The sequence below is a fragment of the Coptis chinensis genome, chromosome 2, assembly GCF_015680905.1.
Source record: "Coptis chinensis isolate HL-2020 chromosome 2, ASM1568090v1, whole genome shotgun sequence".
NCBI classification, from domain to species: domain Eukaryota; kingdom Viridiplantae; phylum Streptophyta; class Magnoliopsida; order Ranunculales; family Ranunculaceae; genus Coptis; species Coptis chinensis.
In genome coordinates this window covers 5,795,377-5,867,465 of record NC_141457.1, presented here as the reverse complement: position 1 = coordinate 5,867,465, position 72,089 = coordinate 5,795,377, and the positions used below count along the sequence as shown (strand labels likewise).

The 72,089-nt window shown below is 37.4% G+C and overlaps 1 long non-coding RNA gene and 1 pseudogene across 3 annotated transcripts; one reads left to right on the top strand and one right to left on the bottom strand.

Annotated features, from left to right (window-relative positions):
• Positions 1–30,778: 30,778 nt before the first annotated feature.
• Positions 30,779–32,443, bottom strand: LOC147514542 (uncharacterized). 2 transcript variants are annotated; one of them, XR_015213235.1, is made up of 4 exons: positions 32,366–32,443; positions 32,103–32,176; positions 31,954–31,987; positions 30,779–30,958 (listed from the first exon to the last, which is right to left on the bottom strand). It is a non-coding gene; the product is annotated as an uncharacterized LOC147514542 (long non-coding RNA). The 2 variants fall into 2 exon arrangements; XR_015213234.1 differs by lacking the exon at positions 32,366–32,443 and having other exon boundaries at positions 32,103–32,345.
• Positions 32,444–40,052: 7,609 nt separating this feature from the next.
• On the top strand, positions 40,053–48,964 carry LOC147514541 (uncharacterized; annotated as a pseudogene). The gene is made up of 9 exons (XR_015212946.1): positions 40,053–40,248; positions 40,685–40,746; positions 41,307–41,477; positions 42,029–42,104; positions 42,514–42,722; positions 43,408–43,590; positions 43,841–44,497; positions 45,330–48,322; positions 48,648–48,964. The product of XR_015212946.1 is annotated as an uncharacterized LOC147514541 (transcript).
• Positions 48,965–72,089: the final 23,125 nt, after the last annotated feature.

Here is a 72,089-nt window from a genome sequence, read left to right as displayed (position 1 = left end):
TTTTTGGAAGTTTTAAATCTGAAAGACAGTGTTAACAAGGATGCCTTTTTTCGTAAGCTTCCGAATTTGGCTGAGCAGCTACCTCGCCAAATTGTGCTTAAAAAGGTATCCATTTGCATGGGTTCTAAAGTGTATTTTTTTTGTCTATTAATGAACAAATTAAATTTTCTTTTAATCATCTGGAATTTGCAGCTACTTCCTTTACTAGCTTCTTCTTTGGAATTCGGCTCAGCTGCAGCTACTGCTTTGACTGCCTTATTGAAAATGGGTTTGTGGTTTTCTACTGAAGAATATAGTGTTAAGGTGATTATCTTGTAATGTTTCTTCTATACTACCATATATCAGCTTATAACTTAGTTTTTATGCTCTAGTGCAAGTTGATATCCCACTTGATTCGGCAAAGGTAGGGAAATCAAAGTTTATGTCCATATATGGTGTCTTTGCATAGATTGATATTGTAAATCAGTTTCTCAAATGATCTTTTCTCCAAATTTTAGGATATAAAGAAGAAGGAGAAGGAACTTCCTGCTAAGGAAGCTAAATTGAGAAAGAGAGAACAGGTGCTTAATTGTATTTTAGACGATTCCCTCAGTAACTAATTTCAATCACATGGGCACAGATTGCTTTTACCATTCATACACTTGTCAATCTATTTACTCTAATAGATTGCTTATTTTTTATCATGCATGGAAAGTGCGTAAGTTATATTTCTTTTGTGTTAGGTATACTCATATGTTTCCATTAAATTTTATTTCCCCTTTAAACTGAATTTACTTACTTCCTGAGTTCTAGTAATTTCTTGATAACCGTTGCCATCAGGGTTTTGCCATGTTAAACATTATTAAACATAATACCTTAACCAATTTGAATGTGCCCCACATGTAACAAAAAACTTAGGATACAACATGTTCTCTGAAGCTGCAAAACGCTGTTCAAAATGATGGGTTTTTTTGGTAATAAAATCCTGATGGACAAAATTAGTATCAATGTAGCTGATGCAAAAGAAATACATGCTTGCCAATAACCAATGTCAGTGATTTCGAGAACGAATCGATGAGTTTTTTTTTTAATCACTAGAATATGGAGATTTCGATCTTGGATGATACAAGGAGTGAGCTTTCTTTTAGCCTTGATCCTACAGTAAGCCCGCAGATATTGTTATGTGGTCCTTCAGGTACCAGTACCATTTGCAGCTTATGTGGACATTTTGCTTTATTTATTAATTTATTCGGCATGTAGTGACAATATATCTCGTTTTGTTTTGTTGATCGTGTGTAGATTCTGAAATATATCAAGAGACACTAACTAAAGCTTTAGCCAAATATTTTGGAGCTAGGTTACTTATAGTTGATTCTCTACTGTTGCCTGTGTAAAGGTGTGTTTTGGATCTAGTGTTGGGACCGAGTTCGCTTCTGAGCGAACTGCCTACGTATCCTCTCCTTGGCTTCTCTTTTTTCTTCTTCTTTTCTTTTTTGGGGGAGAGAGGAATCAGGCCCGACGTAGTTCAATCAGGTGGTATTTATAGGCTTAGGGAAATGCCAATCTAGAAGACACGTGTGTATATGACACACGTGTAAGGTGGAGATTGTGAATGAGTGTTGGGCTGGTTATCTTATAAGTCATGTGCTGATTGGGTGTTGGCGAGGTTATCCTTATTTCCCGGGGATGGGTAATGATTACCCCTGATGGTGATCATTACACGAGGCGTTCTGCCATGTGCTCGTATCGAAATATCTTCAACCTCCTTTCTCGTAGGTCGCTGCATTGAGTTCGCTGTACCGGGGTGTTCTTGAGGGAGCTGCTTATAGTTCGGTCTTGAGGATCAATGTCCTGAGTTCGCTTACGTTGCACGCGTGCATGATAAGATATCGCTCCCTACCACGGCCCCTCGAGAGTGTTTAGTCCGCAAGAAACGCTATGCTGAGAGAAAGAATGTGTGGAACGTGAGCGAAGCCGGTGGATGACTTCGGCCGGGGCGACATGACTTTTGAATTCACGCATCTTTGAAGCTTTGGCGGAAAAGGGCGATTATGTCGTAACATGCGTGACGTAATCGTAAAGATTGAGAGAGAAACGCGTGTCGCCGCGATATTCGGAACTGCTGAAAAGACGATGCATCGGAACACACGCGGGCTATAAGCGTGGGTTGTAATCATAACTTCTTAATAACCGAACGTGGTTTATACAAAATCAAATTTGGGACCGCGAAAAGGCATTGCGTGTTTTCTTCTTCCGCAAAAACGCAAGCTAGGGTTCCTCAGGTGAGTGCTTCTGCTGCTGTTACCTTTCCATTTTCAATTTGCTTTCCTCTCTGTCAGTGCGTTTTGCTAAATAGATAGATCATCGTAAGGTTATAGAGTTTAAGCTTGAGTATTTGATAGAAAAGGCTTGTTATAATGTCTGAATCTGATGATACTCGATCGGAGGAGGTCCGAGAGGTATCTTTGAGTTGTGGAGAGTACGAGGATGAAGAAACAATGGGTGTCGGCGTGGAGGTGGAGTTGGAAGAAGAGGATAGGATAGGCGAGGGTAATGCCCAATCTAGGTCAGGAGGTGACATAGCCAGTACGTCAGGTCGGGGGGAGATGTCGTCATCAAGCGATGTGCCCCTTAGAAGTGTGAACCGTCGTGCTGCTGACTCTTTCCCCGAACTGAGGGCAGCATATGGGATTAATGTCCCTGACCTGGAGATATACGAACCACGATTGAGTGAAAATGTTCGTAGTGAGGGGTATAACCCGCCGAATGGTGGAATAATAATCTGTGAGGGCCAGCTGAGAGCGCATATGCACATACCGTTCTCGAAACTGGTATGCGACTTCTTGGCGCTTTGTTGGAAGTTTCCCTGTCAGTTCGTGGGTAACACCTGGCGATTATTTAGGGTGTTTGACCTGTTGAACGGAAGTGGGGAATATGACATAAGGGTAGCTGACATAGTGGAGCACTATGTGGTACGTCGATCGGGGAACATGAACTTTAGCTTGCAAACCATGACTACGCGTTCTGCTGTGATCGATGGAGTAAGCAATGAGGCCTGGACTAAGAGGCCGTTGTTGCTAGTTGGCAATTACTGTGTGAGCGGGTGTATACTGCAAACTAGGATTTGTTACATATCCGGTGGGTAGGAACATTTTTCTGTTGTTGTTTTTCAGAACGTATGATAGTTGTTCTAACAGGTCATTGTTGTGTTCTGCCTGCAGAGTTTTCCGTGAAGAAGCGAACTGATCGCGGGGAAATAGAGAGATTCGCGCGGTTAACTCGTGACGAGAAGCGAGCGAAGCTGCCTGAAGTCGCACACTTTTTTGTGGAAAAGGGTGGGCCTGCGATCCGAGAAAAAAGGAAGGCGCAAAAAGACCGAGCTCGAGGTCAGATAAGGGCAGAAGTGATGGAGACACGACCGAGTGACTTAGTGACACGAGAAGAGAGGCGACGGGCGCAGGGCGGTGTAAGGCGACCTGCTAGAAGTGGAACCACAGTGGGTGGAGGATCAAGCTTCCGCCCTGAAGGAGGTTCGATTGATGCGCCTGAAAGTAAGGCCTGAACTTCCGTGCCGAATACAACAAAGCCAGTACGGCTCTTTCCAGGAAGGAGTAATTCTTTTCTGCTGCCGTGAGCGTCTTGCTTGTGAAGTAGATCGGTTTTTCTGAATTGTGTTCCTCTTTGAAGAGAACTGAGCTAATGGCAAAATCGGATATTGCCAGATAAAGCCCCAGAGTCTCTCCCTCTACGGGTTTGGCTAAGACGGGGGGCATGGTGAGGTACTCTTTGAGAGTGGCGAACGCTTGATGGCACTGATCACTCCATGAGAACTGCTCGCCTTTTTTAAGGAGTTGCAAGAACGGCCGACACTTATCGGATGCCCTTGATATGAATCGGTTGAGTGCAGCGACCATGCCTGATAATTTCTGTATTTGTTTCTTCGTGCATGGATCGGGCATGTCTAAGAACGCTCGGATCTGGTCTGGATTCGCTTCGATCCCTCGCTGCGACACTTGATACCCTAAAAACTTACCGGAGGACGCCCCAAAAAGGCATTTCTCGGGATTTAGCTTCATGCCCGTACGGCGTAATCTGGAGAACGCTTGCTCGAGGTAGGCGAGGTGATCACCCGCTTTTTTGCTTTTAACGACCATATCGTCGATGTAGACCTCCATGGTGTCGCCTAACATGTCCTGGAACATGTCAGTGACCATGCGTTGATACGTTGCTCCGGCGTTTTTCAGGCCGAATGGGAGAACGTTGTAGCAATAGATCCCTTGCTCTGTAATGAAAGAAGTCTTCTCTTGATCCTCCTCGGCGAGTGGGATTTGGTTGTACCCGCTGTACGCGTCCATGAAGGAGAGAAGCTCATGACCACAGGTCTGGTCGACCAGGCGGTCAATGCGAGGTAGGGGAAAACTGTCTTTTGGAGTGGCCTGATTTACATTCGTAAAATCGACGCATAGGCGAACTGTTCCGTTCTTTTTAGGTACGACCACAATGTTAGCGATCCATTCCGGATAATCGACTTTTCTGATAAAACCAACTTGCTTGAGTTTGTCGACCTCGTCGTTGATGGCTTTTTGAAAACGCAAGGATAGTCGGCGGGGTCGTTGTCGGACTGGTCTAGCATTGGGATTAACGTTTAATTTATGGCATGCGACTGCGGGATCTATTCCGGGCACATCGATATACGACCAAGCAAAAACATCTTTATTCATAGATAAGAAATTTACAAGGTGGGACCTGATTGTGGGGTCGAGGTTAGCCCCTACATATACAAACTTGGGGTCGTCTTCGTTGCCTAGATTCACTTTTTCTTTGTCTGCCGCTGGAGGTGTTGCAACTGATGGCGAAGCACTGCTTGGCGATTCGCTATCGGGGGAGGTCTGAACATCGGGTGGGACGACATGACTGGTCGCTGAGGGTGGAGCGACCTGTTTGGCCGCGCTGCCAGGGGTATCCACGACCTGGGGAGTGGGACCTGGCTGCAAGCATATCTTGATGAATGCGGCTGCCGCCGTCTAACCGTAAAGGCGGACGACATGAGTGAGAGGATCTCGATACTTTAAACCGACGGCTACCGTCATTTGGATCAATGCTAGAGGCTTCACCGGGCGCATTAAGGACTCGGGGAGCAAGTGCGGGTATCTGCTTTGGAGAGAAATTCTGCTTGTAAGAGCCCCCAGCGTTCTGCTTGGCAGTTCGGGGTTGGACTTCGGCGACTAAGTCATGTGCCATTGTGTAGCTGGAGGGGTCCTGTGTGGCGGGAGGCAGTCCATGGGCAGTCTCATTTGTGGACTTGACCTGGTTACAATGGTACGCTTCAAGTTGATTGCTTCGAAGTTCCATCATTCCTCGAGGGCCTGGGAAACGGAGAACTTGATGTAAAGTTGACGGTACCGCCTGCATATGATGAATCCAGCGTCGTCCGAGGATGGCATTGTATGGCGACTTGCTGTCTAGAACGCAGAACCGTGTACTGCAGGTGATCTTGTCCTCTCTAGATCCCACCGACACTGGAAGTATAATATCACCAATGGGATCGGCCCTGGAGCCATTGAACCCATAAAGGGGGCGACCGGTCGGCGAGGACGAACTTGGGAAGGCTCATCTCCCCGCGGTGTGGTAGAATAAGATGTCACAGAACTGCCGGTCGATCGGATCGCCAGCGCTTATCCGTCGGTCGCTAATTTTGACATGGACAACCAATGCATCATTATGAGGAAGGCGGACTTTGCTTAAATCGGCCTCGTAAAGGTGATATCGCTGCTTGCCGCGACTGAACCACGCTGGGCGGAGCTGCCTGAGGAGGTGAAATGATAGACTTCCTGAAGAGCGCCGACACAACGTCTTTTCTCTCTGGATGAGGTTACGGAATCGTCCGGGAAAGTAATCACGTGAATAGTTCGATCATTGTCACGATCGGATGAGTGCTGCCGGCTTCGTGGCGCTTAACGATCTGTGGGCGCCCTCTGCGAGGGCGACCTTTGAAACTTCGTGGGAGTGACGGCGAGGTGGAGATCGACTACGGACTCGGCGAGCCATCAGTTTGTGTCGCAAGTCGCCGTCAGGAATGCTAGTGTACTGTTTGATATGGCCGGCTTCCACTAGATCCTGGAGATAGTGTTTAAGCCCCCAGCAAGCATCAGTTTCATGGCATTTGGCGTTGTGAAATGCGCAAAATGGCTTATCGGGCCGATCTACTGGCTGCCTCACTTCGGGCCGGAAGAATGGGGCTCGCTTAATTTTACCCAGAATGTAACTGGGGGAGCGTCGGGGAGAACTTAACTCTGCTGTTTGTTGTCCGGTCTCGGCTTTTGGTGCAAAAGCGACCTAAGCCAGCTTCTTTTTGCCGTGGGTACGATCTGGCGGTGCTACCTCTGGTTCTCTTCTAAGCCGTGGAGTTTCAAAGTTTCCTGCAACTTGATGTACTTGTCCACGCGAGCGTAGAGCTCGGACAGTGTCTCTGGGCGTTCCTTCATCAACGACCTGGAGAGGTCGGTGTTCCGCACTCGGCAAGCATTGGAAAAGGCCAGTGTGGCGAAAGATTCTTTCAAGCCACTTTCCATGCACAACAGTTCGGCCTTGAACCGTCCTAGGAATTCATGAATAGTTTCGTCTTCCTTGAATGACAATTGGAACAAAGAATCAAGATCTGCCTTCTTCCGCCTGTTGTGGACGTCTTGGCCGGGCGAACAAATCGATCGCTTCAAGGTTTTATAGAATCGATTCCGAGAAAAAACCAATCGAGGCGCCATCCTTGAGGCTGGCCGGAAATAACCTGCAGGGGAGATGATCGAACTCAGGTGAGCTGTAAAGTGCCAAACTCTGAATATAGCGAGCCACATGCTGACCGGGGCACGTGCTGCCGTCGTACATGGGAAAGCGTGGCTGGATAAAGTCCTGTGGAGAGGGTTTATTGAGGACCTCTGCGCTGAACGGAGATGCGCGATACGTCTTAAGCATTTTGTGCACAATCTGTGTCGAATCCTTCTTTGCGGCGTTCTAACCAATCCTCTGTGATAGCTCGTTAATCTGTTGATTAACGTCATTGATGCTGTTCTCTGCTCCGTTGCCGACTTGTTGTTGCTGGTAACTATCCACTTGAGCGCGCAAGGTAGCATTTTCCTCCCTGAGCAAGGAAATGCTCTCATTCGTTACTCCCAACTGGTGGGCAAGGTGCTGGACTTGAGCTTCTAGGCTGACCATGCTTCGTGGGCTTGAGAGTTAGGGATGGATGACCTGATTTAAGGTGGTTCTCAAGTAATCGAAACCACAGACGGCGCCAATGTAAAGGTGTGTTTTGGATCTAGTGTTGGGACCGAGTTCACTTCTGAGCGAACTGCCTACGTATCCTCTCCTTGGCTTCTCTTTTTTCTTCTTCTTTTCTTTTTTGGGGGAGAGAATCGAATCTGGCGTGAGTTCAATCAGGTGGTATTTATAGGCTTAGGGAAATGCCAATCTAGAAGACACGTGTGTATATGGCACACGTGTAAGGTGGAGATTGTGAATGAGTGTTGGGCTGGTTATCTTATAAGTCATGTGCTGATTGGGTGTTGGCGAGGTTATCCTTATTTCCCGGGGATGGGTAATGATTACCCCCGATGGTGATCATTACACGGTGGCGCCTCGCCATGTGCTCGTGTCGAAATATCTTCAACCTCCTTTCTCGTGGGTCGCATTGATTGAGTTCGTCTGCAGGGGTGTTCTTGAGGGAGCTGCTTATAGTTCGGTCTTGAGGATCAATGTCCTGAGTTCGCTTACGTTGCACGCGTGCATGATAAGATATCGCTCCCCTACAGCCTGGAGTAAGCTTCATTGACTTATCAATCCTATCTATATAATTTCTGCATTTGTCAGGTAAAGAGATTTTAGCAACATATATACAATTCTTCCCCCCAGTCATCACAGAGGTCCTTTGGACCTTCCCTAGAACAACCCTGGGTGAACTCATGTTGCTGAGGAAAAGTGCATCTTGGTTCTCCATGACGCTAGGACTACTCTGTTGGAGCTTGACAACATTGTTCCCTTAGTTGTTCGGTATACCACGTCATCCATGTTGTGAATACACATCCAGTTCTGCACCTCAACCTCCCTGGCGCACAGTGTTGCGACTTGTCACAGCTTCCTGTTGGTCAAGTTAAAGGCGCATTTTGGCAACGACTACTTGTGGATATGATGTTTTCACGACAAGGTTATTTAGTTTTCTTGGTGCGTGGAAACCTTCTATTGTCTCATTTATAAAAGGCTATTATATTATTTTCAGTGTAATTACAACTCTACTGCCTGAAACTAAGTTACTGCAGACACGCATGCTCCCACTTTGGATGGAAAAATTGAACCAATAGCCCAATACCCATGACTACTCTCTAGGCGTCCCTTGGATTCCAGACAATCCAGACCTCAAAAAGTTGATAATATAGAAAGGAGAACTGAAAATGCTAACTGAAAAGGATGGATTAGAGAAAAGAAGACTATGAACCAATGCAAATTACAAGTTAGTAATTGAGCTATCCGAGCTCAATCTTCCTTCTTAACTAAGCTAATGGCTATTCAAATGAGTGTCATACAATAAGCGAATAGCTATCCAAAGTTCCATCTCTAATCTAACTAAAACAAGAGTAACACAGTACTACAGCTATGACACTACTAAAACACAGTACTACCAATGAGGATCGTTGAATTTGGTTTGGGTTAGGGGTGACTTCGGATCGGATTGGACAAAAGGCTTTCGGAAAAATTTCCAATTTTTTTCGGATGGCAATATCCTTTCCAAATCCGATCCAATTCTTTTTCGGATGACAATTTTTTTTCCGAATTCGGAAACTTCGGAAAATCGGAAAATTTTCTGAAATTTCGGAATCCGCAAAATACGGAAATAAATAGGAAATTTAAATTATATAATTAGATTCTCTCTTAGGATAACCATTTTTTATTCAGTTAATATATCCATATAAAATAGCATTAATTATAAGAGATACAACTTTTTGTTGGCATATGAACAAGGCTTTCAAAGCTGACTCCACCATCCCAAATTTCATAAACGCAATAACCATTCATGTCCAAGTAATGACATCTTTCGCTGGCATCCTTTCAAATATAGAAACCACATCGTCCACACTACCACATTTACTATAAAAACCAATCAACGCATTATTCACACTGATATTCGATCCAAACCCATTCTTGGGAGCATCTGCATGGCATTCCCTTCCTTTCAAGTAATTAAAACCCTCTGTTGACGCCACCAAAAGGTTTGTTAGCGAAAATTGGTCTACTCTAAATCCATCGGTTCTGATTCAATCAGGGCCGGCTCTGAGTTTTGGATGGCGTTTTGTTTTGTTTTTGAGAAATACCAAAAATATTCGGATAAAGAATTGAAGAAGACGAGCGGATTTTGTTTTTGTTTCGGGCTCAGTTAGTTGGGCTGGGGAGAACATTTAATATTTTAAGCAATAAAAACATAAAAGCGTTGGCTAGTGACTTAGTGGGCAGTGGTCATTCACTAACTAGGCCAAACTTTTAGTGTTTTGAACTTACGTGGACATTGACTTGCCATTTGTATGCATTATGTTTGCCAAATCATCAAATACGTATACATACTTCACAATATAAATATACGGTACCCATATTAGCAATATTTGAAATCTACGATACCCTATTTTGCAAAAAAAATAATAATACAGTGTCCATAATGTAAAATCTACTATAGTTCAGTACCCATATCAATACTTTTTTCAATTCAGTAAATAGAAAGATAGGAGAAATTGAGATATGTACTAAAATGACAATATTGATTTTTTGGAAGTGTGAGAGAGACAATGTTCTACTTCTCAAGGATTTTATTTGGTCTGTAAACTATCTGCAGTTTTAATTTAGTAATAACTATATAAAATAAACCGCTATATGTTAAAAATGCGGAAATTAATCGGAAATCAGATTGGATCGGATTTTGAAAACACATCCAATTCCGATCTAATTATTTTTTGGAAAAATCGGATATCAGAATTTCAGATATCGGAACACAAATATTATGGCCAAATTCAGAAAAATATCGAATCGGAATTCTGAAAAATTGGATTTTCGAAAAAAAGAGACACCCCTAAGTTTGGGTAAACTACCAATGAGTTTATGACAATTAATTGAAGTTTATTAAGAATGAAAAATTGTTAAAAATGAAAAGGAACGTAGATTAATAGTTAATGAAAAATTCTCATAAAAGTCAATTTCAGGTTTCGCCTCTTGCCATAAGATGTGATCTTACCGTTGAGATACGAAGCAACATACATCTCGATGTGAAACGATTGATGGCTTGTGAAGCCGCACATGTAGGGCAGGGATCGGGTCGGATATGGCTATATCCGAATCCGAATCCGAATAATTTCACAGTATCCGAACACAAACCCGATTATATGTGAAATTTAATATCCGAATCCGACCCGAACCCAACCAAACCCGACTAACCTGATCGGATAACACTAAAAATTAAAAAAAATCCCAAAAATTATATCTGTATCCGACCTGAACCCGACATACCCGAATACATAAACGGATATGAGAATAGACCCGAACCCGATGTATTCGGTAATTGGGTCGGGTCGGATTTGGGTCTACCCGACCCGATTCCCTGCCCTACGCACATGTGTTTTAGCGAGGGATATCGATTTGAATTCCAACGTCTAAAGAACTAAAATGGGAAGTTCCCATAAAACAGTTATACAAACTTCCAATCTATATTTTCTCTGTCTCCTCCTTCTCCCTCAACACACCCTTTTTTTGTTACTCTCTACCAGTTCCATCGATTAGTATTAACCAGGGTTTTCTCTTTGATCAAGTAAGCACTTTTCTTCAATAATAAATCTTATTTTCAGTTGTCTCTTTGTTTTTTATATATATTTTATCTTGCCGAGGATTGTTTATAATTGCATAGATATATGCCTTTACCTATCTAAATTATGCTTGTTTTAAACATGTTGCAGAATGGAAATGGGTGACTCTGCAAAAGATGACAGGGCCTGGATTGATCTTAGTTTTCCTGATCAACGTTTTATTGATGGTGTGTCGAGCTTTGTGAAATTCGTGCAAGTTCGCTTTTCCCGATCTGAGAGGCGACACAATGCCCATGTAATATGTGCAAGAATCAACGAATTCCAGTTCCTTATGAAGAAGTGAAGATAGATTTGTTCAAACATGGTTTCAACCCGGCTTATAAGATTTGGTACTTGCATGGTGAGAGTGACACATTTGAGCACGCCGATAATGAATCAAGATTCCATGACCACCAAGAAGATGTATACATGGATGACTTTGACGAGCTTCTCATAAACTCAATGGCTTAAGATTCTTGTAACGCCCGTATTTAAAATACGTATTTATTTTATTTATTTATTAATTAATTAAATTATTTATTTAAAAATCGGTTGGATTGGATTTGGGATACGCGGGCATGGTTTTTGAGCCCGAGTCTGTTTTGGGCTTGGGTTTCAGACCCAAGTATATAAACACATTGTTCTAGAGAATAGGGTTCTAAGAAAAATAAAATAATAAAAATGGAGGCTCGAGCGTTGGAGCGCGACGACTTGGACTCGGAGGAATTCGTAGGAGCTGTGAATACAGGTGAGTAGCTATTTTTGCTATTTCACCGAATTATAGTTTTCCGTGTACCGCGTATACTGTTAAAAAGTTTCTGCTCATATTTTCGGTTCATTATTTTGTTATTAGCATTCGTCCTATTTTGAAACTCCTACTGTCCATACTGTTGAGACTGTATTTTGTCACGCTCATACTGGTGAAAATTGGTTAAACTGTATTTTTGAAACTCTGTTGGGACTCGGAGATCGACAAGATGTTAATAGCGGCGCAAGCCCCACAGCAAGATGTCGGCTTGTGTTTCATGTACACTCTGTTTGGTCGTGGTTTTGGAAACTCTGAACATAGTACTGTCGCAGCTTTGTAGCCGGCAGTAATGGCATCGCCAAACCGAAACAGATAAAACATCCCCATGGTTTGGTTGGAACTTGTTGTTGGGGATGGTTAAGATGTTGTTGCGTTGGGTGGGATTTGTGTTTGGGCTGTTGGAGCTTGGAGAAAGCTTGAACCATTGTTAATGGCGGCGACCAGAAATCGCCTAGCTTTAATTAAATTTTGTTGTTTGGGTTTTGGTTGTCTATTGGAATGGGTTGTTGGTGTTGGGATTATGAGGATTGATTGAGGGGATGATGGGCTGTCGAATGAGGGTTGTAATGGGAGTCCGCGGCTCGACGAAGCTTCTGTTAATGGCGGTCGACATGCATCGCCCATCGGGCATTCAAACTTTGTTGTTGGGTTTGGTTGTGTTTTTGAATGGGTTGTGGGTGATGGGTAGCTAGTGAGGGTCTTGCTTGTGGTCGCTGATATAGGTTGTGGAAGCCATTAATGGAGGTCGAAAACTTTGAGATCTAGTTTTGGAGAAGATGGTGGATTTAAGAGTTGGGGTTTTAGCTTTTGTTAAAGTGGTGGGGTTTTACCCTCTCCATTTTCGCATGTTTGGAGGGCGGCGATCGAATCGGTGGTGGCCGGCGTCGAACCGGGCGGTGGAAATTGGTGGCGGAGCGAGGAAGATGACTATTTCGGTTTGGGCACAGGTTTGGGCCTTAGATGGGTCATTGGTTGGGTTTTGGGCGAAATGTTTAAGTTCTTTGGGCCATTTTATATTTCTTTTGTTTTAGTTTTGGGCCCGATTTTGGTTGTTTTGTATGGGCCAGTTCAGTTGATGTTGGGCCGGATTAATTCTTTGTTTCGGCCCAGTTTAGTTTAAGCTGTGGACCAGTTTTAGTTTAAGTGTTGGGCCGGTTTCAGTTAAATTCTCCGGGCCGAATCCTTTGGTGTTTTGAGCCAGTTTTTAATTTTGGTTTTTGGGCTGGTCATATAACTTAAAATATATCTAATTGGGTCTTTAAATGTTCAGACTTTCGGGTTTTAAGGTTTGGGATTGGCCAGTTGGGTCTGAACCATTACCTTAGCTATGACATGAACTTTGACCTTAGCCATGAACCATGGCTGTGACCCTGAACCTGTCGAACATGGAAACAACAATTTGGCTTTGACAATGACAGTTTGACTTTGACCATGATGGGTTGACTTTGACTTTGACCATAATGTGTTGACTTTGACCATGATGGATTGACTTTGACTTTGACCATGATGTGTTGACTTTGACTTTGACTTTGACCGTTGACCGTTGACTTTGACTATGATGGGGTTGACTTTGACTTTGACAATTGACCGCTGACTTTGACCGTTGACCGTTGACTTTGACTTTTTCAAGTTTTTCTCATATTTGATTTTATGGACTATTATAATAATAAAATGTTGCCGAACATTATATAACGTTGTTTGTCATTATCTAATTATGATTTGACGTGAGTAGTGTGTAAAACATATATATATATGAGGGTTGTAATGGAGTCGCCGGCTCGACGGCTTCTGTTAATGGCGGTCGACAAGAATCGCCTAATCGGCATTCAAACTTTGTTGTTGGGTTTGGTTGTGTTTTTGAATGGGTTGTGGGTGATGGGTAGCTAGTGAGGGTGCGCGAGGGCTGTTGATAGGTTGTGGAAGCCGGCCATTAATGGAGGTCGAAAACTTTGAGATCTAGTTTTGGAGAAGATGGTGGATTTAAGAGTTGGGGTTTTAGCTTTTGTTAAAGTGGTGGGGGTTTTTACCCTCTCCATTTTCGGTATGTTTGGAGGGGCGGCATCGAACCGGTGGTGGTCGGTCGCGCGAACTACCGGGCGGTAATAATTGGTGGCGGCGAAAGAGAAGATGACTATTTCGGCGGCACAGGGTTTTGGGCCTTAGATGGTTGGGGTTTTGGGCGAAATGTTTAAGTTCTTTGGGCCATTTTATATTTCTTTTGTTTTAGTTTTGGGCCCGATTTTGGTTGTTTTGTATGGGCCAGTTCAGTTGATGTTGGGCCGGATTAATTCTTTGTTTCAGCCTAGTTTAGTTTAAGCTGTGGACCAGTTTTAGTTTAAGTGTTGGGCGGTTTGCTTAAATTCTCCCGGCGAATCCTTTGGTGTTTTGAGCCGCTTTTAATTTTGGTTTTGGGTCGGTCATATAACTTAAAATATATCTAATTGGGTCTTTAAATGTTCAGACTTTCGGGTTTTAAGGTTTGGGATTGGCCAGTTGGGTCTGAACCATTACCTTAGCCATGACATGAACTTTGACCTTAGCCATGAACCATGGCTGTGACCCTGAACCTGTCGAACATGGAAACAACAGTTTGGCTTTGACAATGACAGTTTGACTTTGACCATGATGGGTTGACTTTGACTTTGACCATGATGTGTTGACTTTGACCATGATGGATTGACTTTGACTTTGACCATGATGTGTTGACTTTGACCATGATGTGTTGACTTTGGCTTTGACCATTGACCGTTGACTTTGACTATGATGGGGTTGACTTTGACTTTGACAATTGTCCGCTGACTTTGACCGTTGACCGTTGACTTTGACTTTTTCAAGTTTTTCTCATATTTGATTTTATGGACTATTGTAATAATAAAATGTTGCCGAACATTATATAACGTTGTTTGTCATTATCTAATTATGATTTGACGTGAGTAGTGTGTAAAACATATATGTGGACTGTAGACTGTTTAATTGTGCTACATTTTATGTTGTAAATTGTATGGACAAATCAAATGTTGAAATGTTGTGGAAGCTGATATAAATTTGGTTGTCATTATCTAATTAAGATTTGACGTTGATATTGTGACATTATATAATATGTTGGGATATATATATATTAAATGCAATAGTTTTGGAGGAATAAATGTATAAACCCTCCAGTATTATATATGTGAGATGCTACTATGAGGTAATATAGTATTGGTGAATATTTTCCCACGGGAGTGTGGCGTAGTGCAATAATATATTGGCACGTGAAATAATGAAAGTGGTTATGAGATACAATTGAGATATTTATATATATTGTGGCTTAGTGCAATAATGTATTTGACATGCACGTGATATAGTGAAGTTGATTATGAGTCATAAATGTATGACACCTGAATAAATTACATAACGAAAATCCTAGAACCTAGCTACCACAACTCATGTGATTGGCCCTTCTGCGTTTCAGTGAATCTGAATGGCCCTTCTGGCGTTTCAGTGAATCTGAATGGCCTTCGGGCGTAAATAATATGATTGGCCCCTCTGGCGTTTCAGTGAATCTGAATGGCCTTCGGGCGTAAATAATATGATTGGCCCCTCTGGTGTTTCAGTGAATCTGAATGGCCTTCGGGTGTAAGTAATATGATTGGCCCTTCTGGCATTTCAGTGAATCTGAATGGCCCTTCTGGCGTAGCCGAATAGTGGCTTGAGTATTCCGTTCGCAAATATTGGAACGAGACGCGCGATATTTTATGCCGAATAGTGGCATTACTTACATAATGGCTTCCGTGTGAGGATTTACCTGGTGTGCGGCATCCCGCTCAGGGTGGTTACGCATGGAGTGGTTCATTATGTAAGGGGAGGCATGTGGATGTACATGTTCGGCATTGGGTAGCGATTGTGGTAGCCAGGGAAACTAGGTAAGACATAGATACGACGTGATTTTAGGGACACGCAAAGAAAGTCTAAACTAATATAATTATGGTAATATGTTGGTAAATAATATATCTCTAGATAGATGATTGTATATGTTTGGCTGGTTAGTAGTTTAGTTAGAACCTAAGGCGCCTCGTGGAGGAACTAAATGCCTTTTTATTATGTGTATGGTATGTTGTATTAGTTGTTGGAAGTTAAGGTGCCTCAGTGGAGGAACTACTTGCCTAGATTATTGTACTTAAGGATGTCGTATTAGTTGTTGGAAGTTAAGGCGCCTCGGTAGAGGAACTAACTGCCGTAAAGATTGTGTATATATTTGGTATAATTATATGTTGTATTTTAGAGCTACTCACACCAACATTTTTATAATGTTGACCGATTTGCATGTTTGTTTATCGGTGTGTTCATTAAATGAACACAGTTGATAAGTCTTGACAGTTTAGTGTTGAAGAAGATTGGTTCTTTCGCCGGGTTTTTAAGTTAAGCGAAGCATTTCAAGATAGTCTTTGTTTTCCTTGGAGGTGATATAGATTTTCAGTTGAGATAAGGTTATTTATATTTTCATTTGTAAATTTTTGTAATGAAGAAGACTTTTGTTTAAGTTAAAATTTTTATTGGTTTTTTATTATCCGCATATTTAAACCGCTTATGGTTTTTAGGAGTTGAGAGTCGTCACACCCTCTGAGATCGAAGAGTCGGGAACAAATAATGTTTTCCCGATTGCAGCCGAAATTCGGTGTGACAATTCCGTGGTAATCCGGATGCTTGGTCCAAGATAAACTAAACACGGGACTCAAGGTGAAAACAGATTCGAGAGGTACCACCCACCGAAAGTTAGGAAATATGCCGAGTATCCAACCCCTTGTACAATGGTAGTAAGTACAATGTGCTCGGTTTACACACGTAGTCCGGCCGAACCTAAAAGTGGGCCATGGATGGAGCAATAGAAGTTTTACCGAGCTCCTTCAAATTTCTAAAGGATCGTTACCTCCGATAACAACAACACCCCAAAAATAATACTCATTATCGTCGAAAAGTCATTAAAGAAGTGAAACTTGGATACGAGAAGATTTATGCTTGTCCAAATAATTGTATGTTGTATTGGGGAAAACAGAATTCCAAAAGATCAAGTGTGACACATGTGGTGTGTCTAGGTTCAAGTTTGATGGAAGAACAAAACAAATGAGTCCCCGCTAAGATATTGAGATATTTTCCAATAACTCCAAGACCGCAAAGAATGTACAAAGCGCTTATGGGTCGGGCTAAAGAGATGACTTGGCATTCAACCTAAGAATGACACCCGAAAAGATGAGGCACCCGACTCTCTAGCACATGGAAGTCCATGGATAGAAGGTATAAAGATTTTTCATCCGATCCTCGTAATGTTCGCTTGGGATTATCCACGGATGGATTTAATCCTTTTTGGCACGCTTAGCACAACACACGCTTCTTGGCCCTCAGATTGTTGTGTAATACTATAACCTTCCACCGGTTTATGCATGAAGCCACAATTTACAATGCTCACACTACTCATTGAAGGCCCAAGCCAACCAGGGAAGGACATTGATGTGTTTTGCAACCTTTGGTTCGCGGAGTTGAAAGTTCTCGTGGGAGAAAGGGGGTCACAACATTGGATCGTTCACTAATACCGAGTTTAATCTTCGTGGCTATGTTGTTGTGGACAATACATGACTTTCCAAAGATATGGGGATGTTTCGGTTGTAGAACGAAGGGTAAATTTGGTTGTCCTTGTTCTGCGGTCCAAAGACGATTCTATGTGGCTTCCGATATGGAATGAAACATGCATTCATGGTAGGTAGGAGGTGGTCAGTCGCTCTGATACATACAAGCGAAAAGACACAAGTGCTAACACTTTTAATAAGAAAGAGGAGTCTCGTGGACAACCAATACGTTTGAGTGGGGAAGCAAAGTGAAAAAATGATCACTTTGGACTAGATGTGGTGTGGGGAAAACTAAAAAAAAAAAAAAGAAAGGTGGGAGAAGATGATGAATATGCGGATGGTGATGCATCGCCTTGCTTCAGAACAATCAATTTTCTTTAAGTTTCTCGAGTAATCGGGAGCATATCCCCTCGCGGCGCCATAATTTGGATGTTATGCATATCAAGAAAAACGTTTGTGAGAACTTGATTGCATTGATGCTAAACACAAAAGGAAAAACGAAAGATGATGCTAATGGACGTAGAGATTTGAAGCGGCTGAAAATCAAAAAGCGACTATGGCTGCAAAAACAGAATGGAAAGGAAATTCAGAGGCCTGGTCGGTATTGGCTCATGAAAGAAGAGAAAAGGCTATTTCTCCAGACACTACGTGATTTATGTGTCCCTTTTGGTTTTAGTAGCAATTGGAGGAATATTGTCACAGAAGATGGTATGGACTTAAAAGGTGCACATATGAAGTCTCATGACTATCACATCTTGATGCAGCATTTGCTTCCTATGTTGATCCAACATGCATTTAAGGATAGGAAGGAAATTCTCCCTTTAATTAAAAGTTTCTCTTCATTTTTTAATGCTCTATGTTCTAAGATTATCGATGTTGATTCATTGTTAATATTAGAGAAGGATATGGCAAGGACACTATGTGAACTTGAGAAATATTTCCCTCCGTCAGTGTTTGTTGTCATGATGCACCTGCCTATCCATTTGGCTTATGAGGCTCGGGTTTGTGGACCTGTTTATTATCGATGGATGTATCCATTTGAAAGGTATGGTGTAATTTTAATTATTTACATTGTAGACATATTATTTGAAATATGTTATACTTAACACGCCGTTAATATTGAAGGTTTATGAAGACTTTTAAAGGCTATGTTGCAAACAAAGCTCATACTCGGGGTTGTGTGGCGAGAGATACCTTTGATGAGGAGGCAATAATATATTGCAATCGATACAAAGGAAAAGGTAAAACAAGTATTTTGAAAGAACCGGAGGAGAAAATGGATGACTCGCTAAATCTTTAGATGATATTGATGACAATGGTGAGGGTTGGACCTTGGTTAAGTAGGTCGGACCTTTGTCATCCATGGTATTGAATATGAACAAGCTCGCCATTGGGTACTCAACCGTCATCCTAAATATGAAACGTGGCAAAGGTATGCGTTATTGTAACCCTATATATTAAATTATCATCGTGCATCTTATGTAAGCTTAAATGTTCCCCTTTTTGCTTTAAGGAAATACACTGAATTCTTACAAGAACGTAAGGTAACTTTAGGAAAGAAATCTGGACACTATAAGGTACCTAGCTAAGAAGAAGAGTTTGCCCGGTTGCAAATAAAGTACTAGAAAATAACTTAATATTTGCCTGCTTTTGATTGATCAAATCTAATTCTTTGTTGTTAATATTTACGCATTTAGATTGTTGACTCTACGGATGTTGATTTCTTAGATATTATTAAAGGACCTTTGTCGATTGCTACTAGCTACAAGAAGTATTGCATAAACGACTTCCTCTATGTTACCAAGGACCATGAGAAAACTAAAAGGTACCAAAACATTGGGGTTAGCACAGATTGTATAACCGCTTGTCGATCTAGTGCTAAAGACAAGACTCCGATAGATGAATCATTGATGTACTATGGAGTTCTCAAAGATATCATCCAGCTAGAGTATCGAGAAGGGGTACAAGCCCGTCCCTCTTTAAGTGTGATTGGGTTAAAGTGACTCACCATGGTGTTAGATGTGATAAGGAAGCGAATCTAAGATTAGTAAATTTGTCGAACTTTGCTAGTTCTAATCAATTAGGTGATCGAACCATTCATTTTGCACAAAATGCTAACCAGTGTTTTACTCTAAAGATCCCAAGGAGCCGGAATGGCATGTTGTACTAGAGGTTCCAAAGAAAGGCATATTATGAAGATAAAACTTGTATTCTTCCCAATGAATCGGTCGTAACCAGTCTTTGAAGTTGGAACTAGCAATAGTGAACATGCAATGGATGATGAGCTGATCTATAGTGATCCCGGACGAAAATGTAGTGGTTGTTGAGAAGACTAATATACTGGCCGGTCGAGGAAGCGTTAGGTATTATTATTTGTAGTTGTTTATGTGGTACCCTTTTGCTGGCTAAGAAAGTCATTTGAATTGTTTATTAATTGACAATTGATAGTTTATCTTTTTGAATGTATTATGTGGTACTAGTGAATTTTAAATTACCATCTTCTAGGTAAACCTTTAAACTCCGCCAATGCCAAGTTTTTGCTTAGCATTGCCGGTCCCAGGCCCGGATAAAGGAGGAGGGAAAAAGGTAGGCTTAATCTTTAATAATGGAACATGGTGGTCTTACCAGGTATCATCTCAGGTCTCTCTTATTAGGAGGTAGTTATTTGATAAACTCTTCTTAAGATTTTACTATCTTCTTTATTTATTGCTGTTTTACTTAAGATGTTGGAATGTAGCTTTGTTTCCTTTCTTAAATACTAGCTTAGAGGAAAGAATGGCTTCTCGATATGACATTTGCTTCGGGGAAAAGCTAATTGATTTTGTCCCAACTATTAGTGGGATTTCATTGGCTGAATCCCCCATTTAAAAAAGGCTCTAGGAGGTGCACCTCGTTAATGTTGAATTGTTGATGTTGGGATTGTGCGACTTGGTGGTTCATCGGCTTTTATTGGCAAGGTATTATTTTTAAGGTTGTTTACTTTCCACTCTTTTACACCTAACGAATGATTTCTTTTTGTTAGTTTGTTTTTTAGCTCCGCCCTTTTTGAATATAAAAGTATCTACCATTAGTACCATGAAAGGTCAAACTAAGTCGACTACTTAGGAAAAAAAATTAATATTCTTAAGCTCGATCGATGTCATACTTTACTAAGGAATCTAAATGTACAAATGTTGTACCTTCCATTTTTCTCATCTATACCTTCTATTTTGTAGTCTATAACTTCTATTTTTCAGTGAATCACTTAATATCCCTTAAGGCTTGAGGAGTTGTGATTAGAACCTCAGATTCATCATCTTGGATCAAATCAATGATTTATTTTTGTTTCACATACTTTTTGGAACTTCGCTTTTGTTATAAATCCATTCGATATTGATATCAATCTTTACACACCATTGGAGATGCCGATGTAACAAAATCCATGTACAAAGAAGTAGTTTTAGGCGGTGATGTTTGGGATCTTCTTGACGAAGTTAATGATTTATATGGGAAACCCTATGCGATACTACGAGAGAGAAGTGCAGTTTGTTCGGATAATTTTGTCTAATTACATTTATTTATTACGCACTATTTTTAATCAAAGAATATCTTATTCTTTTTGGAATAAGCTTAGTTTCTATTGGTAGATTTTGATGTAGCTCTTTGGTGTCCGACGAGGTGTTCTTCTCTCCTCGGTCCTCCTGAAGGTAAAAAACTTTTGCACGGACAATTGCAAAAGAGAGTGGAATGCCGTTTGTTTTTGCTTCTGGTGCAGAGTTCACTGGACTTGACTTTGGTCCCTTCATGAACATCAGTTTGGCTTCTTAATTAGTAGGTGCTTTCTTCTTCTTCATTTTTTTTTTTGTTTGTTTCTTATGGAGATAAGCTAATGGTTCAGACTTCAGGTATTTATATTTCTCAGACATGTATAACACTCTACGATACACATAGTTTGAAATCGTTTAATTATATTAAATCTTGGCCAAGTTTTGGGCAAGTGGTGTTTGTTAATAGCATTTCACTTGAGCTGATTTGCTTATGCCAAGCTGTTCTATTCTACTTGAGCTAATATAAAATGTTCAACTGTTTTTGCTTTAGGTGAGTTAAAAAAAAAAAAGTTTTGCTAAGGAGTCTTGTGATACTTTAAAATCACCGGGCCTCAATACGACATATAGGATTATGTTATTCATGTACATGTGTATTGACCTTGTTTCTTCTTTCATTATTTACCCTTTTCTTGTTATTCCTATCTCTTAATATCAATAAACGCTTTATGCATAAATCAAGAGATTTACAAAACAAACGTAACACGTTTGAAGTTTTGAAACTTGGTTGTGTTGAAAATTCCACAATCCATGTCGAAGCATTTGTCACTGGTTTTAATTTGATTGTCATTTGTAAAAGTAATAAGTTGATAACATATCTACTGGTAGCCTGAAAAGTTTCTTGTGATGGAAATATACCACATATATTGGAGTATTTATTTTGATTATAGAGGTCATATATATTCTACAAAGAAATTAGTGATACTCGAATATTATTATTTCACAGAAAACAGAGGAAAAATGAAACTATAACACTTTAACAAGTAAACTTTTCTGCAACAAGGTGTACTACCTGATTAATTTGGAAAACTGGGCCAATCTGTTAACTAGTTCAGTGCAATTAAAACTTTATTAGCAACTCTATGAAGTATTGGATTTCAGATGATGGTATATTCAGGATTAGCTTTTGTAGTTGCGGCTATGTGTCTTAGACTTTAGTGTAGATGCTGTTATCTCTTATCGACAACCGGAAGATATTACTTTGCCGCGTTGCATATATTTTTGGATACGTGGTCATTCTATTTTCCTTTATGTGATAATATTTATCAGGTTCGTGAAATATTGGAGCTCTATAGAAGGATATATGAGGAGTATCTAGCAATCCCAGTTGTAAAAGGGTAGGCAAGCGAGCTTGAAAAGTTTCCTGGTCTTTTCATAAGCAATTCTTGCTCCGCATTTTCCTTCTGCTGTGTGGATGTTTCACTTGTCCTAAGAAGAAAAACATACAGTTTAAAGGAGTTGCAGGTTAGTATAACAGCTTAATAGAAATATCAGCTGAACCAACTCCAACCCAATTGTTCCCTTTATAAATAAATAAAAAAATAAAAATAAAGAGAGAGAGAGAGAGAGAGAGCAGACATACTTCCTCCTACGCTTTCTATTATCACCACCTCCGGCTGAATCAAACAGTGCTGCATCAAAGCAAGGAATGCAGAAATAAGAAGATACTTTGCAGAGACGGACATGTGAATATCTAAGTCTTCATGAGCTTCCCCATCCCCCAAAACCCTTGTATTTCTCTTCTTCCTTTGCCATTTTCTCAGAGTCCACTCTAAGACTGTTAATGAAGGACGAGATATGGGTCCTTTTATGAGTTATACAACAACTGTTGAGGTGACTCGTGATACACTATACCAAAACATGACATCCCTAACAGTCAGAAACCGTTACTAAAAATATTTGTAACGGTTTTTATGCGTCACAGTTTGGGCGTTGCTAATTCGTTATTAATATTCGTAACGGTTTATAACCGTTACATAATTATTTATTGTAACGGTTTCTAACTGTTACTAAAATATTTACTAACGGTTTTCTTTGCTCAATTGTATTACTCTTTAGCAACGGTTTTATAAAATTAGTAACGCTTTTTGGTGTTACTCTTTTTAACATCGAACGGTTTTATAACATTAGTAACGCTTTTTTGTGTTACTCTTTTTTAACATCAATAACGGTTTTATAAAAATAGTAACGCTTTTTTGTGTTACTCTTTTCTAACATTAGTAACAGTTTTATAAAGTTAGTAACGCTTTTTTATGTTACTCTTTTCTAACATTAGTAATGCTTTTATAAAGTTAGTAACGCTTTTTTGTGTTACTCTTTTCTAACATTAGTAACGCTTTTATAAAGTTAGCAACGCTTTTTTGTGTTACTTATTGCAAAGCTTAGTAACGGTGAAGAACCGTTACAAAACTATTTCATACGTAAAAAAAAAAAAAAATCCCCCAAACCCCCCCCCCCCCCCTGCCTTTTTGGGAGACTACTTAACCTGCATAAAGATGCCCCCACTTATTGGGTATTTTTACAATCGTCCATAATATAAACAAAAAATCTTACAAGTACATCCAATCACATAATCTTTTATTAAAATAACATCACCAAAACGTCTTTCATAAATAGGATTTGCCACGAATGAAATACACACTGTTTTCCAAATCAATGGGACTTGTCCTTAAACTCAAGCTCTCATATCATTTGTACAAAACTAGCACCTTCAGTAGTTGTAAGCATCAGGGGATGACTTTGGGATTGTATCATCAGAAAAGTCCCTTTCATCCTATGCACCAATAGAAATAAATAAAAAAGAGTCGAGCAGTAGAAAACAAATATGTATATATAGATATATGCTTATATCCTATTCTTAAGTAGTAGCTCCTTATACTCAAACTACGGAATTCAGAAAACAGAGTATGGTAGCATAATTCTTAAGTAGCAGTATGTTTTGTCCCTTCCAAGAGATCGGAAAGTTCAGTATTTATTTTCACTGGTCCAACAACCAAACTCACAAAAAATGTGACAACAGGGTCTCATACTCCTAACAATATGAGCAATTCAAACTCCAATAAACTGTTCCACTTGAGCAGGTCTTCAAAGATCCTACTTTTGACCTTTGTTTTTGTGCCTTCCGGAAAAATATTTGATGCAAGGAGGTGTTCTTTCGTCTCATATACAACCCTACAGACTCTATTAAATCCATGGGAAGAGTAAGAGAACAGTTCTATTGATTATTACTAAAGAAGCTCATGGAGTCCAAAAAAAGCTATATGCTGAAGATTACTGACCACTACTAGTGTGTATCTACGGGTATGATCATACTATTTGCAACAATTCTTTAAGGTTAAATAGCTAAAGGGGCCAAAGAAAGGCCCAGTAGTGGATCTTGTTGCCTTTAGAGCCATACCCCTGCCAAAAACAAACACATAAAATAATTATTATGTGCCACATATGTTTGATTCATAGACACGCTGATATTTCAGGATAAATTTTCAATAATACTAAAAGCAGAACAAAAAAAGGAAGAAGAAAATATAGGAAACTAGTAAAGAGATTTATGTTTTTATCGGAAAAATAAAGAAAATAAGTCAAGAGATGAAGGCTCTACATAATTTCTAGTATTTAGTACTCACCACAACTTCGGTCCTTGCTACGGTCCTTCCTTCTTCCTTTTGATGGGAACTGGAAAGACCACTGGCTTGATGTCTGCAAGGTCCCCTTTCTAGTGGAATCTGAAGCTTATTTGAAGGATCCGTGAAACTTGCTACTTAAGTTTGCTTCGGTTGTGAAGGACCACACTTTTCTTTGCGCCATCGATAATAGACTCCTTGCTTGCAACTAGACTTGACAACGTTGATAGATCGCCCGTTGAAACCTTAGGAGGATCATCATGATTTTTCCCAGCCTTTGCCCATCTTTGCCCGATGTACCAAAGGTCCCGAATGTGAAGCCCTCTTAATGTATTGGCCCTGTGGATCTCTGTTTGTTTCTTCCAAAGATCTTGTTGACCGTGCGGGTGGATCAATTGGAAAGCCGAAGCAACTTCTTCCGATGAGGGTTGAACAACTCACTTCGCTCTTAGAATTGGATTGACTTTGCCTCTTCCTCGTAATCAAAAAGAAAACCAGAAACCGTATATGATAAAGAGTAAGGAATCTATGACATACTACAAATGATCCAATAAAAGGGATGAAACATTTATGACGGATACACAATACATCTTAAAGATATGAGAAAGGCTGAAATTGTGGACGAAAAAGAACAACATGCACATTCAGATAAAACATGTTAGAATGAAATTGTACTTCATTGTTTCATTACTACTATTATCCCAGCCGATGTGCACTTCACACAACAACTATTCCCACAAACATACTTACCTCTCCATCAAATATACAGATCTTGGATATAAGAATTTTTTTTTCCTTCTCGTACTCTCGTCCTCAATTTCCTCATTATATTGGAAATTGTCCAAATGTAGTTGCCAAAAATATTTAGGGAAAAGCTAAGAGAACTGAACATTAGAATACAATAGCAATACAAAATGGTACCAAAAACAGGAAGGAGACTTGAAAGGAATGTGAGGGATGCCCGGAAAACAATATGATTAATGAAAAATCATAGATGCTAATTCAAATATCCTTTTGCCGAAGAGGAAGCCACAAAATAAAACCGTGACATTGGAGAGATTTAAACTGTTGGAAAAATAGAAAGTGAAGATAGAGGCAAACTAACAATAAAATCAAGAAATAAACTTTTCACGAACTCATTGTTGGCTTATGCAACAATGCCTATGCTGCAACCTTTGTTTATAGAAATTAATCCTTGCAAACTAAGAAAGGAAGGGAACACCCTTCCAGAAACTGAATTTTGTGAATTTAAAATAGATATCCAAAATACCCTTAAATGTTTTGACATGCATTTCGAATCGATCTCACATACTTGTTTATGCATCTATGACTGCTAAGATATACTGACAGATAACAAACGTCGGACAGCATACTTTTGCAAACATACTACATGCATCCTTTTATGCACACGCAGATGTAATATGACAATTGAGATATTTATATTCAATCTAAAGGACATTAACCACTCAATGTGGGAAATCAAGACTCTTACATCCATCAAATAATAGCTCAAGCAATAAGAAAGTACAAAAGATGAAGTGTAATACCCATGAAGCTAAAAGCTATGACTATTGACTAAAATAGTTGTTAAATTCACTAATTAAGTAATTGAAAATGTCGTCACATAAATGTAAAACCGAATATAAGAATTATCCCTCATAAAACAAATAGAGACTTAAACTTACTTGCATTGAAATGGCTAACTCTCAGCATTGGCATCAGTCTTTGGAATCGCCCCTAGATTCTCTAGGTCCTTTCCTTTCTGAATCAAACCTTTGCCCTCTCGCCTCCTCTGCTGCCTTTTGCCTAGAAGTCAATGAAAGACATTTGTTGAGCAGATCTTAATCGATAATTGTGACTCTTAGAAGAAATATAATCATAATTAATAACTAAATCATAAGCATCAATATCATTTTTCTAAAAGTAAAACTTCACAGAACAAAAGACGCGGATCGAAATCAGGAATAAAGTCCTCGAGCCAATAATGAGATACTTTGACAAGTATAACAACCAACAACTGAACCTCTACAATACCCATATCACAGACAAGCTATGGCTATCCATATTGATAGTCAATATTCAACATTGTCAGGTATGATATACCTCACAAGTAAATAGTTGTGAGTTCACATGAATGTCCAAGTCCCAATCCAGTTTTTTAGTCTATCAAGGCTCAGGTTTAACAAGATACCCTTTACTAAGTAAATGGAGGTTTAACTTACTTGTTCAGGACTGCATCAAAATCTTGAACAAATATTGAGATAGCATTGAAGCCCATCCCAAAGACATATAACCAGAAATTCTGCACATTCACGTTTCTTGAGGGTCGCTTTTTCATTATAGCCTGTAGATCACAAACTAACTAATAAAACAAAAATATCGAAGATTCTCGTGACTAATCCTTTTACACATTAAAACCAGAGTAAGCATTTAAACATATAAAATTGGGTATGGATGACCAACCACACAAAGGAATGGTTTCTCTTTTTGAGCATCATATATATAATTGAAATTTTTGAAGATCTTCAATGAAGTTCATCTATTGTCCTACCCACAAACGCATAAAATGTCTAAACTAGTCTAACCTCGGTGTAGACTCCTCCTGCAAAGCCACTCAGAAGCGTCATGACCTGCAAAAGTGCATCGTGTTATGGTCACACGTAGGATCTTAGATAAATTTTGCTTTCTCCTCTTTCAACTCCTTGATTAGACCACAAAAATATTGAAAACTCACGATGGCCATCATCCAACCTTGATATGGAGTTTGAAGAACATGATCAGAACTGTAGAAAATAGATAAATCTAAAGAATGAGAATATAAAAACAAATTTAGGATCAACTTTTTCGGAGTGAGGAATTCACTCACACCAACACTATAAAATTAAAATATATGCACAACAGGTAGCAGCTACACATGAGGCCCTGGTCCATTAAGTAGACCCTAAAGAACTTCAATGGGCCTGACACTCACTCCCACCTGATATTGGGTTGAGATCCTCAGTGGTCGCCCAAAGAAATCATCTCTTACCAATCTCTCTAGGGCCTGTAAGTAAAACTCCATAGCATGTGCCATGCATGTGACCACCAAGCCCAGGAATGTGCCACTGACAATCCAAAGGATCATCATCATTGGCGCTTCGGTGTTCAAAAGCCCACAAGCATGATGTACAATTTCGGCCACACAAACACATTACATAAAGTACTAAAAGCAATTCACAGTAACCCATTTTCTTTTTCTAAAAGAGGTTTCTGCAGCTGAAATCAAATAGCACAGTTGTTTCATTAAATTAACAATTGAGCATCCTTGGAAGTTAATCAAATTACCTAGTCATCATAGAAAAAAAAAGTAAGCACATGTTCTAAAACGAGGAATCTAACACGTTCAGACTTCAAAGTCTCGATTCTCTCGTTCCAAATAAACACAAAATGCTTTATCATTCAAATTATTCTTTTGTTATGTCTTTCTTGTGTGTGTCCTGTGTGTGAGCAAAAGAGTGCAGATATAAGTGCTGTATTAGCATGGTGGAAAATTAGCTTGTTAACATCACACTAGCCAAGTTAAACATCATAGAGAAAACTAAAGCTAAGGTCATTGCAGTGCTCTTTATTATTCTCAAGATTACACTAATCCTGGGTACTTAAGAAGTATAAAGAAACAATTGTCGAGGGACATTATTGATCAAACACCATCATAGGAGATTGTGCCACAAACAATACGCACTTGAGTCTATACTTTATGGTCGGTATCAGGAACTCAAGGAGAACTCAACCTTTTAGGATAGAAATTCTTAGCATTGAGACCACTATATATTAAGCCCACTAGTCTGCTTCAATATTCTTATACAACGTTTATTCGTGACCGCATTTCTTGTCATTGTTATTGTTGTTGTTGTTGGGTAAGTTGCACTGATAACATGGAAAACATTTTACCATACCAGAAAAGAGTTTTTTACTTTTCAGACAACGGAATCTATCTTTAAGTTGACAACACCATTACCAAAATATACATGCATCATCATTTCAAGACACTATGGATTGCACTTACGATGAATCAAGTTTCTTGTGATAACAAAGCATCGAGAATGCACTAACAAGTAAAAAAATTACAAATTAAAAATGTGTAATGCGTTACTAATATCTTGTTTTGGTGTTGTGAGAGATACCACACTTGAATATATATACACCATACCTTCACACTACTCACATGTCAAAACCTATCTTCCAAAACAAAACTCGTAAATATTCCAATATCCGCATACAATAGTCACATATGAAACGAAAGAAAACCACACAAGGACTCCTTTCATTAACTACTAGGTCTCCTGTTGTTGCTCTCCATCTACGTTCCAACACGGAACGCTTAAGCTAGTTCCCCTAACAAAATAACTAAAGTAACATATACACGATTATACAAAATAACTAACAAAATAACAGGACTAACTGATTCAAGAGGAAACATGAACCAAAAAGTGTTGCCTTTGCCCCGTTTTTTGCGTACCGAATCTGTAATTAACAACATTTTTATTTTACTATCTGACAATTTGTTTTTTACTTGGTAAGTTTTATCTATTCTATATAAGAAAAGGAGGGTTACAAAAAGATTTTATGTATCTGACAATTGAACAAACGCGTGAAGAACAAAACAATACAATCAATGATCTATTTGAAATACACTTGCTTCACAATATCACTTGGATCGCAACCTTAGCTTACCTCACATTTTATGTGGTGCGACAATGATTGCAAAAGTTCTATACCAAAAGAAATAATAATAAATGTGTCTATGTAAATAGAAGTTTACATATATTTCTTAACCGGCCTAGAACCCGACCACTTGCTAATTTCTTCTTATGATTATCAATCATCTTAATGAAGAATGACCAACCCCACTTACTAGTTACTTCTCGATCATCCACAAGACAATAATATGAGCAACAAGTAAAATATGCCTAAAGCATATATGTACAATGTCAAAAGGGATACAAAATTTCTACATTGTCTAGTAAAGCTTATAAGTGTCACATACCTCCTCCGGATACTAGACACCAGACTACGTACTTTCCTCAAAAGCTACAACTATAATGCCAGCTGTTGAAGTTCCCACTGATTTGAAAATACATGAATTGAGAGTGATTGTGAAGTGAATAACTCACAATTAACACCTTTCAATTCAACTTGATAGACGAATCAGAAGCTGGCTCAATAAGCAAATAAAGTATAAATGATGGGAAAATATATTGTCAACAAAACTGCAATGTGGTAGCGAATGAAAGTAGCCTAAAAACCCAAAATCAGCCTCTATATACACAAACCGACCAATACCCAAAACTGTACCTAAGGAACATATTAGATTCTAAATTAGACGCCAGCTCGATACATTGTCAAACTAGACAAACTCACAGTCAATCATTTCGTTCTAGCTAGTCCAAATAAGCTCTACGTTTTCATGACACCCGTTTATCACAATTTTCCTTTTTTGAAAGTAGAAATCCGATTTCCTACCAAGCAAAAATAGGCTAAAAACCTAAAATCAGCATGTATATTTATAACGACCAATACCCAAAATTGTACCTAAAGGAGCCTCCCGCCTTGAACGCATATGAACAAGCTTTCTAATAGGTTAACAACTTGGTAAATATCATATCGAAAACGTATCTATACCAAGCCAATGCCAATCAGAACACACTCGAGAATTCTAAAGTGAACATAGGCGCTTAGAGGATTAACTTCGTCACTGATGTTTTCAATGCAAAGACTAAGTGCTCTTAAGCAGTTGAAACAAGTATTAAATTTAAAATCGACTTCATAAAATTACAATAACATGATTGAAACAGGATCAGGTTCGACCTATTTTGGTATTGGAAGGATTAAACGTGAACTAATTACAAACACTACGACATTATTAGCACATAATGCAAGTCAGAAACAAAAGAGAACAAGAATGAAACAAGACGCCCAAAACACAGTTCTTAGCAACACAATCCATCATTCACCGTAGTCAAGCATAACATCAAATGAAGTAATTGAAAGAAATATAAGCGCCATTCCAAACATGCAAACTTAAAGTGGCATATACTCAAACAGTTGATGGAATTTATACTGAGTTAAAAGACTTGAGACCAAACACAATTCAGGAATGGGGATCACACAAATTCAATACCGAATTTCATAATCTTAAGACAGAAATATAATTAAAAAATAAAAAACGAGCATAACTTGAAGCAGAAAATCTACCCATTTTCATAAAAGACCACCAAAGTACTGGAATTAATAGAAAAAAACATAGATATAAACAGAAAAAACGTACCTTTGCTGCGAACCACAGTTATAATACTGAACAAAGAAAAGAATATACCAAAACTTCGTACCTTAACAAATGACATGCTTAAGACCTACACCAAAAGTTCGTCCTCCAAGGGAATGATTTGGTGCATAATTTTCAAACAAAATAGGAGCGTCTAAGCTACATGGCTGATCCCTTATCTTGAATCACCTGCAAGAGAGAAACCAATAAGAACTTCCGCATTCCTGACTGATGAATATCAACTATCAACCTCAAAAGAACATAAAATAAAGAACATGTACTCTCACAACATAGACAAAGAAGCTAGTTTAGGAATAAAAGTGACCAAGTGCTGCCTTCTTTTAAAAAAACTTTAGTAGATTACCAACAACATTTAAGATTATTGACTTGAGACCTAATGCATGTTTAAAGATAACACATGTTTAAAGCTTAGAAAGTGAAAATTGTGTGAGTTAGTAAATCAACCAAAGGGTGTACTGATTAGTTCCATAATGCAACCTAAAGTTCTTTTGGGTTCCAACCTTAGCAACCTATCATCTAGTTCAGTTGCAATGTCCAACTACAGTTCCATAATACAACCTAAAGTCATTTTCGGTTATAAACAAAGTATCGTCTAGTTCAGTTGCAATGTCCAAGTACAAGCAGACTTCAATTTCGCAAACAAAAGCTAGTACATAATATTTAAGCAAACAAAAGCTCGCATACAAAAAGAATTAAAAAAAAAATAGTTCATGCGTAAGTTTTGCAACAGATTCAAAATATCTAACTAAAGGTAAAGGATCATGGCATGTAACCTTTAAAGGAGGCACCACTAACGTACATAGGTTACAGAAGAAAACCTACTTATTCAACACCAAGGGCCCTACAAATGACATCTACACAAAGATTACAAACCTGCTATTGATCCCTTCAACCATCTTCTCTAACCTACACGATGAATAAAGAAAAAAAAACCCAATAGACACATAATTTAAGCAACCAAAATTCAGGTTGAGGTTAAACCATACCCTTCCAGATAGAAGGGGGGACAACAAACACAAAAATATTTCCAGAGGGCATCACCAATCACATCTACACTCATTAAAAGATCAGAGACCTATATACAATTCAACAAGAAATATCTCCTTAAGGAAAATTAAAAGTAAAGCCAACAACGAAATTACAAAATTTCCTTTGTTTCATACCTTTTTCCGTCCAACCAAGATACCAAAACAAGATCTGCGCAGGTTGAATAATAGAAAACATTAAAACTTTTGAGCAGAGTTCTAATTTTTATCAAACAATTTAAAATATTAAGATTTAATTAGAAAACCAATGTTCACAAATCCCTTACCAAAATTAGCTGACCAAATCCGAAATGTTGAGAGCGTACCATTGAGAAACCCTAACTCGTTCTCAAGCCGAAATCTGAAATCCAACCAAACCCTAAGTAGATAAACACAAAAGGTAAAGAAAAGAATTGAAGAGGAAGCCCCGAACTATTTTTAAAAAAAAACAAAAAAAACTAGGCTTTCCAAACCCAAAGAAGAAGAAGAAGACGTGAAGAAGGAGAAGAAGAAGTGAAATAGCAGAAGATGAAGAAGAAACAAAACTAACCTTCATTATAGATGAGGAACTGCTGGTTTTAGCTATCCACTTCTAAAAGTGAGAAAGATATGAGTGCGGGTTTCCAACCTTTAATGTGGTTTGGACTTTCTTTTTTATTTTTCATAAATTATTTTTATTTTATTTCTAACGAAATCCATCTGTTAGTCTACCGTGACTAAATAATCCCCATAATTATCTAAAAATAAAGTAACGGAAAGCAAGCCATACTTACGCTTTCTAACTGTTAAGAACTGTGTTACGGTAAAAAACTGTTACTAAGTGAAAAATGGATGCGTTACAAAATCACCCTTTTGGTGTAGTGATAGTTTCGTGCAACTCATCTACTTGTTTCAGTGATTACTATAAACTATGAGCTTTCAGCATCTCTGTTATGATTATATTTTGGCAGGCATTTATTCCAAATACTGGTCATGGCATACAAGGTGCAACATCCCATTGCCTCGGTCAGAATTTTGCCAAGATGTTCGAGATAACCTTCGAGAATGAGATGCGAGAGAAGTCTATGGTCTGGCAGAATTCTTGGGTGTACAACACTCGAACAGTAACTCTCACACAATTTCTTTTGTTATTTTTTATTTCACATAATTGCTTAGGTACTTAACAGTACTGAGTTAACCATCTCTGTGGAAATTTTATAAAGGCATTGGATGAGAAGCACTTCTACCGATATTTTCCAACCGTCCTAGAATAGTTAAAATTTGAGTGTGAAAACCAATAGACTCTTCGTCGATCAAGAGTTCATTTAATATAGAACTTATAGAAGTCCGATTCATTCCGAAAGTAATTTATATCTCCCTGTTCACTTAGCTATTTGTAGGGATTTGTTCATTCTTGTATATGAAGAGACGAGATGTGCATTTGACAAATCTGAAAAACATAAATTTGTTTGGCAAGTCCTTGTCGCTTATCTGCCACCCAAAAAAGTAGTATAATGTACTCATTTCATTCTCTTACTTTTACAGATTGGAGTCATGGTGATGGTTCATGGTGATGACAAAGGTTTGGTTCTTCCACCTAAAGTGGCATCCATCCAAGTTATTGTGGTTCCCGTTCCTTACGAAGACGCCGATATGCAAGTTATCTTTGATGTGTGCTCTCGCCCTTTGTGGAAACATTGAGCAATGCCGGTGTCCGTTCTGAAAAAGATATAGAAGAGGATTCACCTAGTTGGAAATACTCCTCGCGATGGGAAATGAAAGGTGTTCCTTTAAGGATTGAGATTGGGCCAAAAGACATGGCTAATAATCAAGTAAGTAGTATACCCATTTACCTACCTTGAAAGGGAGGAAATCCTATTCTTCGATTCTTTGAAACAACATCATATGTCTCTCGCGTCGATTAATGGAAACTTACATACCTTTAACTCGACCCCACCGACCATTCTCAACGCGTGGCTTAAAAGCTCACCAGATTGAGGTCATGCAGATCTATTATAAGATCTGCATAGAAAGGGAGGAAATCCTATTCTTCGATTCTTTGAAACAATGAGATATGTGTCGATTGTCGGCTTACATACCTTTAACTGACCCCACCGACCATTCTCAACGTGGCTTAAAAGCTCGGCTGCATTGAGGTCGCAGTCTATTACAAGATCTGCATAGAAAGGGAGGAAATCCTATTCTTCAGTTGCTGAAACAATAGCATATGTCTCTGCGTTAGTGTTGGCTTACATACCTTTAACTGACCACACCGACCATTCTCAACGTGGCTTAAAAGCTCAGCTGCATTGAGGTCGCAGTCTATTACAAGATCTGCATAGAAGAAACAAACTATTGGTATCTGTTTCCTTGTCCTAGAAGAAAAAATATTTCTGTGGTGATTCATAGTCTTTTTATTCGTTATTTGTTTTTTCTGTAGGGAACTAAAACCAATAATTATTTGAAATTTTCAAGTCTACATTTTTTTCCCTCAATGAACACATGTTTACACCACTACATTATGTTCATTGCAGGAGTGCCATTGAGATGGTAGAGGCAGAATTAAGAGATTCTAGCAACACAATGAATCTGTCACAGCCAAAGAATGCATCATCGGATCTATTTCCTTAGATTCATTTTTAGAGTTTGAAGTGGCCATTAAGATACTCATTGCCTATTTTTGGTGTAGCTGATAACACAAATTAAGTTCCATTCCCTATCCTTGTTTACAAGGGCATCGTCCGTGATTATTCATATATGGAGAATTAAGCAGAGTTTTCAACTTTCCTGCAAACGCAACAAATGGTTCATATGGGCTGAGGAAATATTACAAGGACCTTCTTTACCATTATGAGCATGTGTATTTCCATAGGCGGATAGTCCACCTCTAAGTAAAACTCCAACAGTATCTGATTACAAACTCTCTTTGATTTGTATCTTTCCATATCTTTTAGGCTTGTAGTTGTATATATAATTATATATATTGGTATTTTTGGTTTCTTTTGAGTTTTAATCCAGTGTCACTTATTTGCAGTAGTACTTCCCCGATTTGAACATATCTCTTTATGACCGTGAATTTGATCCCGATGGTAATTTTTATGTTCACATTTACGTACTTTGCTTTCGATCATTATTTTCAGTTGATTCATTAGTTATAACTCCGTTTCATATGATGGTCTCTCCATGTAAGAGTGATTGAGTACGATTTATAGTGATGACCTCACACTTAGACTCGAGAAAAAAGAGAAAGAAAAGAAAGTATGAATTATATCCATCAGGTATCATTAGACATTGATATCAATAAGCAACGGATGAATTTAGCCATTAATTATTATATTTGTAAATGCATGCTATGTAATGCATCTCAATACTCAATCCAGAGGTACTGTCACCTTAAGATTCTGGATTAACTACGTACTATGATCTTATACTTTGCTAATACAATTTTGTCCTGTTTGCTTAACCCTGTTTCCTCAATATTGACATGTCTCAATTATCATATTGTCCTTCAGAATCGGAAATTATGAACGTGATAGGGAAAGTTGATGGCATATTGTATGATGGAGACTATTTAGGGAATGCAAACGTTTTTTGGTCATTAAGTTACATTGACTTGAGCAAATCAGCACAAATTCCTCCCGCCGGCTTCCTGGAATTTTCAAATATGTGTAGAGTGCTTAGTGACCAGGTGCTTGGAACACCACTGAACCTAATGATTTTTCTCATCTTCTAAAAACACCGATATTAAATGATTTGCAATCAGATTCAATTTGTGTGCATGACTCAATTACATAGTCATGTCGTGCCTTGTTGAGTTGGGTGCGACCCTATATTACAAGAGAAAACTAACAAATCCCAGGCTGTTTGGTATGCAGGGAATTTTCAAAATGGGCCAATCTCGGGATGATAGATCAAAAAGAGTAACACTAAAAGTTGATGAATCAGACATCATGTTTGCCTTGCAGGTATGCATCAAAGTATTTCCAAGGCATCTTATGCTCCAATTATCAATCCCTTCATAGAAGTGAAACATTTTTCTTATATTTTTTGGAAATTCCTTTGGCTTCACAGGCAATTAGATTTTTTCGGAAATTTCTTCTTGAGCTGGATACGGTGGCTATTTGTTGCAATGTAGGCCATTACTTTCGACAATTCTTTTGGACTCACTAAGCGAGATGAGTTGCTGATAATCCATTGATTTCGGGAGCTAAACATTCTGTAATGTAGTATAAAAAATTGTAAATGGTTTGTACGTCTATGTCATGTATATTGATTTTTAATAAAAAAGGGTATTGATTATGGAATTTTGTTTGAGGTGGTTTTGTGGTGTACGAATTGTTTTTATATTATAATCTTTAGCGACTATGCTTTAGTATTGGTTTATGCCGTTTTCAACAGCAAAAACTCGTCATTGTTGAGAATTAATGACACATTCTGCAACAATTTATAAGTGTAGGCCATTCTGAGAATTTAAAGCCGTTGGGAAAAAATTGGCTATATTGACCATTTTGAGTCGTCGAGATAGTTGTCAGTATTTGCGAAAGAAAATAGCTGTTGGCAACTCTGATGATTTTAAACCATTGAAATATATTGTTTAAGCCGACAATTTTGGGTCATCACGCTAATTGTTGGAATTCTTGACAAGCCTTAGTTGTCGTTCTAGGTCATGGTTGCAAATAGTCGCATAGGTGTCGCGGATGTGGAAGCATTGCCAACGGTTGTAGTGACAATTTTAACCCGTCAATGATGCATTTGTGACACCACCTTCGCCAACGACTTTTCTGACAGCCATAATTATCACGAAAGCCTTTTAGTGACAACTTTTAGCCATCGAATTATATCGAATTTTTGGTGGTGTATGGAGACGCCATATTTTGAATATAGTTTGTATCGTCTACGTATCCACGTCAGACACAATTTGGACACATATTGTATGTGATATACCTCAAGTTTTGATATTTTGTTGTGTTAAACACTTCGTATCCGTGTCAGATATGGTCACATGCATCCGTATCAGTGTAACTCAGCAAATAACGATGACATAATTGACAATGATGTTTGACTGAAAGTTGCTTATAAACAGGTCTTGAGCCAAATGGGTTGAAGAGAATGTTACTCAATATACGTAATATGGTGCAGACAATATCAAGTTAAGTGATAGTTCTTGATCCTTTATATTGTTTGACTTCTTTGATTACTCTTTCAACATTTCTTCAAAGTGATTTAGCTATATGTTATATGATAATTTGTTTTTTTAAATGTTTCCTTCTTGATCGGTTATGAAATGATTAGTTTTCATTTCCTCTCATGGCATCTTTTTTTTTCCCTTATTTTTAAATTTCTTATGGATATTTTGATTTGAAACAAACTTTAGTTACCGGCTCACATTTGTTTCTTAAGTTCGTTGCGACTCTGCCTTTTTTTTTCTTATTTTTTTGCCTCTCTTCAATTCTTTTGAGGCTGATTTGAGTTTCCATTGTAGAACCGAAATTCACGTATGATAGGATTACTTCTGGACAAACCTTATTTGAACCGTTGAAAGAATGCAATCATATCAGTGGTATGTTTTATTTGTAGTTCTATTTTACGCATTTTAGATAGAGTTATATATCCATGAAATTCGTTGTCATATGGAAAAGCCTCACTCACTTGGAAAAAGAGAAAAACTTATTGGAAAGAATGAAATATACAGGTGAGTTGTTGTCACCAGTGAAGCATTCAATCAGACTTACAATGGTAATTACTTTGAAGTCGTAGAACCAGCTTTGAAGAACATTTACAAAGCCCCCAATAATATCAAGCTTCGGTCTGAGGTCAAGGCCAATTTTTTTCAGGTTAAGTCATTGTTTCCCTTCAATGCTAATGTCTTTACTTTACCAAAGTCAAATCAAATCCACTTCAATATGTAGTTAACTGATTTCAGACCCAATATAGGCGATTTTACTATAAAAAAAAAATCCAATATCTAGGTCAGAATAATGAGCCTCTTACAGATAACTAGAACCAGCACCAGAAGAGGCCACCTACAAAACTCATGTTGCATCGAACAACAGACTATCTGCCAAAGTGCTCTCACAAGTGTACAAATATGCGTTTAGCCTAGTTGTGCAATGACATTTGCATACATATATATATATATGGGGTAGGTTCCGTTTACAACACTTTTTATACAACGTTTTATACAATACCTCCTACCGGACTCTTCAAGATGTTTTAAAGGCTAATTTTTTGTAGATAAGATATTCTCACCATGGATATTACCTCCACAAAAAATTGGGTCATTTGAACATTTCTAAGTTTGCCAAAAAAAGATTACAAAATCGATAGTTTTGGACCGTTGATAAAAATTCAAGGTTGAGAGCAATTTTTCTCATAGCTAAGAGTTTTCAAATGAGTGGAGATGATCTCCATGGTGTGAAGATCATATTTACAAGGGATCAAGACTTAATTCATGTTTTCAAGGAAGACTTAATTCATGTTTTCAAGGAGTATTATATAAAACATTGTATAAAAAGTGTTGGTAATCAGAACCTACTCCTATTACTGAGTAGTATATATATAAGCGGACTCATTCTATACGGATTTAGCTGAGAAAATCTTGTCTCGTATGAAATCCAGAAAGGTGAGAAAACTCTCTCTCCTCGTCTCGTCCTCTCCTTTTCTCTGCCAGTTCTATCTCCCTGTCACATTAATACTTATTGAATCTTCAATTGTTGAAATTTGAATTTCTCATCCAAATAATTTCACAAATCCAAATTGTGCTCACTACTCAGTAAAGGAGAGAAAAAAAAAATCTAGTTTTCCTTCTTGAAATTGGTTGTCTCCATTTCTTCTTCATATTTGTTTTGGTTGATTACCACTTGCTCATCAAAGGCTAATAAGTAAGATGATTTCTCATCTGGTTGATTATCTCATCTTGTTTACCAAAAAGAAAAAAAAAAAGAACTTGTAATCCTATTGAATTTTGAATGTAGACAAACATATTGAAGACTATATATGATGTTCATCACATAAGAAGAATCAAAGGCCAAGTCTTCTGATTCTAAATTGGTGGTGTCAAAGCACTATCTTCAGCACAATAATTCTTTGCTGGTGTTATTGAAGATAATAATCACACAAACAAGTTTGTTCTTCCGCACGGATTCAACACCACTCAATTTCTCAAATATTTTTATTAAACTAAAACAACACCACGATTAAAATTTTCGGTATTTGATTTCATTTTCCAAGTTATTGCTAATCCAAATGATATTGTTGGGAGAGAAGGATTTGATATGCTGTGGGTACTGGAGAGACGAAATGTTGGAGAAGAACTGAAGAATGGTTTAAAACCTACGTAAAAAATCTACTAGAGAGAGAATAAATATAATCGCCACTTTCTAAGGAATCTTTAAGAGAAACCATTCTTTTGGTAAGTGCGCTCAAGTCCGTATAGAATGAGTCCGCTTAATAACCAACCCTTATATATATCTGTATATCTGTATCTCTACACTATATGATAGCCGGGTCTTTAGGAGTCCCACTTCAAAGCCGAACAGTGTATTTCCAATCTCTCTATTTTAAGATTTTAGAACCACCTCCCTTAATTATTCTAAATTTCTAATCACTTTTTTCTTTTTAAACAATTTGCAAAAAACTCTCCCACTTTACTAAAATTAGAATTAGTTTCATATTATTTAAAATAATTTAAAAAACCTCCTTCACATTACTGAAATTATATTCAACTCCTCATAATATTTTTATATTATTTTTTAGATTAAAACTAAAATTCAAAAAATCATACTATCGGGTACTATCCGAGAAATATTAGAGCGACAAGTTTAAAGACTTGAAAAAACACCGATGCGTAGCACGGTTCGCATACTTGTATATATATTATAGCTCTCCCCTCCTCAATTGAGAAAGCGTAGCTAGGGTGTCCACGTGTCCACACTAATTACGGTAAATCCGGAGGAAAACTTGCCGATAGATCTGTATATATATATTATAGCTCTCCCCTCCTCAATTGAGAAAGCGTAGCTAGGGTGTCCACGTGTCCACACTAATTACGGTAAATCCGGAGGAAAACTTGCCGATAGAAAAACTTGCCTCCAACTCAAAATGAAACCCAACAAAATCCACGACTCTCATACGAATTGATGTCTCTCTCCCACTCTCTCTTCTCTACCACCCAACCTTTCTTCTCCCATCAATGCAAGAAGATTTGTACAATTGCAGACTTTTGATTAAAGAGAATCTGATTCGATGTCACAATTACGATGTCCCATCGATCTGCTTCTCAAGTCGCACCAATTTTGGTTGGAGAAGATCCAATGATTATATATGGGATAAAGAGAGATTATTGTGCAAGCAAATCGGGTTCTCTGTCCTTTACAGTATCCCTAGATAGCAAGTTGCATCATCAATCACATGCAAATACCGAAAATCAGATCATAATGGAAGGAAATTGTCCCGGTAAGAGGATCCCTCCACACGCAACTTTGAATGACAGTCCAAAAGGAATTCAGTTTACAGCAATCCTTAGTTTGCAGATTAGTCAAACCGGGCTGTATTGCTTTTGGTGGCTTCATCTTCTTTTGATGGACCATTTACCAAGCCAGCTGATTCGGTTTCTTCCCGAAAACAGAGTAAACGGCCTCTTTAGGTAGGCTCTTCTTCTCTTCTCTCGATCCCATTCTGTTCTCCTTCTTCCACACTTTCTCTATACCATATGTTGTTTAACAAAATGCCAAGCAATATTCTAGCGAGAATGTTCTTTTCAAATATGCGCAATTAATTGTTTCTGATTAGTACTGTTGTTTAACAACATTGTATTGTTTCGTTTATAGCAACTCTTCTTCTTTGTATTAGATATAGTAGAGTTGATTGATATGTTTGTATCTTTTTTCAGTTGCAGATCAAAATGAAGGAAACCACTGTATAAGCTTTGATCTTCTGTTGATTGATGAACATGTACGTATCTATGACTTTATGCTTTTTCGAGTACAGTAGGGTGACATATCTTTTAAGTTGCAGTCTTTTGTCAAGGTCTAAATGCTTTAAATGACCGCCACTCATATACCTTGCTCACTTCTTCACTGGATAGTATTTTTGTGAAAGAATCATGATCGTGCTGAGTTTACAACATTTTTTTGTAGATTAGTACATGTCGTGAGATTATTTGACGGCTGAATACACCAAAAAATTAGAATTTACATCAGACATTTACGTTATTCCAAATGCTGTTGTATCTGTATTCAGTTTTAATTAAATATATTAAATCATCAAGTTAATTAGAATTGCTTAATTTAGGTGTGGTAGATAATATAGAATTCACATTAAGTTAAGAAGTCTTACATGATTATGACCCTCCTAACTAAAATCCTCATTACTCCTCCAAAATATGTGCATATTTGTTGTCCATAATCCAAATGGAATTAATGGTTGAGCAAAAGTCATATATGCAGATATGCTCTTAGTGGGAAATCTTAACATAGCAAGTGGCTTATTCTGCATTTGTTTGTGTGCAATAGGAGCATAATTCTGTGTTGCGCAGGTACTTCAAAATTGAAGCCGTACCGTGTCGGACACTCCGCATTTTAACTGAAAATGTCGTGTCTCCGGAGTGTCCCTGTCGTGTCTCAGTCGTACCCGTGCAACATAGGAGCATATGCTCAGTGGATTTTGGTTATAGGAGTTTAAAGGTATTGGGCTCTTTCTTATTGTCAAAAGTTTATTGCAAATTCTAAGGTTTATATAACGGCACCCTAGAATACCATGTGGAAAAACTTAAATTTGTTCTTGAGAGATGGTTGAATCCTCTACATAAGACAAAGGGAAGGAAATCTTGACATAGCAAGTGGTTTATTCTGCATTTGTTTGTGTGCAATAGTAGCATAATTCTGTGTTGCGCAGGTACTTCAAAATTGAAGCCGTACCGTGTCGGACACTCCGCATTTTAACTGAAAATGTCGTGTCTCCGGAGTGTCCCTGTCGTGTCTCAGTCATACCCGTGCAACATAGGAGTATATGCTCAGTGGATTTTGGTTATAGGAGTCTTTACAAGTTGTAATTCACTGCAAACCGACAGCCACAGCCCCACAGCCTGTCAACATGCACGCACACACACAGATGCCTAGAATAAAGGGTTTATCTTTAGTGAGTATCAAATTATGTAAGTGTTTAACTATTGTTTACTATTTACTCAAAACTTATTAGCTAAAATATCTCCAATACACTTTGCAATCTGCTACAGATTGAGTTTTTCCATCCTGGTACGGGCGACTTCTTCACTCTCCTTTTGGGTGCAGGCTTGATGCTCGAATTAACAGGTTGGTGAGGTTTACTTTGTCTTTGCTATTTCAAGCGTTGGTTGATGTATTAATTACTTTGAGAAATTTTGGTTTACTCATGTATATCAAACAAACTGATTTACTAATTGAATTTCGGATATTCAACAAAGCTCTGTGCATGGTTGAATTTGCGTGATCATTTCTTATAGGTTTTTTGTTTGTTAAGTTTGATTTGTTAGGAATAAATGGTTAGTTTAATTTCATTCACTGTGTGAAGTTGTATTAATGAATGAATGATATTATTATGATTAAAACAGGTCAAGAAAATCGATTCGTTCGATTACAAATACATTCCGGAGATACCATTTGCATTATACCACCAAATCAGTTACAAGTTGTTTGCAGTCTGAAATTGTCGGTGCACTTCAAGTGGGGGATCGAGACTGAGCTTTCAACTTTCTTACAGCATTCACCTGTAGTAATCAAATTTTAAAACCTGATGACTTTATTCATATACTTAATTACTGTGCAACCTCTCCCGATACTTGGTTTTTTATGGAGACTTGGAGAATTATGGAAGAGAAAGAGATAGAAATGGACACAAGATGCTACAGGTCCATTATCCAAGCTGTCACCAAAGGCGGTTACCTCGAGGAGGTAAGCTTCCCATAAACTTTTATGTTCTTCACGAGTGCTTATCATAATGGTTCGAAAGATACTTAATTTAAGACAGTATAATAATTATAAACTTTTATGTTCTTCACGAGTGCTTATCATAATGGTTCGAAAGATACTTAATTTAAGACAGTATAATAATTATCCAAGTAGTGTATGTTTGTCTAAAAAGTTTCTTGTAGTCCGTTTCTCCTAGACTTATATTTTATTTTATTTTTGAACATTGGAGGATATCTTTGTGCTTCATTTGCCTCTCTTAAGCATAGAAGTCTACTTCAGTACTTCTATTTCGGTGTCATTTTGTCAAATGAGATGCATGGGAGTGCATTTCAAATAAAACTTGTAAGCAGTCTCATCTAATAATTATCCAAGTAGTGTATGTTTGTCTAAAAAGTTTCTTGTAGTCCGTTTCTCCTAGACTTATATTTTATTTTATTTTTGAACATTGGAGGATATCTTTGTGCTTCATTTGCCTCTCTTAAGCATATAAGTCTACTTCAGTACTTCTATTTCGGTGTCATTTTGTCAAATGAGATGCATGGGAGTGCATTTCAAATAAAACTTGTAAGCAGTCTCATCTTGTGAGTTTTGTTCTTCACTTATTGGTCTGGATAAACTGCAACTGATCTATATCAACTACCGTAATACTGTTTATCCGTGTTTTCAGGCACTAAATTGGCTGTCTTTTCTTGGGAGTAGCCCTCATAGTTCTCCGGACCTGTCCATGTACAACATTTTCTTGGATGGATGTGCCCAGATGGGAAGCATGGTTCATGCCAATTCCTATTTGGATCTAATGGAAAACCGATTGGTGGGAAAATCTGAAAGCACGTACCTGGCACTTCTCAAGGTTTGTAACAGTATGTAGGGCGGTGAATCCTGTGATAGTGTAGCATGACATTGAAAGCCAAATATCCCGAATTTGGGTTTTTTTTTGTGTTATCATATTTTTTGTTACATTTTGCTTTTCATTTTTGTTGTTTTTGTTTGTTTGATTTTTTTTTTTTTGTAATTTGTGTTTTGTTAATTATTTATTTCTCCAATCTCTGCTATTTTGTTTTCAGTCTTTCTGGGTTGATGTTTATAAGTCTCTTTTGCAGCTTGCAGTTTTGCAGGAAAGCCTCTCTGCAGTTCAGGAAATATGGAAGTAGTATACCAAGTACTATTGCCCCAATATTAGGTCTCTTCAGGAATTCATTAGGTCATTTGCAAGATTAGGAGACCTTGCAACTGCACTTAAAGCTTTGCAGCATGCAGTGGTTCTGGTTTTTCAAGGAAATGCCTCTATTGAGAGACCTGTCAAAGGAAGTTTCCAATCTTCAAGATTGAATATTCCTATACCTTCAACTATCGATTTTGCCTTTAAGGGATCTAGCATGGAGGAGAACGAACTCTCTCTGCATCCTTCACCTGTTTTGGGTGCTATGACAAGAGCAGTAGAAAGTGATTTTAGAGAACACCACGTGGATTTATTCAGTAATATAGATAAAGTGCTTTATGACTTTGTCAAATATCCTAATAAGATCTCTGTTGCATCAGGCACGGGCTGTAGAAGTTCGGCGTTGTTTACTGCCACTAATTAGGAACAAAAGCTTCGTGACCTTAGCAGAGAACTTGCGCATGGAAGCTCTGACATACTGAACAATGGTATTGATGCGATGCATGCTATGAAAATTTTGAGATTATCTTTCAATGATGTGATCCAGGCATGCGTGCAAGCTAGAAACTGTAAGCTGGCTGAGCAGCTGTTCCTGGAGGTAGGTACATGCTCTTTAACATGTTTGCCATTTTTTATTTTATTGTCATCTACATCCTAGGCATTATATTTACTCCTACATGTGCAGTTGGGATTGGACCATCAATGATTTACTGCCTATCTGTTTCCATGTGCCAGTAAACATATTCTTCTTCAGCTCCTCTATTAGCACCTCCATCCACAATTTATAGAGCCCGCACTGACACTTTAAATTGTTTATGCAGTTTCCCATGCAGTAGTTGATGTTAAATTAGGATTGCCACTTGCAGTGCCTTTTCTATGGTTTATATGACTTTACATCTTATGGTTCATTAAATTGAGGTTCCACTTTATGCAGATGCGAAAACTCAGTTTGGAACCTGATAGCCACACTTTCAACAGTTTAATCCGAGCCGTTGTCAATAAGAGAGGGGTTAGAGAGGGCCTAAGACTTTTAAATAATTAACGTAGTGTAATTCTGTTTTACATAGTAGATTATGGGTTGAAATATTGTATTTATTATTATTATTTTCTGTTTTTTAGTGAGCCCGATCACAGTCAAATGTATTAACCATTAACACAGTCCAATTCTATAGAAATGGTTTCTACTTATTCTCTTCTATTTTTCATTATGTGCACGTATTGGTGAGGTTGAATACATTAATTAAATTACAGACCAAAGAAAATACAATAGTTATTTTGATGACAATCCCTTTACAGTATGGTGTTAGCCTTACCCCTCCGCCAGCCATTCGTTTTGTATATAGTATTGGCTGCATCAATTTAGATTGTTGTATGTATAGTTAGTAACACACTTAAACAATACAATTTACAAAAAAAAAAATTATCAGCAGATTTTTTCTTGGGCAACTTTCTTTTCCTTAGGACTGGGAGTCTATTACACTTGGAGAGAAGGCAGTGGAACTGTATTTGGGAGCCACGGTCGTAGCTTTGCTTTGTCATGAATACGATTGATCGAGGTGTGTCTATCTTTTTTCTTTTACTGCCTTTAAGACGTGGGATTTAGATTGATTTTGGTGTTCACTCACTTTAAGTTTTTCTTTTCTTTGTTCGCATTGGATTAAAGTTCAATAGTCCATAATAAGAACTAACAATTGGCAGTTTCTGTTGCATCCTGTGTGAGACTAGCATTATTATGGCTTCAACCTTTTTTTTTTTTACATTACTACTATGTTTACCCTTCTCTATTAAATATGAATTGGTCATAAGACTAAAAACATTGTAGCCTTCAGGGTTGATGTAACATTTTTTACAGGGTTCTTTATATCTTTATATATACATAATATAGCTCAACCCATGTCAAGCATTGGAATCTGATCGAGTTTGTTTTGAGTATTGCGGCTATATTTTCTCTTCCAATGGCTGTTCTGGTTATTTTATTAGAATCTGCTTGATTAGATATTCTTTGTCATTGAGCATGATGTCACTTCTATATTGTTGAAATATTTCATTTAGAAATTTGAATTATCTGTATTCTGCCTTTAATTGATTTGTTCATGTCGTTGCTAAAAAAAGTTGTGGTAAATTGTGATTGGAATTTGGAAATGAGGATATGGCTGCATAAATATGAGTGGCTACATTTGGTATAACCATATAAGTGCTTATTATAAGCTCTAATAATTATAAGGGTTTATAATTACTAATACACAGACGATTTAGGAGTTGGGAAAACAACCCGAGGGTTGGGGTTTTTCGTGATAAATAACTAAAGAAATAGAAAGATATCTTCAGCGAGGATTTTTATAGGATTGGTTTTAAGAATTTTGCGATAAATAACCGAAGAAATAGAAAAAACACAGTGCAAAACCCAATTTACAAGTATTTTTAGCGAGGATTTTTGTAGGATTGGTTTTAAGAATCCTAAGATAGACTCTATTATAATCCCTAATCCTAAGAGAGAGTTTGGGGTTTTATCTTTGGATTTGTTGTTGGTATTTCACTCCCAACTCTTTTAGTTACCAAGGTAATCTAATGTGAATTTCTTTATATCATCACTTTTTGTTTTTCAAGGATATGTGGAAGGTGATGGTATTGGATGTTATATTAGTTTGCCTGACAGGGATTTGTACTCGCCGAAAATGCCGGATATGGTGACATATAAGGGGCAGAGGTTCACGTTTGCTGCTAACCAAAAGAAAGAATCAAGCAAAGTTGTACCAGGCGTGTCATTATTTAACATAATAATTTTAAGTTGAATGTAGGTAGGCTAGCTACTACATTATTGCTTAATATGCTTGAGTTTATTATTTCTCACTCAATGTTCCTTGAGCTATTCTGCTCCAATAGACTTCTGTTTTTTTGTGTTTGATCCCTCAAGCAAAGGATGTAAATTATTTGAACGACTATCGTTCACACAAACTCAAAATTTTAATTGATATTAAGGATTTATTTAGAGATAAGTATATTAGGAACATGATACAGCTGTATGTGAGATTAACAAATAACAAAATCATTTTAATCTGTGACCATATGTGGGTCAAACAATTCTTTTGGTGGAGGGAGACAAAAACATAAGTTGAGGAAGATAGTATGGATGGAGATGATGGACGGAAAGTGGGTGGTTGAATTCTATATAAAAAGAGATTACTTGGGTACTTTATTTGGACAAGCGAAAGGTATAGAAAAAAATAGTTCTCTTTTATCATTGCAAACACAGTTTTTTGGTTTTTCTAAAATCCTTGGAAGTATTGTTACATTAGGAATTTAGACACATTGTCCACAAGGTGAAGTATTTGGTGCAGTACACCTGATGATCTTTAAAGGAACAAAATTGTGCAATGAAGTTCATAAGATATTGGGTGTCAAGAAATTTTATATCAACTTATATATTTGCATGAATCAGAATTGAACACTGACACCCTTCATGAACAATTGGGACTAACTGGGACTAAGTACAAGTGGTTTTTTTTTCTTAATTTTTTTGGACCTTTTTCTCTCATGTTGATGAGCAATATGAATTTGACCCCAAATTACAGCCTGTTTCTATTGTATGGGTAGGTAAATGTCAGGTTAGACTGCTTTCTTCTTCTTATTCATGGGGGTTCACCGAAGCAAGGATATGATGTCTGATAAATTGCCTTATGTTTTGTTTTATACTTAGTCAATTTTCTATATTTTCTTATTCTATTCAGTTTCGTATATCTTTCCTTTAAGTACCTATTGTTCTATGGCTCATTGGCTTTATCCTTTAATGTTGCAAATTGCATAACAGGCCCCTCCCTTTTTTCGTGAGCTCAAAATGCATAGCGGGGGTGTGGCTCAGTGCACGTACTTTTTTAGTAGTAGGCAATTTTATTATTTTTTATAATTTTCACGTTTTTTTTTAAAAAATTGGTGCTACTGGTTGGTACAAATAAATTATGTGTCCATCCATGCATCCACCATCCAGCACATTAAAGATGTGTCCATCTTGAAACTATAGGATGTTTATATCTTTTTTTTAAAAAAAAAAAACATAGTGATGCTTCGTGCTCTGTCAAAGAGCCGTGTATATATATATATATATATATATATATATATATATATATATATCTCTCTCTCTTCAGGGTAAAGCAACATACAAATTATTAGCAGAAGGTAAGAATGTAAGATGTCTTTTCTCCAGGAGAGATCGAAGGTATGGTCTACTCAATAAATATTTATTGTGTATTATCTTTTTAATTTGGTTATCTTGCAAATTAGCATCTTAAAGTGGTTCTTTAGCTCAATGGAAGAGCATTTGGATGTGTAATACATCCCAAGAGATGGTGGTTCGAATCCACCAAGGTCCTGTCCAGAATTTGAGATGGACATACGTGCCGCTCTAGATGAAATGAAGTCTATAGAGGTACATGCTAAAATCAAGTTCTCTGATTTTTTTAGTGTGTTTTCTTTGTGTTTTTGTTTTTTTTCGCATCAAAGAGGAAGTTGTTATCTTATGCCGTGAACCACTGCTCTTTAATTTACCAATAGAAGCATATTTTCTCAAGTTGATCAAGCACGTTAGTTTCTTTGTCCTCTTTTTGTCTGTCATCCAAATTAGTGTGTTGCTAAAATAATATTTCTATGGGAAGATCTAATAATTTGATTTTGATTGTACTTTTAATGTCCTTTTGTTTAGTCTAATCGGGGCATGTCTTATTTATGACAAAAGATTTTCACCAACTTAACAGGCTTTTGGAGAATGAATATGTTGGGACCTCCTTCGTTGTTGGGCAGGTGAGGACAATTTTTGGGATTCAGACTCTTCGCAGTGTTATGACATCTCTCCTGATACTAATGTGAAGTGGGCAAATTTACTGGTGTTCTTTGTGATAGTTGTTGGGTACCCAATTAATTTCTGACTAATTAATTCGCAAAAATGTAGTGTACCTGTGGAAGACTATTGCTCATATGAAGTTATTAAGAATAAGGTATCCGCACCAATGCACTGAATGTATACGTTTGTTTCATCAACTTCTATTATGAATAAGGAGCAATTGAAGCTAAATTGGTTTGTACACCAATAAACACTCACAAATTAAAATTGGTGTCAGCAGTAGTAATACTATTGTTGAATTGCATTCCAGATATGCACCTTCTTTGCATGTCGGGCCGAATTCATTCTGAGAGGCTGTTCTTTGTACGTGTGCAACTAGGCCAAAGCACCTCATGTTTTGGGTTAAGGCTTCGACCGTAAATGCCTGATGAAAATTAGGATCCCCATAAGCCATATCAATGACAACCGGTCTTACACTCTTACATTTAAATGGTCCAGTACAACTCTTGCCCAAGCTAAATAAAACATATGCTGACAAGAACATAGAAAAATTAATTGCTAACTGCTCAAAAGTGAGAAGCAAATATATTCTTGATAAATATGCTCTTCAAGAATAATGTCACGCCTCTTGAAATAATGCACAATAGCAATACCAAACCAAATACAACACTTAGTGCGTTCTTGAGCTTATTCTTGATTAAACCTTGGAAATCTTAATGAGGTGATGCATTTTTTATGCTCTCAATGCTCCATTTACTTACAAATGGAAAGATAAAAAAAAAAGTCTCATAATTGAAAACCGACACTGGATGCAATTGCATTGAACTAAATTCAAAGAATAATTAACTCAAATAATAATTAATGGGGAATCGAAAACTGTTCAAATTGCATTAAACTAACATCAAAGAATAATTAACGGAAAATTGGAAACTGAATCCAAATACATTAAACTAACCTAAAAAAATAATAAATAAGAAATCAGAAATTGGATGCAAATGAATTGAACTAACCTCAAACAATAATTGATGCAAAATCGGAAACTGGATGCAATTACATTAACATCAAAGAATAATTAACGAGAAATTGAAACTTGATCCAAATGTATTGAATTAACCTCAAAGAATAACTCACAGGAAATCGGAAACTCGATTCAACTACATTGAACAAACCTCAAAGAATAATAATTAACATGAAATTGAAAACTTGATGTAAATGTATTAACATCAAAGAATATTTAACGGAAAATTGGAAACTGGATCCAAATACATTGAACTAACCTTAAAGAATAATAAACGGGAAATTGGAAACTAAATGCAACTGCATGCAAATGAATTGAACTAACCTCAAAAAATAATTAAGAAAACATTAAACTAGGCAAATGAATTGAAATAACCTTAAATAATAATTAACAGAAAATCAGAAACTTAATACAAATACATCAGACTAATCTTAAAGAATAATTAACAGAAAATTGGAAACTAATACCTCAAAGCATAATTAATAGGAAATCATAAATTGGATGCAACTGCATGAAAGTAATGAGAAATGGGAAAGTGGAAAGTTGATGCAAGTACATCGAACTAATCTCAAATAATATTTAAATTAAAAAAAATTGGAAAATGGATGCAAATGCATTGAGCTAACATCAAAGAATAAATAACGAAAAATTAAAAACTTGACGTAACGAACTGCATCGAACTAACCCCAACGAATAATTAATGGAAAATCAAGAATTGCGTGCAAATGCATCAAACAAACCTCAAAGAATAGGAACTAACCTTAAAGAATGGTTAATGAGAAATCAGAAAGTGGATGTAGATCATCTTTAAACTAACGAATATTTTGAAAAAAAAAAATTATTTTCACTCAATGGATTGGGCTTCCAATGTATTTATTTGCATAAAAACCTCATTACTATTAAAAATTTTGTGAATAAAAGAATCAGACTATTAGTAGTTCTTCTATTGTTATTCTGTCCTTGCTCATTTTTTCCTCTAATGAAATTGGTTTTTCGTTGTTTGTTTATTCTATTACAATTTTTCTTAACCCAATATTTAAATAGGATACAAAGGCGCTCTTTTGTATATCAATAATATTTTTGGGCATTCTGCATTTGAAATGGCGTTAGTCTCTTTTCGTTTGATCAGAATGTATCTGTAGTTTTTGGACATGTAATTTGGTAGGGGTTGCAACAATTCATCATTATGCTTGATCACAAGTTGGTGCTTCTTTTCAAATGTTATAGGTTAACACTTTGGCAATTTTGAAGTTTCAGAATTATACCAAAAAAAAAAAAATGATACTATGGCAGCATGTATAACCCATGAAGTTTTCATTGACGAGTTTTTTCTTTTAATGGAAAGTAGAGTTTTCACATTACAAGAAATTTGAATGAGCAATCAATATAGTATTTATATTTTATAGGCTCTGCATATTAGCAAATATTTTTCAAAATAATTTATATAACGGCACCCGTTCGTAGGACGGGTTCAAAAACTAGTATATATATATATATATATATATATATATATATATATAGGGGCTGGCTACCTTGACAGCCCCAATTGACAGCTTATCTTGACAGTTAAGTCCACGTCCGTTTGATCACAACCCATCCAACGTCCAAAGAACTATTCCTTATCAAACAAAAGAATTCAGGGTGGGTATAATGGTCATTTTGATTTTCTATTCATAAAAAACAAAAAACCCAACAAAACACCTTGAGACTTCTTCTTCCTCTCTCTTCCTCACTCACTCTCTCTCAGAGAAAACCCACGCCCGGTTTCTTCTTCACAAAAAGATCACCCGACTATTCAATTAGAGCCCATTATCTTTCTTTTTCACAAAAATCACTATACTATTTTTTTTGGAATTAGCCATCTCTGTAAACCAAGGTAAGTTAATCTTATTTTATCGTTCTTTTGGTTTTTCCGATTTGTAAGAAGTTAATATTCTTTGCTTTGATATTGTCCTTTTGAACTTAAGTGCTTTCTTTTTTGAATTAGAATTTTTAGTTGTTTGTTCTCGAAGAATTGCTCTATAGCCCTCTTTTATACCATAATCGTTTTTGCTAATTAGAATAGACGTTAAAATTGTCAATTTAATATATGGGAGTCATTAATATCTATTTTGCATCATTTGATATTTTCTCTTTTTTTTTGCTAGAAATGGAAGAAAATGTTAGAGCTTTTGTTGGCACTTCTTCTTGTTGTCGATTCTCAAAGTAATGACGTTAATAAATTAGTTGCTCCACACTTAGGTATGAAATTTAATAGTGTTGATGAAGCAAAGACTTACTACAGAGAGTTTGGTAAACGGGAGGGATTTGAGATTAGGTGTTAGGACTACGGATAAAAACAAACGGGTGTGGAATTGCCTTCTAGTTGTCTATTGGTTTGCTCTCAGAGGGGTCCATAACAAGAAAGAAGAAATTGAAGGTGTAGCTTCGAGAAGTACTTCGACTATTAGATGTGGTTGCCAAGCTAGAATCACGAAGTTACAAAAAGAAAACTTGAAGATATATATGATGTGAGTTTGGCTGAAAATCGACATAGCCATGGTTTCATCACTCCATCAAAGAGACAATATATGAAAGGTAACAAAAATATGCCCTGAAGCTGCAAAGAGTTTGACAGAGGTTTTTCATGACAACGGTATACCTGTAGGAAAAGTGGCAGACGTTTTCCATGGGGATGAGATTGGGTTTCGGAGAAAGCATTGTTGGAACCACCATTATGGTTTGACGAGAAAAATGCCTAAAGATAATGATGCAACAGCCGTGCTTCACTATTTTAAAGCGAAGAGTGCTGAAAATCCTCGCCTATACTATGCCGTTCAATTAGATACAAAAGGTGTAGTAGTAAATTTCTTTTGGGTTGATGGAAGGTCCCGTGTCCAATATGAGTACTTTGGGGATGTCGTATCTTTTGATACAACATATAGAACTAATGTTTACGGTATGCCGTTTGCCCCTTTTACTGGAGTCAACCACCACATGCAGTCCATTCAGTTTGGTTGTGCCCTGCTACTTGATGAGACAGAAGAGACATTTGTGTGGTTGTTTCAGACATGGCTTGCAGCTATGGGTGGTCGTCCACCAACTTCAATACTTACTGACCAAGATTTAGCGATGACTGCAGCAGTTAGAAGAGTTTTCCCTACTATTCGACATCGATTTTGTCTTTGGCACATTATGCAGAAATTTTCAGAGAAGTTGTCATTTGTCTACCATAGGCTCGATGCTTTGTGTTCAGAGCTTACATATATTATTTGGAAGTCATATAGGATTGTTGATTTTGAAAGCGTGGTCCGCACTCATTTTGAAGTATAACTTGACCGAAAATACTTGGTTGACAGAAAATATATAAAACCGTGACGCCTTGGGTTCCGGCTTATCACAATGACATTTTTTTTTTTTGGTATGCATAACGACCGGGCTTAAGTGAATCAATGAATTCTCATTATGATCAATTCGTTAGTTCGACGACTACACTTATGGAATTTGTCCATGGTAATGAGAGGTCTTTGGAATCGATAGCCGAGGAATGAAAGGGAATCGATTACCGTGCATCAACATACTTCTCGCATTGTGGCTAAGGATGCTTTCCTCCTCAAGCATGCGGGGTAAAGTTTATACCATTAGTGCTTTCAATAAATTCAAGAAACATTTAGAAAAGGCTAAGATGAAGTATAGAATTGTTGGAGAAGAGATAGACATACATGGAACAGAATTTATACGGTGAAGACAAGAGACATTAAGCAAACTTCAATTTGGAAAGTGACTTTTAATAGAGGAACTTTGGAGGGTGATTGTGAATGTAAGAATTTTCAGTTCAAGGATTACTTTGTGCTCACATTTTAAAGCTTTTTCAGCGTTATGACATCGAAGAGATTCGGATCATTTTATTTTGAAACGGTGGATCTAAAAGGCAAACACATACAGAGCGGTGTTTGATGATGGACTAGTGGCGGTCATGAAGACCATGAGCCATTAAGAGTTGCCCATTGTATCAAGGTTGCTACTCAATTGGCTTATGATGCATCAACTAGTGTTGAGACATATGCATATTTTATTCAAGATGAGTGAAAAATGTCTATTGGAGTTTCGAGCTCAAGGAAACTATCAACAAAACGGATGCAATGAATAATGAAGCACCTCCAGTTGAAGAGCCTATAGTTGATACCTCACAGGTAATTTATTTAGTTTGTTTTTTATCTTTGCAATGATAAAAATCCTATTTGATTTTAACTCTTAAATCTTCTTTTCAGCTCTTGGTTTTAAATCCCAACATTTCTCAAACGAAGGGGAGGAAGAAGAAAACGGAGAGAATGAAAGGCCCCAGGGAGGAAGCCTTAGAGAATCCAGGGGAAGAATGTGTAAAATCTTGTAATAAGATTGCTAAGCACGACTCCAGAAATTGTCCAGAAAAATTAAAAAACAAGAGTGTGGAATGACATGTTTGTTGAGTGTGGAAGGACCGTTGGTTATGTTCTTACTGTCTTGTTTTTTTGGGTGTTTTTTTTCTAATTGTAAGAATTATAAAACTATCCAATTTTTTGGGAGCTTACACCAATGATTTCGGTTTTTTTTTTTTTTTGTCGGATAATTGATACTAGAAAAATGGTATGAGGCAGCTGATCCTAAGTTGTAGAAAGTCCGAGTGATTCGATTGTTGTTCCTGATGGAACAGCTTTGTCTGCATATCAGTTGTTATTTTCGGTGAGTAGATTGTGGGCTTTGTGACTATGAACAATTGGACTATGAACATTGATTGTTCATAGTCATGAGCTATTAATAAACGGAGAATGATTATTTGCATTTTGTTTTCTATGGTGAAAAATAGGAAAATGTATGTTATCTTGTTGGACTATGAACATTCAGTGTTCATACTCCTTGTTAGACTATGAACATTCAGTGTTCATAGTTGATGCAATACAGTTTGCCAATGATGTCAATGAAGTTGGCATATGATGTGTATGTCAATGAAGTTGACATACATCAATGAACTGGAAAAGTTGGATTATTCTCTATTAATAAACGGAGAATGATTATTTGCGTTTTGTTTTCTATGGTGAAAAATAGGAAAATGTATGTTATCTTGTTGGACTATGAACATTCAGTGTTCATACTCCTAGTGGACTATGAACATTGAATGTTCATACTCTTGTTAGACTATGAACATTCAGTGTTCATAGTTGATGCAATACAGTTTGCCAATGATGTCAATGAAGTTGGCATATGATGTGTATGTCAATGAAGTTGACATACATCAATGAACTGGAAAAGTGATTCTTCATAGTTCGGTAGCTATGAACACTCATTGTCCATAGCTATGAACATAGTCCATATTGTACAATGAGTGTTCATAGTCCATATTGTACGTACTATGAACAATGTTCATTGTTCATAGTCCAATTGTAGTATGCACAAAGAATATTCATAGCTCATGACTATGAACATTGATTGTTTATAATACATACAGTATGGACTATGAACACTCACTGTTCATAGTTCAATTGTGATATGAACAAAAAATGTTCATAGCTCATGACTGTGGTATGAACAAAGAATGGTTAATTTGAGATACCCCCTTGTTTTGCAGTGAGAGGAGTGATTTTTCCCGATAATAATATCATCTTTATTTTTGTTTTGGTAAACGGTTGAGATTAGATCATCTAATTTATTTTAGATCGGCGGTCGAGATTAGATCTAACCATTTTGGTAGTCTTTCACACGTGCACAGCTTATACATTGTCGTATATAAACTTTCTCTGTTATATAGTGTTGTACACAGCTTATATAGTGAGGTATGAACATTGATTGTTCATACCCCAAATTTGTATGAACAATGAGTGTTCATAGCTCATATTGGGGTATGAACAGTGATTGTTCATACCCAAATAGCCGCCTATTTAGGTTTAGGGGTGCGCCTATATCCCAGACACTATAAGAGGGCGGGCGCCTATTTGGGTTTAGGGGCGTGAGCCTATATCCCAAGCACTATAAGAGGGCGGGCGCCTATTTGGGTTTTACTTTTCAGTTGTTATTTTCGGTGAGTAGATTGTGGGTTTTGTGACTATGAACAATTGGACTATGAACATTGATTGTTCATAGTCATGAGCTATGAACATTCTTTGTTCATAGTCCACAAATTGTTCATAGTCCACAAAGAACTGTTTTTGTATCCAATTGTGTGTGCCAAACGACCTGCACTAAGAACTTGAGGTAGATTACTTGGATTATCTAAAAAAGGAAAAAAAAACAATGAAGCAATTTCTTGAGGACCATAACCAATTAAATGGAGGTAGAAGCAAAATTTATTCATGACAAAAAAAACCGCATCTGTGAAGTTGAAACTGAAACAAAAAACTTAACATATGTAGACAAACTTCTTAGTCTGTAATGCTGAAATATACATAGAACTTATTCTAACAAACAATTTACAGACTTATACAAAGAACTCAATACTCTAAACAAGATATGCATTCCAAGGAAACAATTTATGGACATTCTAATAGCATTCATGTTTCATATAAGGCCTTAACTGGTGAGTCCAAGATACCCAAAATTCCATGATAGTTGGATACCCAAAATCTCATTCTGAATAAGCTTTGTATTGGAAGATATAAATTGGGTTGAGAAATGAGTTTGAGCAGCAACAAGGATACGAATTTTATTGTTTTTGTTTCGTTGCATCTTCTTCGAGTTCAAGCCGTGTATCACTATTTGGATTCATCTTCTTGAAGTTTCATTTTTTGACTAGCTTCATCCGTCTTCTCTCTTCAAAGTCGCCTTTCCCTTCAAGTTTAATTTTCGCCTTGCTTCGTTTTCTTTAAAGTTTAATTTTAATAAGAGAAAAAATGAAGGATTGAGAGGGAAAATTTTCAATTCACTTGAGATGGAGAGAGAGAGAGGAGACGGAGGAAGAAAACATATTTCAATTGCTATTTCTTATTAAATTGTAAAATGACCAGTCTACCCCTGCTCTATTCTTTTGTTAACAAAAACCACGATCTGTCCATTGATTTTGTAAGATCTGGATGGTTAAGATGATATGTCAAGATAAGCTGTCAAATGGAGCTGTCAAGGTAGCCAGCCCCATATATATATATATATTCATTCTCTTAAAAGTAGCTATTCAAATTAACTTTAAAATAAGTACGCAAGTAAAATTTTACCTACAAAATGAATTTAAACCTATTTTTTTTGTGGATATGATATACTTAATATTAAGATTATCTCTACAAAATTTCAATTTATTTGGAAACATCTAACATTGACAAAAAACAATTACAAAAATTCAACATTTCTGGACCGTTAGATTTCTTTTTAAATATGACAACAATTTTTATCTATATTTTGGGAAGATAATCATTATTGTGAGTGCTTCATAACCACAAAAAAAATTAGGTTTAGAGAATTACTATATATATATATTCGACTTTGTCTCAATGTTGTTACTGCCTTTTTGTTTTAGTTATAAATATTATGACACTACCGTTCCAATTCCAAGTCGATTTTGTTATAGAGATTACGGCCCAAAGACAAAGCCCAATAATTATTTTGCCATAAGTCCACTTTGATTTTTAATTTCTCCACAAGTTCCAAACCGGACTGACGAAATTTCGACTTAAGAACACATTCTCAATTTTAATTTTGTCATAAGTCCTATGTAATGTAAATTTAAATTTAGATATAGTATTTTACATATTTCAATTTTAAATTAATATTTTCATATGCAAATTTAAATTTACATAGGACTTATGACGAAATTAAAATTAAAGTGGACTTGGGGCGAAAATATTTGGAAAAATTGGGCTCTTAGCCCAATTACTTGATTTTGTTAGTGGCATTTCTATGCGTATAAAAATCTACATTTCTTCCTTTAAAGTACATAATACGTATATATATATATATATATATATATATATATATATATATATATATATATATATATATATATATATATATATATATATCGGTTTGTCTAGAGTGCCACTCTTATAGTGACACTCTTATCTCACTCTTCTCTTGAGCCGTCGGATCTCGCCCTCAAGATCTGAAGATCTCAATGAGGGTAAAAACGTATTTTCCTCATCATCTTCTCAAAAACCGATCTAACAAAAAAAAAAAAACGATCTAACAAAAAAAAAAAAAAAAAATCTAACAAAAAAAAACCGATCTAACAAAAAAAAAAAAAAGAGGGATCGACTTTATCAGTACCCAATTCCATCGCCATTAACAACCACCTAAAAAAACAGATCTAGCAAAAAAAAAAAAAAGATCGACTATAGTAATTACATATTTCCATCGCCATTAACGACCACCTGAGCTCTCTAAACTTCACTCTCTCTCGAGTTCCAATTAAGGTATGCTTCCATTAACACATTTTATTCTCTACTTTGGCCTGAAATCGTATTTGTATAAATTGGTTAGTTACTTGATGTACATTGTATCAATTGGTTAAGAAAAAAGTGCATTGTATCTTGTAGTATTTTAGTCCTTGTAAACTTGTAAGTACGACTCAGACTTGTCTGTTTTGAGGAGCTGGAGTAACCATTTTTTTTCCTGTTGAGTATACTAAGCGGATAGATGATTTTGACGAGTATTTGTCCATCAAACTGCAATAGTGAAAATCCGTAGTAGTAAGTAATAACTAAGATTTTGAGGAACATTAGCAGCCGATGAGGAAAAAAGAAATGCAGCCAATCTACCTATATGCTTATATGGTAGCAAATGTGGCACATTTGATTGGTGCCTAAGCAATAAGCATACAACATGGTAGAGGTACCCTTGGAGTTGATTCCTCTTCTAGACAGGTTCGTGTATGCAAACCGGGTTCTAAAGAAGTAGAACCATATATACAATTCAGAGTCGGAGTGTCGGACCATTGGATCCACTATGTTCAAGAGAGACATACGCTTGCTTTGGGCAACCACCAAAGTTAATAGAACGACAACCAACATAAGCATGATAACTTTCGTTCATCATATATCTATGCTGGGAAAACCTTTTCTGCTATGCAATCAAAATCCTAAATTGCCGAAAAAAATATTCTTCATGTCGTATTCTGTCAGAGTTTTGAACTCTGTCAGAGTTCGGTGAACTCTATCAGAGTTTTGAACTCTTTCAGAGTTTTGAACTTTGTCAGAGTTCGGTGAACTAGCATATTCGGTGAACTCTGTCAGAGTTTTGAATTCTATCAGAGTTTTGAACTCTGTCAGAGTTCGGTGAACTCTTTCAGAGTGTTGAACTCTGTCAGAGTTTTGAACTCTGTCAGAGCTCGGTGAACTCTATCAGAGTTTTGAACTCTGTCAGAGTTCGGTGAACTAGCATATTCGGTGAACTCTGTCAGAGTTTTGAACTCTTTCAGAGTTTTGAACTCTTTCAGAGTTCGGTGAACTAGCATATTCGGTGAACTATATCAGAGTTTTGAATTCTATCAGAGTTTTGAACTCTGTCAGAGTTCGGTGAACTAGCATATTCGGTGAACTCTGTCAGAGTTCGGTAAACTCTGTCAGAGTTTTGAATTCTATCAGAGTTTTGAACTCTGTCAGAGTTCACCGAACTCTATCAGAGTTTTGAACTCTGTCAGAGTTCGGTGACAAACACATATTCGGTGAACTCTGTTAGAGTTCGGTGAACTCTATCAGAGTTCGGTGAAGTAGCATATTCGGTGAACTCTGTCAGAGTTCACCGAACTCTGTCAGAGTTTTGATGTTTAAGTTATTTACACTGTTTATGTACATTGGGATTTTTGACTGTTTAAGTTATTTATATTTTTAATTTTTTTGATTTATAGAAATGGAGACAGAGACATCAATGTTATGTTTATCCAAGTTCAAAATAAATAAATCATTAAATCAAACAATGAAGTTATGAACTTATTGTCTCTCCTGTTGATATCACTAGATTTTTATTTGAGGCCATATCGACTGGAGTACTGCTTGCTTGATTCAAAATAAATATATAGCTCTGTTTCAGGTAACTGTTCTATCTTTCTATCTTTTTCTTTTTTTTATATATATATAATGTTATGTTTGATTCAATTCTTTTGAATTCTAGACACCCATTTTGTACTTTCCCTGTTGATATCACCCATTCTTAAAATGAAGTTAAGAATGCATGAATACCAAAATAAAGCTGAACCTAGCTAGTGGTCATCCATCTAACACAAGTTTCACAAGATTTCGAAAGTATAACAAAATTTATATTTTTTTAAAAGTATAGCGGATATATATAGATACGTTCCGTAAGATCCACATCAAATGATATCGAAGTTTTGCATTCACCAAACTCAGGAAGGATAAATCAGTTGATAATCAGAGAAGTGAAGTTAGACAAGCTCTTTGTGACACCATTTAGAATGGTGTAATAGGAAGTAAATACAAGCACAAACTAAGAGAAAACAAAGAACTTCGCTGCCCTATGGAAATCCACCAAAGGGATAAGAGTTGTGTTACTAGAACTCACCACTCTATGGAATCCACCAAAGAGATAAGAGTTGTTTCACCAAGAAGAACCACTTCTTCTCAATAAAAGTCCTATATCTTCATTCAAATACTGCTCTACTTCCATTACAAGTCTTAGAGAATTTATAGCTAAATACAAACTTCGGATCTTGAAGAGACAAGCATTAAAACTATTCCTGATTTTCTTCTAAGTTCAAAGTCAAACTTGAATCTGAATAGGACGTTTCTCCATACATAACACACACCACTAGAAAGCTCATGAAGTCTAGTTTCCAACCAAATTTACGGTTCGCAAAACAAAGGTTTCTAGAGAAAGTTATGATCATTTTGTCGTATGTTGTCAAACTGGACTGCCAATCCAAATTAGACTTATTTGGGCTATATCTTGGACTTTCGATTGAATGTTTAAGTCATCACTTTGGCTTATCGCGAGGAGTCAATCCTGCTACTTGGGTACTTCCTTCTCAGAACGGTGAATAAGGCTAGGTACTACGAGTACAACAAACCCTTATGTGAACTAATGACCAATTCATTGTCTTGAATCAAGCCAAAGCGTCTGTGCTTTATATACAACCAATATACTTAGATGCTTATTGTGTTTCAGTTAACCGATCGGCACCAATACATAGTAAATCGAACACTTCAACGTCAGATAAACTCTCAAAGGTTACTACTCTTCAAATTCTCATCAGATTACTAGTTTATGGTACCGATCTCAGTCAACTAAATTAAATCTTTAAGTTGTACAAAGTCACAAACCTTATTCCGAAATATTTCCCAAAAAGCTAACCGAATCCAAAGTCTAAATCTTCCAACAAAGATGTGATCAAGAGAAATGTAGAAACGATACCAAATTCAACATAGAGTTCATACAGATCGATCAAAGGTGAAAAGATGACAAGACACCACTTGAGCACTAATTCGACATCACATATATTATTTATTTGGGATATTTTCAGTAATGTAGGGTAGCATTCTAGCAAAGCGCACTGACAGTTATAGGCTGAAATTCATGGCAGAGGAAGGATATCATAGAACAGCATCCTTTTCACACACCAAATGTAAACACTCATTCTTTTATGTTAGTACATTATTAGTAAAGAAAACGTTTGTTAAGCAAAGTAGATTTAGGTAACTCACACATAGAGAACAAGAGAAATCCAATAGCAGATCCAACTAAGCAAACACCCCAAAAATCTTATCCACACAATACAATCTTGATACATAATATCCCACTATTTAGCAACAAAGTGCAGAAAATTGAGTTTTCCAAAGTCAGAGCTAAATACACTAATTAATAGAAGAGTTATTCAGTTTCCTTTTTCTCTTTTGTGTGTGTATGTGTATCACTAGATTTTTATTTGAGGCCATATCGATCGGAGTATCTTGCTTTTGCTTGATTCAAAATAAATATATAGCTCGGTTTAGAATTAACCTGTTCTATCTTTCTATATCTTCTTTTTTTTTTTTTTATATATATAATGTTATGTTTGATTCAATTCTTTTGAATTCTAGACACCCATTTTGTACTTTCCCTGTTGATATCACCCATTTTGTTGATATCACCCATTCTTAAAATGAAGTTAAGAATGCATGAAAACCAAAATAAAGCTGAACCTAGCTAGTGGTCATCCATCTAACACAAGTTTCACAAGATTTCGAGTATAACAAAATTTATATTTTCGCAAGTATAGCGGATATATATAGATACGTTCCGTAAGATCCACATCCATCCCCATAATCCCTTTACAGGGTGCTCATAGTCTCCATTAAGTTATAGGGCTTTCATGTTGCACTTTCCCTGGGGAACTTTGTTAGTAGTGTTCCAGTCACACTTCACAAGAAAGGATGTAATATGGACGGAGGCCGGTTTGTCACAACCCAAGTAACATCTAATTTCTGATTATTAAGAAAAATATAATAAACAATGATATGCGGAGCTTCAATTGACTCTTACTTTTGCTCTCACTTATCTAAAGTTCTGAACTAGTTATGTTACTGGTGGTTGAACTCTATGAAAGTCGTTAATGATTGGAATATGGAAGATGCCAAGATGGTATCTTTTATTATAGAATCCATGTCATCCAATCTGTTCTTTTATTATAAGAAATATATATAATATAAGTACAAATAATTCTTATAGAATTCATGTTAATAGTACTGACACCTTTCAGGTCAAAACAAGGTAAGTAATAAGTTTTTGCTACGACGATCTCCACAAGACCACGATGTGTAGATCATCCTCGCCAAAAGTCATGAGTAACTCTATGCTGTTGAGCTTCATATAAGTGTTCCTTTGATTTATTAGCTTACACATCCTTTGGAACAACATCAATAGCAAAACAGTACATACTCATGTATACTGAATTACTGATAAAATTTACCCAAAAATAATAAAAATAAAAATAATGTATACTGATAAATCAATTTAGTTTTTGAGTTAGAGACTTAAGATCGAGTATCGACAGTTGTTCCCCTTTGATTAGGGGTGGTCATCGAGTCGAGTGAGGCGAGTATTATTGGCATGCTCGATTCGCTCGTGAGTTTTGAGTCGAAGTTCGAGCCGAGGTCAAACTCAATGTCGAGCTCCACTTTGTGCTCAAACTCGACTCGATTTGAATTATAATTAGCTCGAGCTCGACTCGACTCGACTCGTTTTACAAAACGAGCTCGAGTGAAGCTCGACTTGCTTTCGAGCTCGAGACTTCGTGGGTCATGAGCTTGCATCCGGAAACATGGCATATATATTCAAAATTGTTGAATAAACCCCATTTTTGTATGATTTAAGTACAAAAATTCCAAAAACGTAACCAAGGTCTGATTCTAAGTCACGCTTAGAACCGGTCCTTACACCGGCGGTTGTCGTTGCCTTAAAGTTACTTAACTACAAGTAAAGAGAGAGTCCCCAGAACTTGATGAGGATTATATTAAACTTTAGGGTCTTGCGGACATACCAAAGATGCGGGGATGAAAACAAAAGAGGGAAAGAGTCGCCTTACTCGGGTCGCGCCAAGCCTTAGTAAAACAAGATGTGATTTGATCTCAACCTCGATCTCTATAGTTACTCATCACACTACAAAAGACCAATCTCTTGTTACTAATATTAAGTAATCCGGGGACCACATCATTTATGTATGCGCTCTCGGCCAAGAAGGGGTACTACCTCTCACAACATCCCTTAAGCGATGGGTAGGTGGTAGTTTGGCTTAGCCTTTTACCCCCAACCCGTCTTGAACTTATATCTAATTTAGGCAGGGGCGGGGTAGGTGCAGAAAGTCGCCTTTCGGGGACATGCTTTGTTGAAGACATCTCTATACCCATTCAGGAGTGAAGGGCCTAGTAGGCTCCTCCTTGGAGAGATAAAATCTTGATTGAGATAGGGCGCAGTCCTTGTAGAATTGGTTGGGTTTTCAGGCAGCAGCGTTAAGGTATATTACTTAGTAACGACAAGTGGCATTCTCCCTTCTTTCATATAGCCTACTTGGACTAGATAAACCTATGCCTCTCGACCTAGGCCCGGGGCATTTGTCCTTAAGTCCTTCCGGGGGCCGGTTGTTCGTGTTGGAGAGCCGACCGTCGCCATGCTTCTTAGATCGAGTCAACGCCTATTTATCTTGGCGCCTATGTTATCTTGGAATCTGAGATTCCGCTTTAACATTTATCACTTTAAACTTCGAAATGGGGGTAGACAAATGTTCCATCCATCCGGATTTTGTACGGCAATGACCACCAAGTATAGTCCCATTCGAATTAAGAGGAATGACGATGTTGGCCGGACCTATTTCTTATCTTGTCTTGGAAGGTCATTTTGCTTCTGGCGGATGGAAGTTGCCAAGAGTTACGTTCACCATGGCGGAGTGATCCTCTTCCTATTGATCAAAAGCGCCACGCGGTTTAGAATTCTATTCTAAGGGCACCCCCATCTCAAGTGATTAGGCAGGGCTTTCAAAGAAATAAGCGAACTTCGCCAAGCAGGCTTTCAAAGTTGGTTTATTGATGCTTGATGACATACCTTGATTGCCGCCAGCGAGATTCCACAAAGCTTTAAAGGTTTTGAAAAAGTCCCACCCCTTAATAAAAGCTTATGGCCTAAGAAATTCTTTTAAGTTTAGATGTTGTAAAACTTCAACTCACACGCCGCATAAAACTAAAAGAGGTTACCCGACTTGCTAGTTTTCGAATCACGATGTCTTATATTGTCTTTCTCTTATGCGGCGTCGACTATTTTCGTTTTTACAAATGTGCTTCTTTTTTCGATGTTCATTATCTCCATGGCGGCTTTAAAGTTTTACATGAATCGTTCTCGCAAAAGTTTTCCTAGTCGATTTCGCGCTGCTTGAATTAGATTGGGTTTTTTGTTAGTGTGTGGAGGGGGATTTAATAGAGGAGTATAGTTTGCCTAGATACATGCACACCTTAGATATAGATTGGCATGCACACGCCTTATTTCGTTCTTTGTTTTTCACGTTGGTATTGCAACAATTTGAATTAGTTGAATGTCTTATTTTAACTCCTATTTATTTTGTAGCAATGCCTCAAACAAAGAATCTGAATGTGAAGAATGCAAAAAAAAAGTGTTTTCCGCGGTGCTAAGAAGTTGTTAGGTGGGGGGAGTAGTAGTTCGGGTCGCGATGAGGAGCCTGAGAAAAAGAGAGGAAGGAGAACAACCACTTCGGCATCAGTTCATAGAGGGGATCGGAAAGCGGATGATCCCAGTAATGTTGTAAGTGGTGTAGAGTTAGGAAATCAAAAGAGAAGAAAGGGCGATTAAAGAAATGATGCGATGTAGATGTAGATTTAGATTTAGATGTAGATATAGATGTAGATGTAGATGTAGATGACAATGACGTAAATATGGATCGTGGGAAGAGTGTAGTTCTAAGTCATGCTGATAGTGAAGAAGAGGGTGTTGATGATGCAGAAGAGGAGGCTGACGAGGAGGAAGAGGACGCGGAGGACGCGGAGGAGGAGGAGGATGACGAGGAAGTCCATGTACCTGTACCTCCAGTGAATATTGTGAGAAAGTCTAACAATGACTTGGAGTTCAAGAGAGGTGTTTATGGAGGTGGCCCTTGTGTGTCACATCTGTTGTATGACTATGCAGTGCACGTGGCTCGCGATGTTTGGGAGGGGCAGGTAATATTATCATATAGTGTCTATTAGTATTTAAATTTTGTATTACGAAACTTGTGCATACATTAATACTAAGTTTTTGTTGTTTTAGGCGGAGCGAGGGGTGTTGAAGTGCCATGGGCACCTAAACAAGTTGGTACAATGGGATATCAGAGGAGAGTGTTCAGACTGTTCTACTTTTCACGTGGAGCTTCAAAGGACCGGCTTATGTGCTCTGGTCTTAGGTGTATATAGGCATCAGGATCCTGTGTTGGTCTCTGCGTTTGTGGAGAGGTGGCATCCAGAGACCAACACGTTTCATATGCCGTGGGGCGAGATGACAATCACGTTGGGCGATGTTTCCCAACTCTTAGGAGTTTCGATCGAGGCAAAAGCGATCGGGGACACCGACACCGATGACCTTTGAACAAAAAAACCTCCACAAAAATCTTGGCATACCCATGGATAAGATAGATCGCGAGATGAAATCCAATAAGTTCACTTCCAAAGTTAGGATGGATTTCTTGATGAAGCAGTTTCTTTGGGAAGGTAACGGATGAAGATTTACGTGATGAAAAAATAGGGTTGTTGTGAAGAAGGCGTCAACCCAAAAAGAGGTGTAGTTTGCTTGAGAGCTTATCTGTTATTTTTCTTTGGATGTACCGCCTTCACCGACATCGCCCGAACTGCAGCCCCGTTTGTTATCCGAGATCGCTTTTCAAATTTTGCCGAGATCGAGGAGACTACGGCGTGGGGTGCGACTTCTTTACCGGCTTACTTGTACGGTGTTCCCATTTGTTATCCGAGGCGATTTTCAAATTTGCCGAGATCGAGACTACGCTGGGGTGCACCTTCTACCGGCTTACTTGTAGGTCTTGGGACCGCCACAAGTGCCAAGGTGAAGGGTGTTTCGGGGCTATTTCACTCTCCTACGTGTATTAGTTTTTTTGTTTTTCTTTTCAATGTCAATTTTATCTATCTATTACAATATTAACTTCGGTGTCTATATTAATGTAGGCATGGATTTATGAGTACTTCCGGTGTTCGGCCATACCCAAATGAGGACTATCATTTGAGCATGTCCCGTGCTAATAGGTACTTTCGCACTCAATCTTTTATGCTAGCACAACAATTTGCATTGAAGTATACCCGAGCCACCATTGATAATATGACTTGTACCGATGTAAGCATTTTTGTATATAAATAGTTTTATTTATTAATTAATATTATTAGTATGTGATTAATGATTAATTTCCTCGATCATATGCTATTTGACAGGTTGAATGGTATCCCTATGTTGAAGTCCGAGCTACACGGCCGGTGGATGAAATAACATTTTTCGAGGGATTTATATGCTTTCTTGATAATGTCGAGCAGTACAATGTTGTGAGGGTTGTGCGTCAGTTGGGTCATATGCAGTTTGTACCCTCAGATCCCCCAAAACCAAAGACCTCGACGCGAACTACTTCCGGACGCGGGTATGATGTGAAATTTAATATTGCGTCTTCCTACTGGAGTAATTGGCAGAATCACTTGATTCAACTTGAACAACGAGGACCCATTCCGTCTTATCCATGGGAGTGTGTTAGTAGATACATGAGTTGGTACGAAAACAATAGTCATATTCGAATGATAAACCCTGATCATCTTAGTCACTACTCCCTACAGAGTCTTCCATATCATAATCAAAGTGAGTTAATATCTTACAACGTTAATTTTTGTTTTGTTTTGTTTTGGTATTTTATAAATGTAAATGTATATACTAATGTAGTTTTGTGTTTTAATTTTCCCAAAGCACCCGTCGTCGATGAAATTTCTCGCTTGCTCAATCAAGGCCTGCAAATTGGGTGGATCTGCGATTCCGAGAGAATGCACGTAACTAATTCATGGAGGCATACAATTTGACCCGTGCAAGTTCATTGGCGGACGATATCGTGAAGGAGCATAGGATTTAGGTATGTTGAGTTTGGTTAGTTTAGGGTTTAGTGGTTAGTTTGGTTAGTTTACTTCCTTTTATCTTGTGTTGGGACGAGTGTTGGAAATGGAAATGGTTTGTTTGTGTTAGTTGAGATGATCGCGGGAGTGTTTATTGGCATTTGAGATGATCTTTGGTTTTGCTTTTTACTTTTCAGTTTGTGCTAGTTGAGATGATCGCGGGAGTGTTTATTGGCATTTGTCTTTCTTTGTTCTTTTGAGAGTTGATCATGACTTAAGTTCAAGAGTTTTCCAATCAATGAGGTTTCTAGATTTGGTGTTGTTGACATATGTGGTAGTATTTATACTGATTCATGTGTTTTTATTGGGGGGTAATTAGGCAAATGGTGGTGGCGGAAGATGGTGAACATGAGGAAGCAAGTGGAGAGGTTAGTTTTTCTGTCATACCTTAATAAAGCAGTTTGATTTAACTTTGCTTGACTGATCTGTTTATTCAATTTTTTTGTTTTGCAGGAAGGAGATAAAGTCAGAAAGTTAGATTGGAAATCTCTTTGTAGTCAAAAAATGTTATGTTAGGACTCTTTTGTAAGTGCAAGTTGTTGATATGTAGCAACTTAGCTTTATGTACGTTCAGTAATTCAAACAATGTATTTCACATGGTGTCACATTGTTGAAATATGAAATGATAGTGATCTTGCTTTGGACTTGTCATTCTTTTCATGTTCACCTAAGATCCTAGGGTTTCATGTATTTCATGTCACATTGCCTTTGGTTATGTTTCTGCTATTAGCAAGCATTGATTTTAATAGGACGTCTGCTGTCAGTGGAGTAAACAGTTATACTACTTACCGGTATCGTATGTATGTGTTTTTGCTTAGATCTCGGTTTATATCCATTCAATGGCTCTTCTTGTGCTCTCCGACAATTTGCGCATTTTAATTTGTCACATCGAAGTATCTCTATTAATAATCTAATGCAAAACATTGTCCCAATGTTATCTCTAATGTCCCAATGTTATCTCTATTAGTATCTCTAATGCAGAATACAAAAATCCCAATGTTATCTCTATTAGTATCTCTAATGCAGAACACAAAAATCCCAATGTTATCAACAAAAATCCCAATGTTATTTACCAAAACACAAAAATCTAATGCAGTACGCAATGTTTTTGCCAAAACACAAAAGATCTGTTTTTTTGCCTCTTGAACGGTGTGACCATATCGTTTGGATTTGAACTTGCAAAAAATGGGCGTCGGTTTTTGGACTTAGTCCCAAACGGCATGGCCACACCGTTTGGCCTTTTTTACCAAACGGTATGGCCATGCCGCTTGGGGACTAAGTCCAAACGGTGTGGCCATGCCGTTTGGGACAAAGTCCAAACAGGACACCATTTTTTTTTGCAAGTTCAAAGTCCAAAACGGTGTGGCCACACCGTTTGGTTTTAGTTCCAAACGGCATGGCCACACCGTTTGAGACTAAGGCCAAACGGTAATGCCATGCCGTTGGACTTTGAACTTGCAAAAATGGCGTGTCTGTTTGGACTTTGTCCCAAACGGCATGGCCACACCGTTTGGACTTAGTCCAAACAGACACCGCCATTTTTATCCAAATTCAAATCCAAACGATATGGCCATACTAAGTCCATATCATTGATGTTGATGTTTTGGCAATTTATCGGTTTGGTTTGTTTGTGTTGATGTTGATTGATGATCATATGAGTTGAGGTAAATTTGTTGTTGACAAACGCGTTGGCATTATAATTGGGTGGTATAGTATCCGCATCAATACATCATATCAACTTACGAAACAAAATTGCAAGTGGGCACGCCAGGTAACAACAAAGAAACATTTATAATAAGCACATCAAAATGCTTTATGCAATCCCAAATATTATTGTTCTCGTATTACAACATTTAAGCACATCGAATGAATTAGCAACAAGTATAGCCCCGCTTTTGCACCTAGCTTTGGCTTGTTCAAGCCTTTCACTCCAAGTTTCAGCTCTTCAACTTCTCCACCTTCTTTCAACACTTCGCTTCTTCTCTCTCGCTCTTTTCACGACAATTTCTCCCGTGTAGCTAATAACTCAATTTTGACGACTTTCTTGAATGGTGCATAGTCAAGGTGGCGGTGATACTGTGGCATCTTGTGGAACCAGAAATCGAAACATAACCGCAGAGAATGATGAAAAGATCAAGATCGACCGATGCAAAGTCGAGGGCGAAACGAATGATGAGTAGGCATATTTTTACCTAAAGCAAAGCTTTGCCTCCAGATTCTCCATTTCTCCTTGAGCCATACTTCTCTTTTCTACAACATCAATGAGATTAGAACTCGGTCTAATTAAACTCCCCAAATGTAACCTAAACTAGCAATATTGAACTTTGAAAATAAAAAGGAGAAAGAAGTTATCAAAAAAAGCACCGGTCTATCATTATGATGTTTCCTATCTAGAGCCTAGCTAGCAGACAACATTAGATACTATCCAATGGACATAATGATGCAATGGAACACAACCCTCGACACAGTTCAACTTAACAACACTTGATAAAACTCTAACAAGGCTGCCATATCTAAACCACTCTTAACAAGTCCGGACATCAATGAAGTCCATGACGCCAGAGATAAAATATCATTAGAACTAGTGAACATTTAGAATGAAAGAGTTTTGAATAAAGCTATACTTACAATCGACGATTACGTATTATTTTTTTTCCCCGACAATTTCTCGAGTCATGGTTAGCAATCATTCCACATCTGTGACACTTTCTTCCCCGAATTGTTTAGGGCTATCTCTTTGGGGGATTTCCATCTATCCGCTTTCTTCTTCCCCTCCCTTTTGTTTGAGAAATGTTGGGATTCAAAATAAATAGCTGAAATAAAGACCTAATTAAAATAAATATTTATATCAAATTAAACACCGAATTAAACACTAAATTTATATCAAATTAAACATTCAAATAAAAAAAACACGTGATGTATTAACCGGTTGTATCGAGAAGGCTCTGCAACTTCTCGTCTCCTTTGTAGGAAGTCTCATTAAACTTTGAAATTTCAATAGCCATTTCACCAATCTTTTCAATAAAATATGAATAACCCTCAAAAGTATCGACGATCGTAAGCCACTTGAGAAGCAACCTTGATAGAATGAGCCACTCTCAAAGGTTCATTTGAGACATTCCCACCACAAATCCAAAGATCAAACTCCGCTCTATAAGTGTTAGACTTTTGCATCCACCGCGTCAATCTAAAATGGTTTGGAATCTCTTCAATCTCGTAGCGTATAAAAACCTTTAAGATATGACCACAAAGCAAACCCATAAACTGAAAGTACTTGCATTCGCAGATCTCCCTCTAAGGTTCCTCTATCGAAACTCACTCTCCAAACGAATTCTTCAATTGGTCTCTCCATTTCACCATGTAGCTTCCGGTTCCATACTTGTCAATTTGTTCCCCATCAATTTTGTACTCCATCTTTGCCTTTTCTAGTTGCTCTTTAAATTTATTGAATATTGAGATCGTATAGACCTTCGGCATGCATAAGGATGAAAGCATCGTTAGGCACAATCCGCGTGAACTATGCTTTCGCGCGTAATCGAATCTCTTTTCTTTCCTAGCAAGCAAAGCCAAAGACTTCTCATTACCATGTACAAACCGCATAAAGCGTAGTCGTCGAATTGACAAACCGGTCATAATGAGCATTCATCGATTCACTTCACCCGGTCGTGTGCATACCAAAAAAAAGGTGCCACCGAGATAACAAGGAACCCATTTCTCCCGCATTGAATATATCTCTGTCAACCAAGGATTTTCGACAACTCATACTTCTCAATGATTGTACACCATCTTCTCTCAAAATCAACAATCCTATACTTAAAAAGAAATAGTGTTCTTCAACTCGCTTACCAATGTCTCAAATTTGGTAAATGACATCTTCTCTTGAATTTCTGCATAATATGCCAAAGACAAGAACGATGACGAGTATTAGGAAACACTTTGGCAATGGATGCCGCCATCGCCTATCCCGGGTCGATGATTGCAGTTGGCGCACGACCACCCATGGCTGCAAGCCAGGCCTTAAATAGCCATATGAATGTATCTTCTGTCTCATCAAGCAACAATGTGCAACCAAACTGAATCGACTGATAATGATGGTTGACTCCAGTAAAAGGGGCCAAAGGCATGGAATATTCATTGGTACGATATGTGGTATCAAAAGACACAACATCCCCAAAATATTCATACTGGCATCGAGACCTCCCATGAACCCAGAAAAAGTTCACCGCAGTCCCATTTTCATCTAAATCAATAGCGTAATATAACCGAGGATCCTCAAAGACTCTTCCGCTTAGATAAAATATTGCGGACGCGGCGGTTGCATCACCTTCTTTAGGCATCTTTACGGTCAAACCATAATAATGGTTCCAACAATCTTTCCGTAAACCCAACTTCCTCTCCATGGAAAACAGATGCCACTTTCCCAACGGATAAACCGTTATCACTAAATATCTCGGTCAAGCACCCACGCTTCGCATATGTTTGTTAGTTTTCATGCAAATTCTTCTTCGATGGGGTCACCGGACCGTGACTATGGTCATTATGAGCAACGCTGACCTCCTATATATCTCTTCATGCATTCTTTTCTTAATAATTAATTCTAGCTTGGCAACCACACCGATAGTTGATGTATTTCTTGATCGGACTTCATCTCTTGTTAACCCCTTCACGTGAGCAAACCAAGAAACAACCACTAACCAAATCCACTGATTTTGTTACTTGGCGTCGTCCAACACGAAGTCTCAAATCCCTTTTGTTGACCATACTCTTTGTAATAAGT